This window comes from Camponotus vicinus, unplaced genomic scaffold (genome assembly GCF_025532165.1).
Source record: "Camponotus vicinus isolate PSW18456_S1 unplaced genomic scaffold, iyCamVici1.0 SCAF_14, whole genome shotgun sequence".
NCBI classification, from domain to species: Eukaryota; Metazoa; Arthropoda; class Insecta; order Hymenoptera; family Formicidae; genus Camponotus; species Camponotus vicinus.
Window position 1 is genome coordinate 9926978 of NW_028141950.1, and position 72089 is coordinate 9999066.

General features: G+C 30.0%; 7 protein-coding genes and 2 pseudogenes across 15 annotated transcripts; 6 read left to right on the forward strand and 3 right to left on the reverse strand.

The window, feature by feature from the left end:
* The first annotated feature begins 5908 nt into the window (after positions 1-5908).
* LOC145965456 (uncharacterized) lies at positions 5909-10157 on the forward strand. 2 transcript variants are annotated; one of them, XM_083089017.1, is made up of 5 exons: positions 5909-6430; positions 8323-8466; positions 8524-8660; positions 8752-8908; positions 9988-10157. In XM_083089017.1, exons 1-5 carry the CDS (start codon positions 6055-6057, stop codon positions 10110-10112), a joined length of 939 nt encoding a protein of 312 aa, XP_082945143.1. In that variant the 5' UTR covers positions 5909-6054; the 3' UTR covers positions 10113-10157. The 2 variants fall into 2 exon arrangements, with proteins under 2 accessions (XP_082945143.1, XP_082945141.1); XM_083089015.1 differs by having other exon boundaries at positions 8323-8660.
* A 1656-nt stretch (positions 10158-11813) lies between these two features.
* Positions 11814-22308, reverse strand: LOC145964708 (uncharacterized). 7 transcript variants are annotated; one of them, XM_083087744.1, is made up of 12 exons: positions 22162-22308; positions 21749-22104; positions 18375-18558; positions 18133-18303; positions 17588-17683; positions 17097-17186; positions 15881-15955; positions 15200-15436; positions 14797-15017; positions 13473-13632; positions 12992-13104; positions 11814-12795 (listed from the first exon to the last, which is right to left on the reverse strand). In XM_083087744.1, the coding sequence occupies exons 3-12, from the start codon at positions 18556-18558 to the stop codon at positions 12781-12783; spliced, it is 1362 nt and encodes a 453-aa protein (XP_082943870.1). In that variant the 5' UTR covers positions 21749-22104; positions 22162-22308; the 3' UTR covers positions 11814-12780. The 7 variants fall into 7 exon arrangements, 6 of the variants coding, with proteins under 6 accessions (XP_082943870.1, XP_082943871.1, XP_082943869.1 ...); XM_083087745.1 differs by lacking the exon at positions 21749-22104 and having other exon boundaries at positions 22162-22306; XM_083087743.1 differs by lacking the exons at positions 21749-22104; positions 22162-22308 and adding an exon at positions 18998-19137.
* A 137-nt stretch (positions 22309-22445) lies between these two features.
* On the reverse strand, positions 22446-25970 carry LOC145964710 (protein transport protein Sec23B-like). The gene is made up of 6 exons (XM_083087748.1): positions 25702-25970; positions 24790-25042; positions 23795-24006; positions 23450-23699; positions 22712-23368; positions 22446-22615 (listed from the first exon to the last, which is right to left on the reverse strand). Exons 5-6 carry the CDS (start codon positions 22749-22751, stop codon positions 22476-22478), a joined length of 180 nt encoding a protein of 59 aa, XP_082943874.1. The 5' UTR covers positions 22752-23368; positions 23450-23699; positions 23795-24006; positions 24790-25042; positions 25702-25970; the 3' UTR covers positions 22446-22475.
* Positions 25971-31705: 5735 nt separating this feature from the next.
* LOC145965679 (proto-oncogene tyrosine-protein kinase ROS-like) lies at positions 31706-34366 on the forward strand. The gene is made up of 4 exons (XM_083089328.1): positions 31706-31794; positions 31960-32274; positions 32459-32764; positions 32986-34366. The coding sequence occupies exons 1-4, from the start codon at positions 31706-31708 to the stop codon at positions 34364-34366; spliced, it is 2091 nt and encodes a 696-aa protein (XP_082945454.1).
* On the forward strand, positions 34284-37769 carry LOC145965458 (insulin-like growth factor 1 receptor). Its single transcript, XM_083089019.1, has 5 exons — positions 34284-34416; positions 35401-35478; positions 35694-35905; positions 36170-36643; positions 37237-37769. Exons 2-5 carry the CDS (start codon positions 35424-35426, stop codon positions 37582-37584), a joined length of 1089 nt encoding a protein of 362 aa, XP_082945145.1. The 5' UTR covers positions 34284-34416; positions 35401-35423; the 3' UTR covers positions 37585-37769.
* Positions 37770-41564: 3795 nt separating this feature from the next.
* LOC145965680 (uncharacterized) lies at positions 41565-43128 on the forward strand. Its single transcript, XM_083089329.1, has 2 exons — positions 41565-42664; positions 43017-43128. The coding sequence occupies exons 1-2, from the start codon at positions 41565-41567 to the stop codon at positions 43126-43128; spliced, it is 1212 nt and encodes a 403-aa protein (XP_082945455.1).
* A 3743-nt stretch (positions 43129-46871) lies between these two features.
* LOC145965488 (uncharacterized) lies at positions 46872-47754 on the reverse strand. The gene has a single exon (XM_083089099.1). The coding sequence runs from the start codon at positions 47672-47674 to the stop codon at positions 46892-46894; it is 783 nt and encodes a 260-aa protein (XP_082945225.1). The 5' UTR covers positions 47675-47754; the 3' UTR covers positions 46872-46891.
* A 10011-nt stretch (positions 47755-57765) lies between these two features.
* On the forward strand, positions 57766-67640 carry LOC145965408 (proto-oncogene tyrosine-protein kinase ROS-like; annotated as a pseudogene). Its single transcript, XR_014436693.1, has 10 exons — positions 57766-58610; positions 60081-60222; positions 60801-60894; positions 61035-61361; positions 61512-61814; positions 62376-63823; positions 65560-65664; positions 65852-66069; positions 66336-66806; positions 67039-67640. The product of XR_014436693.1 is annotated as a proto-oncogene tyrosine-protein kinase ROS-like (transcript).
* Positions 67641-71472: 3832 nt separating this feature from the next.
* LOC145965052 (uncharacterized) overlaps positions 71473-72089 on the forward strand; it is a 1184-nt pseudogene continuing 567 nt past the window's right edge.

Consider the following 72089-nt stretch of genomic DNA (forward strand, 5'->3'; position numbering starts at 1 on the left):
ATCGCATTAATATACTTTACTCTTGTAGGCAAGCTAGCACAGCCACTCGTCCGAGTCGATTTTTCTAAGTCAAACATTGAGCAACAAATTCGATATTATATATTTTGAGAGAAATTAGGGAAACATTTTAAGATAGAAATAATAGTAGTAATTAATTGCATTAATATACTTTACTCTTGTAGGCAAGCTAGCATAGCCATTCGTCCAAGTCGATCTTTTTACATATTTTGAGAGCAACAAATTAGAGGAACATTTTAAAATAAAAACAATAACAGCAGTTAGTTGCATTAATATACTTTATTCTTGTAGGCAAGCTAGCACAGCCACTCATCCGAGTCGATTTTTCTAAGTCAAACGTTGAGCAACAAATTCGATATTGTATATTTAGAGAGCAACAAATTAGGGGAACATTTTAAGACCGAAATAATAGCAGTAATTAATTGCATTAATATACTTTACTCTTGTAGGCAAGTTAGCACAGCCACTTGTTCGGGTCGATTTTTTTAAGTCAAACATGGAGCAATAAAATCGGATTCATTAAAAATGACGAGCAACAAAATCATTGAAATGTTATCGATCGAGATATCTGATTAATTCTCAATTTCATAATACTTTTTTAATATGGGGTAACTTTAGGGGTGGTTTTCGGAGTTTAAAAGTGGTGCAAAAAATCGGGAATAGAGCATCTAATTAGCAACATATTAGAACTAAAGAAATATATTGGATTTTTTTGTTTAAAAAAATTTTTTTTGTGGCTGTGCTAACTTTAATCTATAGTTAGCACAGCCACTATTTTCTCCGAATCGGCTGGAGCAACAAAATCGGGAATAGAGCAACAAATTAGCAACAAAGGAGCACTAAATTTATATATAAGTTTTATTCGATTGTGCTAAAGTGGCTGTGCCAGCTTAATAGACGTCTGTAATTATAGAGATCATCCGTCGTCGACTAATCATCGACAGTAGCGAGGTGTGTGTGAAGTTAGCGTATCATTTTGTGGAAAATCATAAATAATTAAGAGTTCTGGCTTTATTTACAATAGTTCTAGATAGTTCTTGATAGTTTAAACAAATAGTTCTAGCCCAATAAACACATGATGGAATATTAAACATTTATTAAACGTAAAGTTAGTATAAATGTGGTATAAGTATATTAGATAAACGTTTTAATTTTTATGGTTTTTATGCAATCGTATAATATATGATAATGATATCCGTTTTTATTACATTTGCATAAAACAAAACGGATTTTATGCGTTGAAAAATATTATATAAGAATACGAAAATAAACGTTTAGTCGTAGAGTCTAGAATGTATCTGTGTCTATTTTATTTCTTAAAATCGTATATTTATGTAATCGAAGAAACGTTTATTGAAAACGTATATAATTTATGAGAAAAATCTCATTTATAAATGTTTACAAAATTCTATTCTATAAATGGTATAATCTAAGTCTTAAAAACGTTAATAAATTTTTGCACGAATAATATATACACATCTGATTTTACAACTAAAATATTATACGACTAATAAATATATTTTATTATTATATATATTTGACCATATTTTGAGTTAAATATATATAATAATAAAATGTTTATTAGTCGTATAATATTTTAGTTGTAAAATCAGGTGTGTATATATTATTCGTGCAACAATTTATTAACGTTTTATAGACTTAGATTATACCATTTATAGAATAGAATTTTGTAAACATTTATAAATGAGATTTTTCTCATAAATTATATACGTTTTCAATAAACGTTTCTTCGATTACATAAATATACGATTTTAAGAAATAAAGTAAACGCAGATACATTCTAGAAATTAAACGTTTCTTTTCGTATTCTTATATAATATTTTTCAACGCATAAAATCCGTTTTGTTTTATGCAAACGTAATAAAAACGGATATCATTATCGTATATTATACGATTGTATAAAAACCATAAAAATAATATATTTTCAACATTTATAATAATTACACGAACTTCCTTTTATAAACGTATCAAGATATATATATATATATATATATATATATATATATATATATGTATTGCATTATATATACAATAATTATCTCTATAATATACGTGCATGTTATATTGACATGCATATTTTGAATTTTGATTATAGTATTTAATAATTTTATGAATATCTTCCTTCCCCTGAAACTAATGTGACACATAATTTTATTGTTAGAATAATAATAGTAACGAAATAATAACGTCTTTATTTAACCGAGTTATTACAGTAAAATGATATACTCATAAGTATATCAGTACAAATTTTACTCATTGACTCACATGCTGGTGAATACATATTCTAATACATATAATGACTGTTTTACAGTTTGATAAGATATATTATTACATTAAAATATAAATATTTTGACGATTTATAAAATATATTGCATGGCTTACATGCAATTACAGCTTATTGGAATAATCATTGCATTTTAATGTGTGTAAGTGTATTCTGAAGTGTATATGTTTTATTTTCTGTGAAGAAAAATAAATTTATGGTTTAAGTGCATACACACACACATATATATATTCAACGGTAAGTATTATATATAAATTTTAATATTAAAATATATTAAAATATTAATTTATTACTATACATACTATATAATATAAATTGTAAAGACGTCATTAAGATGTCTTTTATAGTATTATAACAGGTCTTTATTAAGACGTCTTTAAAACGTCTTATGTCCCGTTTGTTTTGTTTGGAAGTATTGCCAGCATATGCAACAAAGAACATTAATATTCGTCTTTTGTTAAAACAAACGCTTTCTCGACTCCGCGGTGAGCTGCTGCCGCGCCGTTGCTACATCGCTTCACAGTGTCGACAGCTCCACACGGATCATAGCGTTCCTGCTTACCTATTCCGAAGCTAATACTCGCCTGGTCCGAAAGCTTAAAATTTTGTCGGATTTTAATATTTTACTTTAATTAATTATCGCGCAAATGTGTTTGTACGTTGATGATGTTGTTGATCATTTCTTTTATACGATTCTGTGTGGCTTACAAAAATTGAATTTCGACAACGTTTTCAAAGGTAAAAATTTTATTATATTTTTATATTTTGTTTCTCTTCTTTTTTTCTATTCTTTGTGTAATTGCAGTAAAAGTGTTTATACATTAGTATTTCATATTAACAATTATAATGGTTTTCATTGTATTACATAAGAGAGTTTTTATAATTAATTTTTTTTAATAATTTGAAGATTTATTAGTTAGAAAGACTAAAATGTTTATTATGCGCATGTGCATATTTGATTAAATTTTAAACATTAAAACACATTTACAAGTTCGAAAAAGATTAATGTAATAGTTTTTTTTCCTTTATCTTAAAATTATTGTGTTGCTTACAAATAATATGCAAATTGATTTTGTATTATTTACAGCTATATTATCTATAGTATTATATAGCTTTTCCTAAACAGTCTTGCTTATAATCGCGCTTTTATGGCCTCAATATATACAATTCTGTATTAATAATAGAGATTTTATATCTGCTCTTTTATTACATTTACTATTACATTTTGTTTTATTATAGGTATTTTAAAAATTGTTTAGAGACGTAAATGTTACATTAAAAAATATCAGATCTTTTATTTTCAATATTTTATAATTGTTATTCACCGTTACATAAATCATTAAAATTAAAATTAAAATTAAAAATGTGTGAGAATACGAAGCTTCTGAGCAATCGACAGTTGCGTCGAAAGATAAATAATGCAGTGCAAAACATATTATTGTCTTCGTGCACACAAACAAATAATTCTAATTTAACTTTTACAAATACACAAAATTTATGTTCACCTACATACTATACAATTGGGAATAATGAAAGTGTTGAAATCGCTGTAGATACAGTAAATGCTACTAATAAATCTCCTTCCACATCAATGCTCACAGAATTTAAATTTTAATAACATAGATGATGAATATACGTTATACATTGACGACAGTGACAGTTCTAGTGCTGAGAATAATGAAAATCATAATGATAACGGTCTCATAACACATACATTTGTAGTAAATCCAGTCAATTTTACAAATAATTTGCGTAGGCTAGCAATCAATAATAATTTAACACACGCAGCGTTAAATATGATTTTAGAATTAATTAATCCAGCCTATCCATTTTTACCACGTACTGCCAGAAACCTATTACGTACTCCTAGGAAATTGGAAACTATTTCTTTTGATAATGGCGAAATGTATTATTACGGTATTCAGAAATGTTTGACACGTAAATTACAGAATGGCGAATTGAGGGGCGAAATTTCAATAATTAATTTAATTATAAACATTGATGGTTGACCCATATTCAAGAGTAGTAGAACTAATTTGTGGCCAATTTTAGCTCGTAGCGATGATATCGTAGATTCATGTCCATTTATGATTGCATGTTTTTGTGGCGAAGGAAAGCCAATAAATCTTGAAAAATATCTAGAACTTTTCATTAAAGAAATAATTTCTTTACGAGAAAACGGGTTTCAATACAATGGGAAAATATTCTATGTTGAAATTGAGTGTTTTGCAGCTGATGCGCCCGCAAGAGCCATGCTAAAGATGATCAAAGGGCATACAAGTATGTACGGATGCGAAAGGTGTACTATTAAAAGAATAAAAAATCGAATTTTTTTTCGAACTAAAATAAGTAATTCAGTAATTTTGAGAACAAAACACGACTATAGGTGAAAAGACTAATAATGATCATGTGAAAGGAAAATCGCCATTACTTGCTTTAAATATAGATCTCGTAAAGCAATTTGTATTGGATCCTATGCATTTAATATATCTAGGTATTACGAAGCGTTTGCTTGTGAAGTATTGGGTAGAAGGAGGGCGTCACTGTAAACTTTCTCGACATAATCTTGCAGCAATTGATTATAATATACAAATAATACGTAAATTCGTCACGTCTGATTTTTGTCGAAAACCTCGAGTTTTAGTAGACTTAAAAAAGTTTAAAGCAACTGAGTTTCGATTCATTCTTTTATATAGCGGCGTAATAATTTTTTACAATATTCTTGACGACATAAAATATCGACACTTTTTACTATTTCACGTAGCAGTTACTATTTTATCTAGCGCACCTTTGATCAAGGCTTACATACATGTAGCTGAAGAAGCTATTAAAAAGTTTGTTCTCAAAGCTGCTGAAATATATGGTGAAGATTTCGTCGTGTATAATGTACATTCATTACTGCATCTTTGTGCAGACGTACAAACATACGGTCCATTAGAAAGATACAGTTGTTTTCCTTTCGAAAATTATCTTCAATCTCTAAAAAGACGAATTCGCTCTAAAAAATTATCTTTGCAACAAGTGTGCAATCGAATTGCAGAAGAAGAGAATATTGATGTTAAGATTAAATCTTCTGTGACTCCAAATTACCTTCTTAAGCAACTTTTTTTCCCTAATCCAAATATCATTAATCATTTCACATGTGGAAAATTAATTTACAAAAATATGAAAATATCAGTTAAACTTCCCGATAATACTGTAGCAGTAGGCAATCAAATATATGTTATCAGAGAAATTATTTTCATTGACAATAAATATAAATGTATAGGAACTACATTTAAATACGTCGATAATTTATATCGAAATCCGATACATTCATCTAAACTGGGAATTTATTATGTAAAAAGTATTAACATTAATACTTCTACTGCATTTTTTGTTGATGACATATCTTATAAATGCCTTCGATTACCTTTTAAAGAAGGTTTCGCGGTTTTTCCTATTATTCATCAAGTAGCGTAATAATTTGTTAAAACTGTTATTATTATATATTCGTAATAAATTAATATAAATACTATTTAGTTTAATATTATTTAGTTAATAACAGTTCAAAGTATCAAATAAAACAGTGTACAATTTTTGAATATGAGTTAAATACAGCTTTATGTTACAGTCTTTGGATATGTAAAAAAGCGGAAAATTTTCTCGAAAATCAATAAAATTCTATTTCAGTTATTGTGCGGAATCTACAATGAGGAATTATTTTTACATTAAAATCGCAGTTGATTAAAATGTATTTAAATAAAGAAAACCTTTTTTTAAGCCATTTATCGTATTTGTGTATAATCGAAAATTTGTTTAATGTGCTTTCTTATGAGCAGCAGGTATTGCCGAAAAAAGTAAAATATAATTATATAGGTTGTTACAAAAAATCTATAGGAATTATGCCTCTAAACAATAAAAAAACATATGCCCTTGTGGAGTTTTTAAATGGTAAAAAGAAAGAATGTGCCGTCGTCCCATTGATTTGGCTAATAGATGATCGAATGAAATGCTATTGGCCAAAGACTAGATCTCAAGAAGTTTTTGATTCACTGGTATTGGAAAATGAACCATATGACGCTACATGGATGAAATACAAAGTTGACCGAGTGTTAAAAGTCTCAGGTAAGAATTAGTGTAAAGGAGAAAAATATAGACTTAATCAATTTTTATTTTAATTTATATATTGGTATTTTATATTCATTTTTATATTTCCTTTTTTTAAATATAAATAACTGGAATATTTGTTTATGCTATTTTGCTTTTTTTATAAAATAAAGATTCTTCATTCCTTTTACAGTTTATTCTTTTACGTTTTAGCATTCAATATATTAGATACGTAAAATATTATTGTAAATTATATGTTGAGCATTTTTTCAATAAAGTTATAATTAAATATACATATATCTCACTTTTTAATGTAGTAATTTAACATATACTAATTGATGTATTTTCTTGTTCTAAATAATTCTAATTTGTTTAAGCTTTTATATAAGCATTAACAAAATAAAGCAGCAAAAAGAAAGTTTATCCTTTTTTCATTCTGCAATGCAATGTAAAATTAAATAATATTCAAAACTTTTATGATTTTATGACTTTTTAACTTTAACCAACACTTGTCTCTCGATAAACTGTTCATATAATACACAAATATTATATTTTTTATTATGAATATAAAAAATGATATTGAATCTCTCTTATTCTTATATTTCTACAGTATTTAATAAATAATAATTTAATTTTAGTATTTAAAAACTTATTTTTTTTATAAGAGATTTTATAATACAACCTTAATATAGTATTGAGTCTCATAAATTCATTCATTCTACACTAATGTTCTTACGTGCTTAAACCTACATATTTTTATAACGTTCACGTACGTTTCGGTCGTTAAATTTATTCTAAGGAAATTCCGTATGTAACCGTTCATATCTCCTTTTTCTATATGCATCTCTTTTATAATATGTGTATCTTACATCGATTCTTATATCGTTTTCATATTTTTTGTACTTTTTGTTTACCAGATGCTGAAGATGGTCCAAATTTAACGACCGAAACGTACGAAATAAACCTGCTTTAACTCACATATCTCAATTTATTGCGCTCTACTTACCGCGCTCGGCTCTTTATTTGCCTGTTCTTTATTATTTATAATTTGTCTATTAGAGCCTTTTTTCTTGCATCTTGATATATTAAAATGTTTAATTAAATATTATATTAATTAATTTTAAAAAAATGTATTAGCACATTTTATCTGCTAAATCTAAAATGTACAGCATTTATGCATTTTTAGAAAGAAACATTATTTTATGTACAGTTGGTTTTACGAATCTTGATTTATCAGTTTATCTTGTGAACTGTCGTATTACTTTGCAATAGAATTATATTTGATGATAACTTAATATGCAATTGTATTCAAAATATATGTGTGTAGGTAAATCTTAAATATGTAATAAAATTTTTTGTAGAAAACATCAGAATCTCATTATTTAAATAAATGTAAAAATTGATATTGTAAATATTAGGAATCATAATAATTAATTATAATAATTAATCCTATATCTTATTTTTTTATTTTTATGTAAAAAAAATAAAACTAGTAGTAAAGTATATTAGTTTTGATTTAACGTAGATTGAGTTAGATGTATATAGTTTATATATATATATATATATATATGTATATATATATATATATATATATGTGTGTGTGTGTGTGTGTGTGTGTGTGTGTGTATACATATATATTTAAGAGTTTATATATATATTATTTAAGAGATATATAAGTTTGTATAGTATTTTTATATAAGAGTTGTCTACGCACTTATACTTTGAATACAATTGCATATTAAGTCATTATTAAATATAATTCTATTATAAAGTAATACGACAGATATATCAAGATAAACTTATAAATCAAGATTCGTGAAACCAACTGTACATAAAATGTTTCTTTCTAAAAATTTCAGTAGAATATTTATTATAATCTATCCCTATTATAATCTGATATTGTTTTATAGGTTCGTTATCAAAAAATACGCAAAACGACGTTGAATTTAATGGACATACATCGTCAAGACTTGAAATAGGTGCAGGGACAACAATGTCACAACAACAATTTCAAAAATACGTAATAGAGCGAATGGAGAAGATAACAATTTTATGTGAGCAGAACAATACTTGTACAAATCGACTTTTACAAACTATGATGACATCCTTAGATCCTACATCAAAACCAGGTGGATTGCCTGAATTACCATTGAAAAACGATGATGATTTTAAAAAGTTAGAAGAACTGTTATCTATAAAAACAGTAGATGGAGACCGAGAAATACCCGGACCTGCTTATACCTATCTGGTTTGGTTTAAAATTCTACTAAAAATTACGTCTACTTTTGTAATTTTAAAACAATTAAACTTGATTAATGTGCAATTATAATTTTTCATAGAAAGGACGTCTTTCCACTATTGGAGGTGCTGATCAAAGAGCCAGCGTAATGAATATGTTGAAATTTGTAATCACAAACAAGTTAGCAATGACGTATAACTGGAAAGGACAAAAGAAAAGAAGTTTCAAAACCACAAAATTACGGAAAGTTATTACAGGTACATATAATGCAGTCTTTTCAATGGATTGAAATAAAGTTCATATTATAATACTATTTTCAAACTATTTATCTCTATTTATCTATTATAAATCAATTATTATATTCTTTATTTCTTTTATCACAATAACTCTTTAGAAAATTGTAATATAATATATATACATATGTGTGTATATATATGTATGTATATATGTATGTATACAGGGTATAACTGAAAAAAACATACATAGAGCACACTATCAAATTTTGTAGCTAATTGGGAAACAATTTTTTCTCAGCAAAAATGTCTAAGAAAAGGTCATTACTTTTTGCATGTTCCCAATTTTTGCCATCTTATATCTTTGTAACAAAGCTTTAAATTAAAATTCTATTAAAGTAAACTCTACCTGAAATTAACTGAAAAAAGAATGTTTTGTAAAAAAATTTCATCACCTTTAAATTTTTATAAACTCGACTTGTATTTTTTATGTAATAACGCAAATGAATAATATATGTAATAACTATAAAAAATGTAAATATTTTGTACAATATGAAGAAATAAATGTGATAATATAAAGCCCTTTTTATTGTTTATGTATGCAAAATTTAAAATAATATATTTTAAAATTATAAAATTTATTGGGGCAATTTAATGTCAAAAAAATAGTGTATATATATATATATATATATATATATAGTACACACACGCACACATTTTTTTGACATTAAATATTGCCCCAATAAATTGTACAAAATTAAAAATATATTATTTTAAATTTTATTTATAATATATTATTTTAAATTTTGTATACATAAACAATAAAAAGGGCTTTATATTATCACATTTATTTTTATATATTCTAAAAGAATATTTAAATTTTTTATAGTTATTACATATATTATGAATTTGCGTTATTACATAAAAAATTTAAATCGGAGTTTATAAAAATTGATGGAATTTTTTAAAAAGCATTCTTTTCTTTTATTCTTTCTTAGTGTGAAAAGTCCTACAAGAAATACATATTATTTAAGTGTAATCTTTATTAATTTCTTTTTAAAATACGTATATTTTTAATATATAAAAATTTTTATTTCTTGCAGATGCTGCTAAAATGCAATTTAAGGGAAATAATTCTTCCGATCAATGCATTAAAGATGCCATACAATCGTGGCTAAAGTTGGCCAAAAGTCGCCACGTGTATAATGCAAACGCAAAAAAAAATTAAAGAAGAAACTAATTTTTTCTTATTATATATTTTATATTATATATTTTTTCTTATTATAATTACTTATTATATTATAGTAAACAATAAAGTTTTGAAGTAAATTAGTCTATAATAATACTAATTTTTTTATTAATTAAATAACATATCTTCTAAAAAATAAAAGAAAATTACGATTGAAATTTGTTATTATTTTATTTTATATTTAGTGACATATATTCTTTGCACTAAATCTCATTACTTTTATTATTATTGTAGCTATACAAGGTGTCCCATTTTAACTTACACAGCACAATATTTCGGAAACTAAGATTTATCGACAAAAATGTTTCAAACAAAAGTTATAACGTTTTAAAATATCTTTTTGACTGATTTTATTACTTTGATCTTGGGTAGAGTTGTCAAAGTCAGGGCAAAATTATCTTAAATTTTTAAATAAAATCATATTTTTTAAATGTAAACTGATTACCTATTCAAAGTCAAAGTGATAAGGTCAATAAATAGATATTTTTAAATCCTACAACTTTTGTTCGAAACATTTTCTTCGATGAAGCTTAATCTTCGAGATACTTTGTTGTGTAAGTTAAAATAGGACAACCTGTATAATTGTATATAATACGTTTATTTAAAAACAAAAATCATTTAAAAATATAATAAAAATAACGTATTTTAAATAGTCATTGCAATACATATTTTAAATAGTAATTGCAATACGTATTTTAAATAGTCATTGCAATACATATTTTAAATAGTCATTGCAATACGTATTTTAAATAGTCATTACAATACGTATTTTAAATAGTCATTGTAATACGTTTACCCAGACAGCACAAAAAGGCCAAAAGATGTCTTAAAGACGTCTAGAGGACTTTAAGACGTCTTTAAGTCGTCTTTTAGATGTCTTTTGGACATGTGTGCTGTCTGGGTATATAGGTACTCGTAATTCGTAAAAATTATGTATTCATAAAACGTAGTTTATTAGTTTATCAAATACGATTTTAATTGGTTTGAGAATAGCATTAAAAAACGAATAAATATAGTTTATGACAACGTATATCAGTCGGACATCACAACTAAAATTATACGCAATTGATATACGTTAAATCTATCACATTTAGACCTCCCGTAAATACTTGATTTAAACGTATAATATACCATCATGTGTTTATTGGGTAGTGTATTTGCATTATTCACTTAAGTATTTCTTGTTTTAGTTTTTTTGTATCTATGCCTAATTAAAGTGTATATATTGACGTAATTATTTGCCGGTGTATTCTTCTAAAATGTATTCATAAGTTTTTATAGTTGATTTGGCTAAGTCTTGCATCATATTTAGGTTATAATGCTTTTATTCTAAAAAATGTGTTTGGGGACAGAAGTAATCCCACACAACATTATGTCGTCTTAAAGAAGTCTTAAAGACGTCATGAAATTTCTAAAGACGTCTTAAGAAGTTATCAGAATTACATCTTTATGACGTCTTTAAGACGTCTTATGTCCCGATTTAAGATATCTGTCGGGCATTGTTTTAAGACGTCTCACTCAAGACGTCCCAATCAAGACATAATTAAATGTCTCACTCAGGATGTTATAAAGACGTCTCAGACATTTCAATTAAGACGACTTTTAGACGTGCGTAATTCGGTCGGTAAAATAGCTGCATTGATTTATTGATTTATTCTATAATAAATAATAAAACTCATCTTAAGTTCATTTCTTTATTATATTTTGAATATTTATACATATTTTTATGAACACTATATGCTCCTAATAAATAATTTACGATTACTTTTTAAATTATATCTTATATGATATAGAGAGGAGAATATTACAAGAGAATTATGTATTAAATAAAATACGAATTTAAATGAAGTAATAAAGAATAGAATATGAATGTAAATATATCATAATAAAGAAATACATAAAAATATACTTTAATTTCTAATAGAAATAAACTACTTTAATATTTTTCAAAATGTTTGTGATAAATAAAAAATGATTTTTACTCTATTCATTTATGTGTATAGCATATATATGCTGTGTATATACATACATACTATAATACAAGATTGAAATCTTATGATCTGTACAATCTAAATCATATTATTTTAGTCATTTTTATCAAGGACCTATAGCTTACTATTCTGCTGAATTTACTTCCAAAATTGAATAATTGCTAGCTTAAATCTAATTAAGTTAAACTCTAGTCTAGCTAAAATGATTTAGCTTAAAAGAAAATGGATAGAATTTTTTCTTACAGGATTTCTCTGAGAGCAAAAATTGCAGATCCATAATTTTGCACGATAGTCTACTTGATATAATGGATTTAAAATAGCTCTGCATGTTAAGCCGACGGCACACGGTACGATTTTTCGTACTGGATTTGATAAGATTTAGTAAAATACTAAAAATGCACCAATCAGAATGCAGCATTTCTAATATTTTACTAAATCTTATCAAATCCAGTACGAAAAATTGTACCGTGTGCCGTAGGCTTAAATCTTGTACATAAAACTGGATCATATTGAATTGGCGGAAGATCTACTCGTTCCTTAATTGGTTGATACAAAGTTTTCAATGGTACAACTAGTCTAGTAGCATCAATACGCGATGATGACCAAGCATTCCATTGCGCACATCGTCACAATCTTCATTTTGTTGAATAAAATCTTCATATGTCATAGTGCTGTAAAAAAATATACAAAAGATAATTGAAATAGATAAGTGAAATATGATTTAAGATATACATTTACATATATTAAAAAACATATATTAATTTCAATGTTTTCTCATTTTCAACACTAAAAATGTTATGCAGCAACATTATACAGCCCTATTGTTTTTTAAATAATATCGTATGGAATTTTCAATAATTTACCAACCTTTTTCTCCTTGTTCCTTAAATAGTTGAGGCGATCTCCCGCATGTCGTAACCATTCTTGGATGGTCTTTTTAATATCGTGCATATTACTTTTTTCGTCGTCCGAAACGTATGCTGAAAAACGATTTGTTACATAATTATTAAAATATTTTGTGCTTTAATTCCAATAGTTAGAATAGGGTAGTCATGAAGTAAAGTATAGCTATAAACGTTTGCAACTTTTGGAAAGAATATAAAAATTTTGATCCGTAAAAAATTGGAAAGAGTATAAAGTGTAGAAGAATATTTGAACGAAATTTGAAGTAAGATCTTATTAATAATTCTGAAGAAAAATTTAAAGTTAAAAGTGCACGTTACATCTAAGCATATGTTAGATACTATCTCGAATACTGATGTTCGAATACATTAAAGGTGCAACTATTTTTAAACAATATTACATAAAAAGGAGAAATAAAAATATATCTTAAAGAAATAATAATTACCCATAATAACTGTGACAAAACTTGTGTCCTTAATTGCCGTTGATCCTTTTTGGCCTGTCCATGATAATTTGCGGCACAATTCATCCGATAATGTGTATTTTATAATATTCCTTGTCTTGTGAACGAAAGTGTTTCCTCCAATTTTTGCAATTTTCCTTTTCTATAACAGAATGTTACAAAAATGTTTAATAATATTTTCAATTTAAGCCGCTTGAAGAAAAAGGAAACATGAATTTAATATATTTTAAGAGCTTCTTTCAAAATTACTAAGCGACAAAAGGCAGCAAAAATTGTAATAAAATTTAAAAGAATGTTATATATTACGCTTTAAGTAAATTTAAGTAAATATTTTATACTATATATCTAAATTTGCGCACTAATAACCGCGTGTCTTTTGATTTTTATTTGCCTTTTTACCCCTTAGTAATTTATTATTATGTTGAGCCTATTATTGTCATTATTTTATTTTTCAAAATTGTTTTTATTATATGAATAAATAAATAAATAAATAAATAAATAAATAAATAAATAAATATATATATATATATATATATATATATATATATATATATATATATATATATATACGGGGTGTGTCAGACCACCCGTATCAGCCGAATATCTCGAAAACCGAGAACGGCAGACAAAAATGTTTCCTATAAAAGTTATAGGGTTTCAAATAATGCACAGTAATATTAGCACGACCTTGAATAGCGTTGTCAAAATCATGTGAAGGTCACCTTCAATTTCTTAAATGGAACCATTTATTTTTCATTGCGTTATTATTCTTGTAGCTTATCTCGAGAGCTTTCCAAAACACTATAATTAAGTTAGTTTTCATTAAGTACTTGCAGAGTTATGAGGCTTGAAATTGTTTCTTAATTTTATATAAACCGTAAAATATCTTATTTTGTACATAAAAGTATTAAGGTGAGGTAATTGTAAAATATTCATTTTTCGATTACTTCACCTTAATACTTTTATGTACAAAATAATGAGAGGAATCAATTGGTGTAAAGAAAACATAGTTATTTTTAAGAAAAAATTGTAATTGTTAATTGCAAATTACATTTTTTTTTTCGAAACAACTATGTGTTTTTTTTACACCAATTATCTTATCTTAATACTTTTATGTACAAAATAATGAGAGGAATTAATTAGTGTGACACCCAGTATATTCAATATCTAGATTTTGTCTTCTACTTTTATCTCTACAAAAGAATTTTTGTTGTTGATTGAATTATGGAAATATACATTTATTTCACATTTAAAAATGGAGAGAAGAAGAAAAAAGAAATGGACGCAAAAACAGAAAAGTACTCACTAATTGTTTCCGAATCTCTCTGTCCTTTTGGAGATCCGTGTCAAATTTGAAAAATTCGTCAACTGTTGATAGCGGAAATTCCGGCAATAATTGGACTTCGTCATTATTATATATTGTATTAGCTGGTCCTGCGTTATTTATTAAATTTATTATTATCTCCAACTGTCTCGTATTCTTTTGTATGAGATTTTTAATAATTTTTTGTTCGGTACGACACGCATCTGTATAAGATAAAAAAGAAAAATATTTATTTCTCTTTATAAGTATCATTAAAATTATCTGTTTAGTTATTTTACACAAGTACATACATACGAAATTAAGTACATATAACATATTGCTATTATAAGTACAATATAACGATATAATTAAGAAGGAAGAATAAAGAATAAAGTTTAATACATACCACAGCATTTTTCCAAATGATTGCCGTTGGCATTGAAAGTTGTCATGTCATCACCGTCAAGCACATTATCAGGGCTAATCATATTGTCACCAATATCATCATCATCATCATTATTATCATCAGGCACATTGTCATTATTAAGCCCATTACCATCATCACGCACATTAGCATTATCGCAAGACACGTAATCACCTACTAAACTTTCGTTCAACCATTCCTCATCAGTAATGTCAACATCTGTAAATATAAAGTCTGTGAGTTCATTTTGTTAGTTATACTGTTCATCACAGTGTTATTAAATTTCATTCATTGTAAACTATTTTATATAATTTTCATTTAACGCAATTTTTTATATTATTTTTTCTAGAATATATTTTACACAAAATTAAAATAATTTGAAAATTTTTTAAGTATATGTAACAGTTTTTGATGTGGACTTAGCACCCTTTTTTAAAAAGATAATTTTTTAATAAACATAATCTAATTTAAATATTGCTATAAGAGTTTGCTTATAAACAAGTGGCTATATACTTCATGAATAGTTTAATTAGATAAGAAATAAATAAATACAATTTATTAACAACAAATCATTAATTGAACTTCACAAAGTATTTAATCACTTCTTTATATAAGCTTCTTTTTTTCCTGAAAAGTAAAAAAACATACCATTATTTTGCTTACCTTTATTAAATTGGCTGCTATTTCTGGGTACTTGCACACAAGAAGTAAGACGCACACTTTTCTTCCTCATATATTCTGCAAAATATAAAATATAATTTATATAGGATTTCATTTTAGCTTTAAGTAATACTTCGCAGCAAGTGTCATCACATAAAGTTCATTGTTATCGTTGCAGTAAGTTTGGAAATGTGTGTGTGTGTGTGTGTGTGATATATATATATATATATATATATATATATATATATATACACACACATTTCCCAACTTATACACACACACACACACACACACACACATAGATAATCCATATACAGGGTGAGCCATTTTAATTAACGCACGCAATTATTTCGGAAACAAAGCATTTTAGAGAAAAATGTTTCAGACAAAAGTTGTTTGGTTTCGAGGGGGCCATAAGATGGTATCATCGGTTTGACCTTGAAGAGTTATTTGAAGGTCACATGAAGGTCACCTTCAATTTCTTAAATGGAACCTACTATTTGTCATTGCATATTCTCGTAGCTTATCTCGATAGCTTTCCAAAACACTATAATTAAGTACCTTTTCGTTAAGTACTTTTTGAGTTATGAGGCTTGAAATAATTTCTTAATTTTACATAAACCGTAAAATATCTTGTAAAATATTCATTTTTCGATTATCTTACCTTAATACTTTTACGTACAAAATAATGAGAGGAATCAACTGGTGTAAAAAAAGACACATAGTTGTTTTGAAGAAAAAATATGTAATTTGCAATTAACAATTCCATATTTTTTCTTAAAAACAACTATGTGTTTTCTTTACACCAATTGATTCCTCTCATTATTTTGTACATAAAAGTATTAAGGTAAGATAATCGAAAAATGAATATTTTACAAGATATTTTACGGTTTATGTAAAATTAAGAAATTATTTCAAGCCTCATAACTCAAAAAGTACTTAACAAAAAAGTACATAATTATAGTGTTTTGGAAAGCTCTCGAGATAAGCTACAAGAATATGCAATGACAAATAGTAGGTTCCATTTAAGAAATTGAAGGTGACCTTCATGTGACCTTCAAATAACTCTTCAGGGTCAAACCAATGATACCATCTTATGGCCCCCTCGAAACCATAAAACTTTTGTCTGAAACATTTTTCTCTAAAATGCTTTGTTTCCGAAATAATTGCGTGCGTTAATTAAAATGGCTCACCCTGTATATCCTATAATTATGCGTACCATTCAAGTTACTAAGACTGGTAACATTTCCGGATACTTGTGCGCCACTGCAAGAAGGCGTTTGCACGAGGTTCGTTTCTTCTGTAGATCCTACAAAATATTATTAATGTTATTAAACTTTGACTGCGGTCGGGGAAACGTTAGATATGCTTCGGAACATTATTCTATTTTTGTTCTACATTCCACGAAAATAAAGATATATGAATGATTTTTCGAAGCATTCATAACATCTTCCTGACCATAGCCATAGAATACAGTTAACTTAACTTTACTACTTTCGGGAAAAAAAAATTCGTCATATATGGATTTTGTCAATATCTGATCATGTCTTGCCAAATATAGTCGTATATATGATATATATTATCAAATACAGTCATATATGATAACCATATATCATATATGACTCTATTTGGCAAGACATGATCAGATATTGACAAAATCCATTTAGGACAAATTTTTTTCCCGTGAAGAAAAACTGAAACCATAAATACCATTAAATCCTTTGTTTCGAAGATTGCTGACATTATTAGATGGTACGTAATTACAAGGAGGCGTTAACGCATTCTTCTTTTTCTTGCTTAGATATTCTATCAAAGTTAAATACTATTACTTAATTTACTGTTCTTATTAACGATAAAATAATTACAATTAAATAAGTAGAATTATTATTAGAATTATTATCACTATCCAAGAAAAAAATGGGTATAATATAGTCAGATGTAAATATACATAATTATTAGATATGAAGATTTGATAACATATATAATTTTATATAATCATATCCGAAGAATGGCGTGACATGATCACATCTTTATATAATAATATTTGATCATCTATTTTCATATATAAATAGATCTAGTCGAATATGATAATAAAGATATGATCATATCACATCATTTTTCGAATATTATTATGTATGATTATATAAAATTATATATATGTCAAATCTTTTCATATCTAATTATGTATATTTACATCTGACCATATTATACGCATTTTTTTCTTGGGTAACGATTAAATGAATAGAATTAATTACCGGTTTTGCTGTAATTTTCAAGTTCATCATGAAACGGTGGTCTTTTAATTGTTCTTTTTTGTGGTTCCTGTATAATTGAATATCCTTGACTTAGTGCTTGCATTGGTCCTTCATCGGATGTGGATACAGTTTCTGCTCGTTTCTCGGCTTGTATGGCTGTTTCATAAGAATCTATGCAAAATAATTTTGATGTAATTACAAAATTCTTCCAAAATAAAATTACATAGTTTCAGTTTCATTACCATATGGCCCTACAATGCGTCTATACTGTTGAACATCCCAGTCGTCACAGGGAAAAATATTTTTCTGAACAGCTCTTCTGACGTTTATTTCTTTTGGTGGCCATTTGAAGGTTCTTGCCTTAACATTTACCCAAACGTCAGGTACTATGGAGCACCAATCGTCAAAAAATATTACATAATACATCTGAAATTGTTAAATTTTAGTACTGATTAAATGTTGAATATCATTTTCCTCAGTAATGCTAAAAAATATATTACACATATACAAATAAGAGCTCCTGCCCACAGAACGCGGAAGCGCTTGCCGCGCGGGAAAAAGTTACGCGGTAGCTAATAAACACTAGGACAACAATACGTTGATTGATTACTGCGTCACTTTTTGCCGCGTGGCAAGCGTTTCCGCGTCCTGTGGGCAGAAGCTCTAAGTGTATCAAAAAGTGATGGCAATAAAATTGGCGTTATTTTTGGCATATAAGAGAAAATATCCAAAAAAAATATTTTTCACGTTACAGTCGTTAGAAAAAGGAAGATTAAAATCGAAGATTTTTGATAACTTTTAACATTTATCTGCATAAAAATAAATGTAGTACTATATGCATATAAATAAAGGTAACACTACTCACTGTTTTTACAAATGTAAAAGAGGCATTATATAATACATGTGATTGAAAAATATTTTTACAGCTTTAGCATCAATTTGCGTTGCTGATACTACTTCCACACTTGTTTGCCGCGTTGCTGTATGAATATTCATGTCTTGGGAATTACAAGAATACATTGCAATGGACTGAAGATCACAAAATTTTTTTCCAACAACAATAGGTATGTTATCTTTGTAGCCGATATATTCGATGCAAAACACTGATCCATCCTTTAAATAACAGCAATTATCTGCAGAATTCGTCGTCAGCAAATATTTTGCAAATTTCATACTTTTGTGTGAATTTACACATCCTAAGGGCATATTTCTTCCATCTGGATGTAGAAGTAGCGGTATATTTATTACGTTGCTATTATTAAAATTACTTTCACATTTAGTTATTGCGCGTTCATTAATTCTGTTGTTCAATTGTGACAATGGTTTTTCTGATTTGCGTAACATTTTCTTGAGTTCTTTCATAAAATTCTCGAAAGGAAAAGCGCAGAATGTATTTAAAGATCCATATCTCTTTACATCTTCACACAAATGTATTAAATTATGTATATTATAAACAATAGTGTCTTTTCCGTATAATACTTTAAATGTTCTGACAAAATATTTCAACAAATCAGTAGCATATTCATTGTTACGTAAACAATCTTCAGGATGGCATAATATACGTATAGCAATATGTAGAGCACAGAAATGTTTGTAATAATCAGCGTCCAAATATTTCTGTAAAACAATAGGTCCCAAATAAAGAAGGAATAATCGAAATTCTGTTGCCTTCCACCTATCTAATTCGTTAAGTCCTCGTGGGCGATGAGCAAATTCAATTGGTATGAATTTACGCAAATTTAAAATGTCTTTGGATAATGCTTCTATCTGTGCCGCACGTAATCGCGATTTATGGGGCCCCTTCATCAATAGAAGCAGCATCTTCTTCATTACTCCTAAGCAAATTACATGCATATAATCCAAGGGGAAACTGTTAATTATGTCTATAGGCAAGTATTCGAATGGTGATACTGTAACGTGATGTTCTTCATTTTCTCTATTGCGGAAATTATTGTTTGTACGTAATTGTGCATTTTCTTGCAGAAAAACCATCTTATGGTTATAATATTCTCCTTCACAAAAACATTTAGTGCAACCAAAATAACCATTATGTCCTTTAACACCCGTTACAAAGGATTTGGCAGGAGCATCGCAAATAATAGCTCTGATTATTACTTGATACTTTTTTTCTTTGAATGAAAATCCTTCATTGTGCAGATGTAGATATTCTTCACAAAATTCTTCTAACAACTCGTGCGCATTCGTAGGCTTCTTATAACCGTGATATGCTCCAATTAAAAAGGGTTCTGTAGATTGATTGTTATTATATATTTGCCCAAGTATGGGCCATAATTGACTTGCTGAGTTTTTAGCAAGAGGTAAGCCATCAATGTTAACGTTAATTTTTATCAAATCATTGGTACTTTCATAATGTTCTAAGCGCTCCCGTAATGCTCTTTCCAGACCATAGTGGAAATAATGACCACTCGCGCATTCACGAATAATCGTTTCTGTGGGTGTGTGTAAAAAGGTTCTCGCATCGCTAGGCAAATTTTGGAGACCTTCTTCTCGAAGAATCCGCAATAAACTTGTTACAGATGTGTGTGGAACATTATATTCTATAGCCCAAGTACGTAAGCGTTGTTGTAAAGTGTTTTTTTCTTTGTCTGTTGCAATACATGTTGAAAAAAAATCATGCATATTTTCAATGTTCTCGGAATCATGTAATTGCTCGTGTACTACATCTACTGATTGCAAAGGAGATTTATTTGTATCAAAATTCTCATTTTCGAAGCATTCTATATGAACAGAATTGTGTTTAGCAATAACATTGTCTTGCCAATTTTTCGTTATCGAAATGGCAGTAACATTTCTCTTTCGTTCTTGTGATAACAATCGTCTGTTTTGTTGTCTTCGAGATAAATCTCTGAATTTCTTATACTTCGGCATTACCTTCAATTTAAATGGAACCAAAAAGGGGGTGCAATTTAAAAAAATTGAAGTGACCTTCACGTGACCTTCAAATGACTGTCCAAGGTCAAACCAATGGTAACATCTTATGGCCCCCTCGAAACTATATAACTTTTGTCTGAAACGAATTTTTGTCTGAAACGAATTTTTCTGTAAAACGTCCCACACAGCAAAATATATCATAGAGAGATCTAAGAGATATCTAAATATCAGAATATCTGATTTAAATAATGCTACTCAGATATGACTGGGATATCTATAAGATATCTTCCAGATTGCAAAAATGTATGATTTTTTCAACTGAGATATGATATCTGATCTTGCAACAAATCAGATAGAAAAGATTATATTTTCGTAAAAATATTATTAGAATATTTTGATAATTAAGATATCAGATATTCTGATATCTTAATTATCAAAATATTCTAATAGATATTTTGATAATTAAGATATCAGATATTCTGAAGATATTCAAGATATATCAGATATCAAGATATCTCAAATACAACAAAAATTTATTGACGAAATGATATCTGATTTACGTCTGAGATATAGATTGCTGTGTGGGGTATTATTTGAGAAATATTTGAGGTTATTTAAAATGGGACACCTTGTATATAGAACGACCACCATTTTCAATTTTCATACACCGATTGTTTCGAAACTTTATCAATACTAAAATCTATCTATTCGTAGTTTACGTTACCTTTATTTCTTCGAATCGAAAGATTTTCTTCAGCTTGCACAACCACAATCACAATCGCACTCGATGAAAGATGGGAACAAAGGAGCATCTCAGATAAAGTTTTCATTTATCTTATGATAGCAGTCATTTGTCATAAGTTGCTAGTGTATTCGCAATATATACTGTGTCCATTTTGTGTGCAACATTCAATTTAATTTCAAATAACTGCATTATTGCATATTTGCAATACATGCACTAGCAACTTATGACAAATGCTGCTATCATAAGATAAATGAAAACTTTATCTGAGATGCTCCTTTCTTCTTTCAGTTAAAAAGAATGTCAAAAAATATATATTGATATATGAAATATGAGACCTAAAAGAATCAATAAGTTTTAAATATATCATGTGTTTTATACAAATAACAACTTACCTATAAAAACTAGTTTTATTTGGGGAATTATTGAATACTTGAATACGTGATCTGCGTAAATGATACATAAATTGTGGATACAAGGAAAAATTTTCTGCCAATCTAAAGCTAGTTGGATCATCTTTTGCATATTCTCCGAATTTTTGATACTGCAATAATAAGATTTTACACCTCAAAATAGATACAATATATATTTATGTGTAAATCTATATGTATAAATATATAAAGTTTAAGCTTTATATTAAGTGTAATTGGGCACAATTTTAATGATAGAAACTACTAACAAGTCTAATCAGAATATGATCAACCCATCTTCAAACATTTGGACCATCATCACTTTCTGCTCGAAATACAGTTAAACGTGATATAAAAACAGCTGTTGCTTCCTCAAATTCTATGCTTACATGATGCAAAGATGATGATTCATCTGCCCAACTGATAATTAAAGATATTCCTATAACATCATAAATATTTATGATATTATATTATTATTTATGATATTATAAATATTTATGATATACATATAATGTATAATAAAAAATATATTTACTTTCTTGCAATAGTAGTAACTCTAATTCGCCTTTGTCCATTACTATGTTAATATTGGATAATGAATTGAATACAGCCTCTTCCACTTTGCGGAATTGGGGCTGTATGTTAATTTGCAACTTCAAAGAATAATGCTGTTGTTGTAGATGGTGTCAATGAACAAAATTTCCACTGACAAGTAAGCCTACTTCTTGTAGTACTCCAACACTTGATCCTTTCTCCCACTGACATACAAAAGATCCAATTGCTCCAGGAACTTTAATTTTCTGAGATGTTTTTACTTCTAAGATTGCATTGAATGCTATTTTCAAATCACCCTTGGCATCTGTAGCAAATATTCGTTGAAAAGTTTGTTTGAATAATGAAGAATTAAATGAATCCCCCATCATCATATGACCACCAGTAGAGTTGCAATATTGTCGCCTTTCTAATAAACCAGTTTGGTGTCAAGAGCACAAAAATAAATATCTATTATAAATATCTATTATGGCCATTAGTTGCAGCACGTGATGCAAGTGTATCATAATGCTTAATTGCCTTTTTATGCTTAGCATTATCTTTTTGAATATCATGATGTGATCTGATTGGTTGTCATAAATCATCAGTTACAACTTGGCCAGGTCCTTGAGAACATGGTCCGCCAACAAATAGCATAATCCTTAAATACATTGATAGCATTATATGTAGGATTACAATGAAAAACATAACATATATACATCATATTACAACATATAAATACCTAGCATCAGTATTTGCATAACTAGCTTCTAAGAGACCCGTGGCGACTGCTAATGCCACACTTGTAGATCGCAATGAACGTTTCTCTGGCCCAACAGACCATGGATCACGTTACAGTTCTCCTAAAAGATCTGTCGAACTGTCTCATATCACACTTATGTACTGGTTACAAAAAGCGATTAGCAGCTGGCAATAGATACGCACCAGGTCCTCTTGATTTGGATTTTGTCCAGGAATTAGTCTACCTATACCTATCAAAATGTAATGTGAATAAAATGCAATAAAGTAATCATGAAGAACAATGACTAATATAGTAAATATAACTTGGGACTTATTCTATTCGTACCTAACATATCTTGAACTTTTGGTTGAAGATCCTTTGTGCTTCTAATTCATGAACTTGAATCATTTTGCCAAATGTGATAAGACCAATAAGAGCATTGAGTGAAAGCAGAGACAATGACATTTGTAATGAATCTTTAAGTGCCTCTAATTCTTCATCATCCAGACATATGTATCCGCAAAAAGTAAAAATATTAATGGCAAACATTGGGCACGCTAAATAATACATATAAATACATACAATTGGACTGAGATAGAATAATATTTAAAGTAATATATAAGTAACATATATATATATATATATATATATATATATATATATATATATATATATCATAAATTTATATATAATAAAAACTATAATAAATTATGTAATGTCAATAAATGATAATAAAAAAAATGTTCGAAAAGAATCAAATCTTAAAAAAAGTAAAATCAAAAATATTTGTTTCATAATATAACTATTCAACATATATAACACATATATAACACTATTATTCAAATAAATGCATACATTTTGATCATTTAAATATATTTCCCTTTTGTTTCTTATTTCGAAGAATTTCCTCATAAATTCTTTTTGCAAAGTTTTTTTCTCATAATTATTAATATAACTCACAATATGTGTATTATAATGTAACTTAAAAAAAATAATATATAATGATAACACAAATTTAGAATTTATTGAAATATAAAAATACCTTTACAATATTTTTATGAATACTATATGCTCCTAATAAATAATTTGATTTTTTAAATTATCTTATATGATATAGACAGAAAATTACAAGAGAATTATGCATTAAATAAAATACGAATTTAAATGAAGTATAAAGAATAATAAAGAATATGAATGTAAATACATCGTAATAAAGAAACACATTAAAATATACTTTAATTTCTAATAGAAATAAACTACTTTAATATTTTTCAAAATGTTTCTTGTGATAAATAAAAAATGATTTTTGTTCTATTCATTTATAATATCTTATTACTTACCACGATAGTCTACTTGATATAATGGATTTAAAATAGCTCTGCATGTAGATCTTGTACATAAAACTGGATCATATTGAATTGGCGGAAGATCTACTTGTTCCTTAATTGGTTGAGACAAAGTTTTCAATAGTACAACTAGTCTAGTAGTATCAATACGCGATGATGGCCAAGCATTCCATTTATGGAACGCACACCGTCACAATCTTGTTGAATAAAATTTTGTTGAATAAAATCTTCATATGTTGTCATAATGCTGCAAAAAAAATATACAAAAGATAATTAATATATTTTTTTACAATATAGAGTTTAATTTTTTTACACATACATACATATACATATATATATATATATAACGTAGCATAAAGTTGTAAGCGAAATGAACCAAATCCATTTCCTACTATGGCCATGTTCCAAAATTCACTGCCAGCGATGAAAATATATAATATACGTAACGTGAACTAAAGATTTTCAGCGCTGATAGTGAATTTTGGAACACGCCCTAAGCCCATTCTACAATGGCAATAACAAGGCTGTAGGAGTAAAGAATAAACTGTTTCTAATGAAGTAAAGACAAGAAGTAACGAAATAGAAATTCTCATTAGTACTCTAAGGTAATAGTAGTACAAAATGAGAATTGTCTATTTCATTACTTCTTCTTCTTTACTTCACTAAAAACGATTTAATCTCTACTCCTACAGTCTTGTTACTGCCATTGTAGAATGGGCTCTATGTATGTTCTACGGCGGACGCGCAATAAGAATTAAGAACGCAGAATTCTTCCGTGACTGCGTATGCGAGACCACCGTAGAACGCACGAAATCCATAGGAAATGGATTTGGTTATTTCGCTTACATCTTACAACCTTATGCTATGGCCATTGCAGACCCGGCTTTAAATATCATTAATTCTTACCTGTGCAAAGCACTGCTCAACTTTGGTAAATGGAATAATTTATTTTCCAACTCGATCCCGTCTAATGCCTGGCTGGCCTGGCACCGCGGCCATCTTAAAAATGGCGTCTTAAAGTAAATGTTCTTAAAAACATCAGAAAGACGTCTATTGGTCAGGTCTTAAAGACGTCATAAGAAAGGCATGTTTAAGACGTTTAAAAAAATACGTCTTAAATTGAATGTCTTACAGACGTTAGAAAGACGTCTATTGGTCAGGTCTTAAAGGCGTCATAAGAAAGGCATGTTTAAGACGTTTAAAAAAATACGTCTTAAATTGAATGTCTTAAAAACATCAGAAAGACGTCAATTGGTCAAGTCTTAAAGGCGTCATAAGAAAGGCATCTTTAAGACGTTTAAAAAAATACGTCTTAAATTGAATGTCTTAAAAACATCAGAAAGACGTCAATTGGACAAGTCTTAAAGGCGTCATAAGAAAGACATGTTTAAGACGTCTTCAAGACATGCATGTTGTGTGGGATACGACACTCTGTGGACGAAAGTAACACGTTTCAATGCTTAAAATATAAGGGCTGATCCCATAATAACTGTACCAAAGGCGATTCTTATTACGTATGCCATAATTTTGATTCGGAATAGATATCAATCTCTTTTGTATAAGTAGTTATCATACAATTTTTATATTATTATTTAGAATTAAACTATTATTTAGACTTAAAAAAGTACAAGACTGTTGTGATATTAAGTATAATTATTTTATGATATTACTTATAATTATTTTGCTTAACGAAGATTATTTCTTTTAAGTTTTTCAAAGATAATAAAAATAAATATTTATTTTATTTTTTATTTTAATATAATATAATACAAATTTATAAAAAATTATCTTGCTTAATAAAAGATTATAATAAAAGTTGCCTTAAATTGAAAAAAGTCATATTTATTTTATTTTCCTGAAAATAAGAACTGGTACTTTTATCCCCAGACTACTTTCGTTCCAGGCCCCCAGGATAAAAGTAACAATCAACGTACTTGCGAAAAGCTATAGTAGCTCTTTAAATATCTATCATTTGAGATTGAAACATAGGTATAATAATAGAGCAATAAATGGAGTTTTTCAACATATAACCTTTTTTTTATATCTCTAACGATAATTAATTAGTGACCTATAATACAAAAAATGTTACTTTTGTCCCCAGTCTTCCCTATATATTTATATATATGTATGTATATATGTATATATAATTTGATTAATAAAAATTAGTTTTTATTTTGTCTATATTAGAAACGTGCAAAATATGTTTCCTTAACTATGGTTTTAAAAACGTTTTTATAGAAACGTTTCTTATTAATGATTTACGATTAAAAAATATTGGATACGTGTAAGAAACGTATATAAAACGAATATGTGCTACCTCGGGCATCATAGCATATCTTAAGTTATTTATTGACGACAGCCATGTGTCATAAAACGTTGTGTTACGTCATCTATTGACAATTGATAATTAAAGGTTAACTGTCCATTTGATATCAATGCTGTCTTGTTGTAATGCAGCGGAATTTAAATCAAACTTCAAATTTTGTCTCGAAAATATTATAGTTCTAAGAAATGACGTAGAAAAGATGATATATTGAATCCAATAAATATTATTGTTATATGTATTATCTAACTGATATAAATAACTTATTGTTAGTTTTAATGAAGAAAAAATTATAGATGGATATGCATGTACTAATAATTGAATGTTCGTTTTCTTACGATACTTATTAGATATTCAACATGTGTATTTTTGTATTTTATATATTATATAAGATCTGCACACTTTTTAATGTAATATTAACTATTTTGTAAATTCATAAATGTTAACACACAATTGTAATTTTCTTTTTAAGCTTTTTTTATATTATGTTTTGGAGCTTTCTCCTATTTCAAACTATACATATAAATCTTTGTACATACATATATCATTGCTGTGGAGGGAATAAATTTTTATAAATTTATAAAATATTTGAAAATACGTCTATTATTATGCATGAATTTAAAAAGAGACCATTATATAAATACTTGTTTAATTATTCTTAGTTATTCTTAACACACAGAATTATTCTTAATTATTCTAAGCAGAATGTTTCTTTAATAATGTAAAAATATTTTTGAAAATAAAAATATCATCGTTGTATATCATTTAATATATGAATGGACTGAATAAGTCACAAAAGGAGACTGGAGCATTACAAAATTATTTTCAATTATATTTCACGTAATTAAAGTGTTTATCACTCTTTTGGAAAAAGTAATTGATTTATAGAGGGAGAAAGAGAGAATTTGATTGGATGCACTAATGCACACTGGTGCATATAAAAATTGTCGTATATAAAATTACAATAGTATAATTAAAATAATAAAGTAATTAATATTATAAGTTTTTTATTTTATATAATATTATATATTATATTAAGTATATTATGTTAAGTTAATATTAAGTAAAGTTATATTATATACGCTATTATATTATAAGGTTATTCGATGCAAATAACGATAATAATAACTCGTACAATTATTTTATTTATTTTAGTTATTTATGTGCTATTGGAAATTTGTATTTATTTATACTAGAACTACTAGATTTATACTAAAAGCGCTACGTATTGATTCAAACTGCATTATATGAATGTCACAGAAAACGTATAAATCACTTTTTTAAATCCATTATTACTTTTCTTATAATCAGAATATCTTCTTTTATAATAAACGTGCCTCTTATGTCAAAGAGAAGATACTCAGAAATAAATTAATATAAAAAGTTTAATAAAATTCATTAAACAAATATATATACATATAATTATTTTAATTTATACATAGAACTATTTTTGTTTTATACATATATAACTTTCTTGTCAAACAGTTTTTAAAGATTTTAATTCTTTTTGAAATAACGCGAGTATCTCCGTGGAGAAAAATAAATTACAAACGGAATGCAGCTAATAAGACGTCATGGCAACATATGATCAGATTGATCATTCGAAGTCAGTTAGTATTGTGATCGCTAGCCAAACACACTACCGCGTTACTTATCGTTTGATTCAAACTGCATCATATGAATATCACAAAAAATTGTGTACAAATAGTGGATTTTTAAAAGCATACGTAGTAACACAAACGTACGAACGAATTGTCATAATTACATATTTAATAAAACCAAAGATGTAATAAATATTTAAGTGAATTCGATTACACGCTGCGTGTGCTTGAATATGGCTAAAAATGTTACAAGATCTATAATTCTATAACTTCTTTGATAGTTTGTAATTTGATTGTGGTTATCTTTTATCAACGTTTTTCTACTATAATATTAATGAAAAAGGAAAGCTGATAATAATTATATTCCTCTGTTCGCTATACAATCAAATGATCATTTTGTATCATTTTGCATTGTCATTTGTTCTCCTAAAAAAAATAGAAATTATTTATTTACTAAGAATTCCCTAATTTAATCTTAAGGTATATATTGTGATCGCGACCATAAAGAGTAATCTAAAAGCATAATATTAGAAGATAATAACTTGCGATTTTTTAAAACTGAGTTTTAAGGAATTTATCGAAAATATATGTATATATATGAATTAATATCAATTCGATTAACACATCAGAATTAGTAGAGTGAGAAAAAGCTAATTGAGGATTCAACGGAATCCGATTGAGTGCAAACGTTTACGAAAAATGCAAATTATGTTTGGAACAATTTTATGTGTTTTATTGAACGGTTTAGTACTGACACACACAAAGGCAACTATCACTTTTATATCGAAGGATTATACCCCTTCAAACAGCCTCCACGAAGAAAGTGTTTCCATGTGGTCGGATTTAAATTTCAAGCAGGTAAGAGATATTTTTCGCTTGATTAAGTAACAATTGAATGTTATTGCAGTAGTGTAACTAAAAATGAATGATAATAAATTATATATTCTACCTATAATAAGATAAGATAAAACAAAACAATTCAATATGAAAGAAAAAAGTATGTATGATGTTGTAAAAAAAAGATGGATAAAGTTTCGAAATTTTGTTTACAAAGAAAAAATGGATGTTATATAGTATATTAAATTTAATTAAAACGGTATTTTAAAATTTGACTGTATTATTTTATCTCTCTCTCTCTCTCTCTCTCTCTCTCTCTTTCTATATATATATATATATATATATATATATATATATATATATATATAATTACTATTTCTAAAAATAACAATTTTTAAAATTAATAAAGTTTTCTACTATCTGCTACATTAACATATACATACGATGGCACTTCAACAGATTTTCATGTTATTCTTTTTCAATTTTTGAAATTTCTTTATTTTCCTAGATATATATAATAATATTTATTGATATGTAGTAAGTTGTATACTAATGTAGATTTTATTTTATGAAATTAATTTAGAAATTTAGCATCATTTTTTTGTGTTAAGGATAATTATATAACGGAACAGAGCTACTAAATATCGAGATAGAAAAATTGTCTAATAAAGAAACCATTCATCAAACATTCTTCAAGTTGTATCTATTAACGCTAATATTTCGATCGACAATATATTCAATAACAATCACTAGAATTTATATTAATTTTCATTGTACATATATCCATTTATGTGTACAATTATATCCACATATTTTTATGGAAGCATTATCAGTTTATACTATCGGTTTATACTATCATTTCCAGGATTTGATTGTGTTAAAAATATATCGACATTTGAGAAAGAACTTGACAAGGTAATAAATAAAAGAATTTAAATAATTTTCTATGACTAATAAAGAAACAATATTTTTAACCTTTTTATTCTTGAAGTACAAACGTTATTAAAACTTTAGTAATATCGGCAAATTTTTGAAAAGAAATTTGAGTTACGGTAAAATTGAGAAGAGTTAACTAACCTATCACGAGAAAGAATCAAATCGTTAAACAAAATTGTTTTAATAATTGCAAAGAGCTACACTTTCGCTTGTACTACTTGCTAAAAGCTGTTATGAATCCTCATTGACTCTCGTTAACCTATTGATTGATTTTATTTTTGACATGAGTTATGTTTGATATACAAGATGTCTTAAAAAAAATAAATAAAAAATAGATTTTACGATATGAATAAAACTACATCACGTTCAATTTATATTATTTAGGAATAGTATATATCAAACCGGTATTATTAAGCAAACAAAAAACGAATGGCAATTTTTTGTTTAATTTTATAATTTATATAATTTATCATTAAAAGCACCAGAAACAACCGCTTCAACGATATTCACTTAATTCTTTTCGTATGTTACACTTTATGAAGGATATTTCAATGTCCGAGAAAAGTGATCATCATATACTAAATTTCAAATCTGACCGGAGTCATTCTGATAGTACTGTGAGAAATGAGCGAGAAGTCGATGAAGTTACACTTGGAAATATTTCTATCATGCCAGAATCTATCGGTAAGTTGCAAAAAAATGCATAAAACATTAATAACAAAGTCTATGACGAAAAATTGTAAATATAATTTAAATTCAAAAGAGAGTGGAAATCAAATCTAAAAATATCTTCCAGTAGTGAAAATATAAATTCTAATTCCGTCCAAAAAGAAATGGAAAAGCATAATATAAACATAACATTGTACATAAAAATTGTCATAATTTAAGGTAAAGTCAATTTTATTAATTTGCTACTCTCTGTTTTAAAGCAGTAGCAAATATTATACTTCTGATTTCTTAAGCTATAGAAATTTTTCAAAAAGTACTTGTCATTTTATTAAAACTTATTTATTCGTTTTTGCCATGAATTAACGATTACATTTCTAAATCTTAAATGAAATTCTTATATTATTTTTTTAAAGGTCAAAACTGTGCTAATTTCCATATTTTGTAGTTTACATTTATTTTTTTCTCTTTTCTTTATTTTCACATTAAATTGTTCTTTCTGATTTATTGAGATAATCCACTTAATCTTATATATAATTATGTTAATATGTACGATCTTGAAATCTCTAGAAAGCAGTTTGAGCATTCAATATCTCTCAGAGCATTTGTACAATTCGACAGTCAATTTACAGAAAAGTAAACGACATTTTTGTGACATTGAGGTAAGGAATCTAAATTCTCAGTTTGTATTCTTTCATTTTTCTCTCTTTTTCTTAAATTCAACGACATAAATATATCAAAATGTTAATTCTGTTATAATTTTGTCAAATATAAAATGGCTAAAATTTTATTTTTTTACAGATGGAACCAACCTGAATTTACCGATGAAATAATAGGATACCAAGTGCAGTGTTTCTTCGAGGACTTTAAAGAAACCTGCGACGATGAAAATATCACAGCTACAAAATTGGAGCACACGGTGCACAATCTAACATCTAACACGACATATTATTTTCGAGTACGTGCGCATACTAAAATTGTTGCTAGTCCTTACACGGATTTAATCAATGTGTCGACTACACATGAAAATCCAATACCTAAATTATTAGTCACAACGATAGAAGGTATCGGCATATTGGACGTGGATTTAAACATTATTAATTTCGTAACGTCAGAGTACGTATACTGATAAAAAAATAGTTATAATTATCATAAATTATTTTTAGCACTAACTATAAAATTAAAGATATTATTATTATGCACAAGTTTATTATTATCAATATTATAGTAGTAATAACTATAAAATTAGAAATCTCAACTATAAATTTTTTACTATACAATTATAGTTCGTTTTTTTCAGATTTTTAAGAAATGCCGCTTATTCGATACAAGAACATAGAATTTATTTGAATACCGGAAATGTCCTGAAAACGTTGAAGATTAATGAAAATAAAACCACAATAATAGCTAGCTTTAATTATGATCTACTTGATATCTGCATTGACTGGGTAGCAAGAAATCTATATATAACCTATCAAGACTTAGACGACTACTTTTATATTGTAAAGTTTGACTTAACAATGTGGGAAAATGGCATAATTAAATTTGATGAGATTGTCAAATCAAAAAATATTTTTTTCAATTTAAATGTATCACCGTCTATGAGGTACGTTTACTACCGTTCAGCTGAAAAAATAATTTTCCATTAAAGATTTATGCATATTTGTAATTTTTCTATAATTTTACGTGATTTTATAATTAAGATCATAAGTAAAAAAAATAATAAGTTCTTATATAATTATAAGAATTTCGAAATTTACTACATACAAGTTTCTGTTTTTGTAAAATAATGTTTTATAATAAGTAAAATAATTATATATTTTTTAGAATTTTATATTCCCTATTATACGATTCGATGAATGGTAAATATTATATGAGGCAATATCATCTCGATAGAAAAGATGACCGAATGCTTCAGATAAATTCATTCTCTTGTCTATCTTATTATAAGAATTTGTTTAATGATATAAAAATTGATGACATGAATAATGAGGAGCCGTTAATTTACTGGTTAACTGATGATGAAATAATTGTGACAGACATTAACATTTCTACGTGCAATATGATTTTACACAAGAAAAACATAAGTGATAACATCTACTTCCAATCAATGACGATTGACAAAACAAACATTTACGTTTTAGCAGGAGAACGTTCGTTTCAATATATTCTCTACGTTTTGAAAAAGAAATATGCAAATCTCCAGAGCGCAAATGCAGCCGAATATGTTAAAAAGACAATAATAAAAACAGATAAGATAAAATCATTTTCTAGAATTTATGCTTTTGAGAAATCTTTACAACCATATCCTCCAATGAGATGTCTGACACCTCACGAAAAAGTTTACAATTTTGAGAATGTGAATGCAACGGCAAACAGCATCATTGTAAATCTTCCGGAGCCGGTTGTAAAGAGTGGATGCAAAAAATATAATTTACCAACTACTGTATATACTATCTCTGTAAGCCATTGTTTAGACAACAACCTCAACAAGTCTGAGAAATTCAATGTGCAGACGTGCGAGCGATATTATGTGATTCAGAACTTAACACCATTTACAGAGTACAAGTTGAAGTTTACTTTAAGCAATTTTTACTTTGATCAATTATCAATAAATCCAATCGATTCTAATGTGATATCAATAAAAACTAATTCGGGCAAGCTTAATGCACCAGAAAACATAAGTTTTCTAGCTTTGACGCCTACTATAGCAATAGTTCATTGGATGACACCCAAGAAATTGAACTGCGCGGCCGTGACCTACGAAGTGCATTCAGTTACATTAGTGAACGGCACGCAACAAAAGAGCAAACAATTTATGTATAATGTGCCGAAACGTATGGCAGACGGCAGATTTTTCACAAAGATTAACTTGTCGCTACCAGTACAAAATTACTTGATATACGTGCGTGTGTATCCAATTAATTTCAGCGATTTGTACAACGAGAGTTTAAACAAGATCGCTCACATATACTCAGAACCAAACAATATTACTTTGAGCGGGGTTAACATAAATAGCATGGACATTTCATGGATCTCCAACATTAATCTGACGATCTTTCGTACATTAGAGTACAAAAATATTGCAGCAGAAAAGTGGCTAACAATGGATTATATTAAAATGAATTATAACAAAGAAATAATATATCACATCGGACATTTAAATTCGGGAACTTTATACAAGTTTCGCTTGATATCCCGAATATGATGAAAATTTTACATGGCCGGCTGATGAAAGATTTATTTTTTCAACACTTGGTAAGCAAACGAAGATACCCATACAGTACAATAAGATTGCATGGATATATTGCAGAAGTAGTATATTGCAGTAATTTCATTGAAACATTGCTATATTGCAAATCGATTGTGAAACTCTGCTGAGTTATTGTTATAAGATTGTGATGAAGTTAAGATGTCCGCTTTTTGCAAAGAAATATTGTAGCAATATTACAGTGTAATATATTGGAAAGTATGCAATCTTATTGCAACCATTTAATAATATTACGTATAAAATATTTTTGTTTTCGATGGATGAATATCTTGGAAACATTTAATTAAATTAAAATTTTGATATAAATAGAAGTATCCAATGTCTAAGATAATCATATCTAAGATAATATATTGCAAAATTATATTTAAACATAATCATATAACATAAAATGTTATATTTTTATACAAAATTACTTTAAACTCTTATTTACGAATCACTTTTTATTTTAAATGTTCTACTTACTCTTATAATGGGTAATACTTTATACACACACATATATATATATATATATATATATATATATATATATATATATATATTAGTATAGAATTAATTATGCATTACTAATTATATTTTTATTTAAAAATTTAAAAAATCCGTTATAATTATATTTATTTACATGTGAAAAATACATAAAAATGCATAGAAAAATATAATGATAGATATAGTAGTATCTATTCTTAATATAATAAAATATATTATCTTTGAAGATTAATATCGTATTCGTACATGAAGTGAAAATATATTTGTAATATTGCGACATTGTTGCAAAGTAGTTGTAACATTCTGTGCTGCATAGATATTATGTGTTAATTTTTTTAGATATGAATAGGCTTAAAATTTAAAAAAATTAAATTTTGTATTAAAGTTATAATAAATAAAAATAAATTTTTAAACACACACACACGAAGATATTAAAATTATATTTTTGCGTAATATAGGTGTTATTTAGAATATTCCTGAAATTACAGATATAAAATATTATCTACCATTGATGTTAAGTTTTATCGTTATAGTTACTATAATCTGCGTCTGCTACTTTTATTATTGTAAGTATTTGATTTAGGTATCGACTTGAATTGTAGATTATACATATATATCTGATATAATATCTAGAGATTTACTGAAAATAGTAATTTACTTATATAAAACTAAACGAATAAATTTACTAAAAACAATAGATTTTATAATATTATTACATATTATTACATATTATTACATATATTACATATTATTACATAATTAACTCGAAATTTTATAACAGTGCATCGCAGAGGTAATAATGAACAACTTTTGTCTTCAACAATGACCGATGTAGAATTGGCGATTCTACATGAAGTATCTTACCGAAACATACAATTCAATAGGATTTACAATCCTATGTTACATTGTAATCCGGATGAATGTGCGATAACTATAATCGCACGTAAACAAATTACATTTACAAAACGTCTTGGTAGCGGCGCATTCGGAATGGTAAAAATTAATTTTTTCAAGCAATGTTTCAAATTTATTTCTGGATCAACAAAACAGATATGTATTTTCTAAAGATATAAATTACATAAGTTTTTATAATAGATTATAAGTAATATAAAATTTAGATGAGACAACAAACATGCACCTTATTATACATTTTTGTTGAATTATTTAAAATATAAAGTAAAATATAATATTACTTGATATTAAACTACACATTTTCTAATGAAGTACGCACATAAATTTGTGTGAAATATTTCGCAGGTGTATCAAGGAAAGGTGAAGAACTTAGAAAGACCGGGCACAGAGATATCCGTTGCAATAAAAACGCTTCGGAAAGATGCTTCTTCCCATGAGAAAAAGAATTTGTTAAAGGAAGCCAAGCTTATGAATCATATTCGACACAAACATATATTAAGATTGTTGGCCGTTTGTTTAGATGGGGATTCTCCTTTACTAGTGTTGGAATTGATGGAAACAGGTGATCTGTTAAAATATTTGAGAGATTGTCGAAATTTGCAAGCGTCAGATTCGTCTGCTTTGCGTTTGCAGGATTTGCTCGCCATGTGCGAAGATGTTGCGCGAGGTTGTTGCTACTTGGAAGAGTTGCGTTTCGTACATAGAGATATAGCGTGTCGCAATTGTTTAGTATCTTCGAGAAATCGCGAGAATCGTGTCATCAAAATTGGAGATTTTGAACTATCTAGAGATATCTACAAAAATGATTATTATCGCGTGGTAAATACAATTATGAAAAATATTTAATGACTAGAAAATGAATTCTTTCGAAAATACTTTCCAGTTTTTTATCATAATAGTATCGTGCATTGTTTCTTTAAGTAATATATTAGGTGTATAACTAAGTTCCCGCCGTCTTTTTACTTGAAAAATACATTTATTTTAATAAGAAAATGAACTAATATATTAATAAAAATATAATCCTTTGTTTTCTATGACTTTTCCCATCTATTTTGCAAAAGTTGGATTCCGCGACGATAGAACGACTTGTTTTTTTTAAGCAATCCATTCATCGTTTGATGATGCATTTTTGAACTTCTTCGTAATTAGAGAAATGTGTATCGGCGAGCACGTATTGCATTGATAGAAATCTTTGCGCACTCAATTTTATTGACAAATGACTAACTTCACTACATTTGCAGCTGGAGCCATTTAATTATGAGCGGCGGGAACTTAGTTATACACCTAATAGAATATAAATAGTTTTTATTTATATATAGCAAGAGATAAATGAATGTTTTTTATTTTGCACATATTCTAAAAATGAACAACTTGAATCAGAAAATTAAATTTTTATTTAAATCATGTTTTAGGAAGGAAAAAATTTGCTTCCTATTCGCTGGATGGCACCCGAATCTTTGATGATTGGAATATTTACTTCTCAAAGCGATGTTTGGTCATTTGGGGTGTTAATGTGGGAAATTACATCGTTGGGTGAGCAACCTTATATTGCCAAGACTGATGAAAGAGTGATAACTTATGTACTTGCTGGAGGCAGGTTGCCGAAGACTCTTAATTGTCCGTCACCATTGTACCAGTTGATGCTACGTTGCTGGAGTGCAGCGGATGCTAGACCAAATTTCAAATTTTTTCTGAAAAATATTATAGCATTAAGAGAGAACATAGAAGATGCCTTACTGAGTCCTGTCGATACTATTTAGCCGATATAATTAAATTAATATTTATCTTATTTTCCTAACGATTCAATAAATCTTAATGTACAAAAAATATTTCTAGAATATTTCTAAATTGATTCTGTTATTTTCAGGTTTAATCTTAATATTAGATTTATCAATGAAGATAAAAGAAATTTTTTAATCTTACCTTCCATAAAATTTTGATTATTAAAAAATATCACATCCGTTTTCATAATTGTAAACAATGTAATATAATGATATATCTAATTTGTATTTTTGAGTAATCGAAGCGAAATCTAATAATTGCGATTATATATATATGTATAAACAATATCTTTTTCAACATGGAAATATAATTAATTTTCGATATTTTATATAACCGTTAATTACAAACTGATTGTAAAATTTATGAGTGAAAGAGGAAACGCGAATAATATCCTAATTAGTTGTGAATATATAAATATAATAATATAATTATTTTCGAATTTATAACAGTTATCATGTATGAATTTCGACATCATTCGGGATAAGTATATACATATATTTTATCTTTATATTTAATGACTTACTTTATATTTAAATTATATTGATGATTACAAAAGTATGCAGTTGTAAAAATGAACTATACTTATTGCTCTATCTCCACTAGCTATATTTAATAAAGCTAATAATGTATAATATTTACACACAATTACGGTCTATCATTTCGAAAGATCACCAAATACTGACAACGTTTTATAGATATGTATAATATTTTGCATTATAAAAAATATTAAATATGAGATTATATATACATATACATATACATATAGATGTACATGTACATATATATTATAGTATATTATATACAATGATGATATATTATATGTATACACTACCTTTATTGAATTTGTAATATTTCGATATTCATAATTGATATCTATATCTTCAATATCACTTCTTAAACATCGTGATAAGAAACTCATCAAGTTATTGACTTTCCAATTGTGAAGTATATTACAATGATTATTTATCAATTCACAGAAACGCGGAAGTTTGAATATCATCTTTTGTATTTGTTGAAAAATGATAAGTAGGTGATTCTATGCCGGTTCTAACGCAGGTCCTCTCAGGGGGAGTGAGGCGCGAGGGGGTTCTCCTTGGCGAGGGGGTATGACGTCACGCGGGACGGAGGGGATTTCAGAGACAACGCGTGCGAGAGAGAGGGAATGATAGCGCGAGGAGAACGCGTGCGAGAGAGAGGGAACGATAGCGCGAGAGAGATAGCGCAAGGGATGGGAGCGCAAGGAGAGGCGTGTAAATAAATACATTTTTTTTTTCAATACTAAATATATAAAATTTATTATAGTGTGTAATACAATTGTGTGTGTGTGTGTGTGTGTGTCTGTGCGTGTGTCTGTGTGTCTAATAAAATAATATTTAATAATAATAATATAATAATAATATAATAAAAATATAAGAAAAAGTATATAATAAAAAATAAAAATATATATGGGGAGGGGGATGCGTCGGGCTGAGGGGGGCCGCTCCTGGAACAGAAAAAAGATGCTACGTTAATAGAAATATATTACGATAAGATTTATGAAAAGAAAAAAAAACACTTACATCTGTCAATCCATTCCTCATCCTCTTTTCTTTTTTCCTTCTGCCCCTCCTCTTCTATAACCCAATCTTCTGAGATCCACTCTTCCTCTTCTTCTACAATGTCGTAGGGCTCTTCCCCGAAAAGCCGCCGCAGGTCGAAAATATCATCAACCTGGCGATGGCAACTCTCCGGGGTGTCGCCCCACATATACGAGAAGTCCTCCCTCTCGGCCCGGCGCACCGCCCGCACCCACTGACGGTGCTCAATATTGATAAATCCAGGTGTCCGGATTTCATCCTGGAACTATAAAACGATCTATTTAAAAATACACACAAATTTTTTCACAATTTTTCACAAAATATTCACAAAAACGATACTTACATTCCACATAAAAGTCATGTTTAGTACCACGATACATAATATATCTAACAATTTTGTCTTCCAGTCCTTGTATACATTATGTACGCAATCCATTTTTTTTTTAATTCAACACTTCTTCTCGACTCGCAGACGGTTCAGAACTCTATGACTAGGCAACGAGGTCTCGGCACGAGATCGTATAGTAGAGATGTGGCATTATCACCATATCAAAATCGCGTCGTAAAAAGTATGTGTGGTCCCATGCATTTATCGCAAGTATAAGCAATATTATATGCCCGGTTGATAAACAATATAAACAAATAGACCACTCGAGTGTTTATGAGATCCTCCGGTACTTGACAATATAAACACTTCAGAATCATCTTCCACATTTTTTCTAGGAAGAATTGCAACGTATCAGCGCCGATGTTCGGCTGCTTTGCGCTCTCGCAGTACACCCTCTCACCCCCAATATAAGTAATTCTAGATTTTTTTTTCGTTCGTCGTATTCTTATCTCTCTCTCATTGAATTACTCGTCGCGCGAATTTATAAACAATATAAACAAATGGCGCCCCCCAGAATCATCTTCAATGATTTTTTCTCGGAAGGAATGCAATGCATCAACGTCGATGTTCGGCTGCTTTGCGCTCTCGCGGTACACCCTCTCACCCCCAATATAAGACAATATAAACACTTCAGAATCATCTTCCACATTTTTTCTAGGAAGAATTGCAACGTATCAGCGCCGATGTTCGGCTGCTTTGCGCTCTCGCAGTACACCCTCTCACCCCCAATATAAGTAATTCTAGATTTTTTTTCCGTTCGACGTATTCTTATCTCTCTCTCATTGAATTACTCGTCGCGCGAATTTACAAACAATATAAACAAATGGCGCCCCCCAGAATCATCTTCAATGATTTTTTCTCGGAAGGAATGCAACGCATCAGCGCCGATATTCAGCTGCTTTGCGCCCTTGCTTCCTCCGTTCACAAAGATAAGAAAGGGTGAAATATATATATAAGGAGGATTGAAGCGCATCAAATCATAGTACATGATTTGAACGCCCATCGACACGTCGGTTGTATAGCGGTGTTCTGTTAGAAAGATTTTGCGCGATTAATGTATAAAAATGGAAGTAGACGAAGAAGATCACGCGTTGTCGGCTGACAGTGATTGCATAAAAATGAGACACTTGATGCGATGGATGGCCGATTCTGTTCAAGTTGTAGCGAGCCGTTGTATATAAGATTTCCGTGCAATATGTGCCCAATTTGCACGCTGTGAAAAAACATTGAATAACTGTGTAAAGTGTGCGCGAGATGGAAAATTAATTTTAATATGGATAATTTTAATTATAATGAGGTCGATGATGATTATTTTGAAGATGAATATTTTGATTATTGTAAAGATGATATCATCGATATTCTGGAGGGTAAAAAAAAATTTTTGTATAACGAACTTGATGTGCAACGAATATCACCGGTGCATTTTCTACGCGATCGCGAACTCGGTTTACGCGTATCACTAACTAGTAACCACGTTGTCGGACAAAGGGTCTGTATCCAACGTGAACCTGCTTATCACTGGTCTTACTCCTTCCGAGAAAAAATATACAGACGAATGTTTGACGAGTGCAAGAAAGAAGAAGAATTTAGCTATGGAAATAACTATTACTGCTATACGACGAGCATTCTACGGAAGATTTTGTGTCTCGGCAAAGCTCTGTGCATTAGTATTTGTATGGATATTGGAAAGCGCGTAGAATTGGTGATAATGAACAATTTGCGTCCTTCGCAGTATAGGCGTTGGAAATATCCTAGATATGAAATAATGTTACGAAAAAATTGTGACAATGCCAATGATGATGATATGAAAGTTTTGCATTGTGTTCATGGAGATGTCTTAAACCTATGCTTTCAACGTTATAAACGTATGAATATGCTCTCTATCGTTCAAGATAGCGAACGGTTGCTTATCGTGTGCAAAAGTCACGTGCAAGTGCTCCGTAGAAAACTGTGACGTAGTGTTTTAAAAGTGTGAAAAAAAAAGACATGAAAAATGGAAAACATCGAGCAGATTGAACGCAACCTGGTGGAGCAGTCCCGCCAAATTGCCACCTTGGGCGAGTATTTTGCATGGCTGCAGCGTTGCGAGGAATTTATCGAACAGCTCGAAGAACGCAGCCGTGTCAAGCGTCCGCGACTCTCGATCGGAAGTAGACAGTCTCTGGTGGCTAAAATCGCGCGACTCGAAGGTGCAAAGACTCAATTGCAGAGACGGTTTATACCCAGCGGTGGTGATTACAGCGGCGACAATAACGCGGAAAGACTCGTTTGGCGAGAGATCGATACCGCGTTCGATAGCCGTATTCTGACCGGTTCTGTGATTAACGCAAACTATATCGAACCTCGTCAATTTCTCGAGGATGCCAAAGACATCGTGCTCGAGCAAGTGCAAGACGTTATAAAAACACACAACAGTGTAAAAGTGAACACTATATTCAACGGTGAATTTGTGTCGGGTGATAAACGCGCGAATAAAAGTATTAATACGAGAAAAGGTGAACTCTTTCGCACGTCCGATTTACACGAGTGGTACGAGCGTCGCGTTATCGAGCCCACCCTAGCATCGTTGGAAGAATTTCAGGAACGCGACAGTGGCTGGGCATTGTCGCCAATACAGAATTTGACTGTTAATGTAAATAAATATAATGCTATGCGCGCGGGATGTTATATTAAATTGCCGCGAGAAATTATGACAAAGAAAGCGGTTGTTAACGTGCAATCCAGAGACAATGCGTGTTTCGCGTGGGCAGTGGTGGCCGCTCTATATCCTGCCGAAAATCATACGGAACGGGAATCTTCATATCCCCATTATACGATGGTGTTAAATGTACAAAATATTGAGTTTCCGATGACGTTGAACCAACTAAAAAAGTTTGAACATATAAACAATATCTCCATCAACGTGTACAGCATCGAGAAAGAGAACTGCATCGTCCCGATACATCTTTCGGAACACAAGAAAGACAAACATGTGAACTTGCTGTACGTGCAAGACGGTAACAGCGTCGGACATTTCGCATGGATCAAAAATTTATCGCGACTTGTCAGTTCACAGTTGAGTAAAAAGGATCACAAGAAATATATCTGCGATCGGTATGTAAATATATTTAATATAAAATAATTTATGTAAAATAAAAAATCTTATGATAAAAATTTTTTACAGATGCTTGCACTATTTCGGATCGGAGGACAAGTTGCAGACACATACGGTAGACTGCGGAAAAATAAACGACTGCGCTATCCGATTGCCGAGCGATAAGGACAAGTGGCTCGAGTTCAACAACTACACGAGGAAAGAGCGGCTTCCATTTGTGATCTATGCCGATTTGGAATGTGCATTGACAAAGACTGACGAAGAAAAAAATTATCAGCATCATAAGGTATTTAGTACAGCTTATTATATACACTGTGTAAGCGTAAGAGAGGCATAGGTCGATATCAAAAGGATCGATATGGCAGGGATCCTTAGATTCGGCGAAAAGAGGCCGAATTTCGGCGAAAGTGGGAATTTAATTCGCAGAAGAGAGGATAAGGGCGCCGTTATCGGGAATGACTAGCAGAAATTTCGGATATGAGGGTGATGGAAAGAAGAGAGTGATGAGAGAGCGGAGTTGAGTTCGAGCAACGAAAGTAAGAAGTCGTGTGTAAATTTAGGAAGAGCAAAGAGCAGTTGAATTTCAAATAAATATATTCTTATATACGATTAATTATTTTTTTTTCTTTTTTTATTTTATTTCACCTAGCTTACAACTGTTCGTTCGACGACTCGTTATCCGCGTACCATTCTCGCCGCAGTATTGATTGTATCGCGTGGTTCGCCGAAGAACTTAAAAATTTAGCGTTACGTGTAAAGACTATTTTAATGACTACAAATGTCTTCATGGTAAATTTAACATCGGACGAGTGGGAAAAATTTCACAGCGCAACGCATTGTCATATATGCGAAAAACCGTTTACGCAAGAAGACGATACACGCGTACGCGATCATTGTCATTTGACCGGGCGATATAGGGGTCCCGCGCACTCAAATTGCAATCTAAATTACAAAGAATCATTATATATTCCGATAGTCTTTCACAATTTATCCGGTTACGACGCGCATTTCATTATCGAGGATATAGCCACAGCGTTCGAAGGGGAAATCGAATTACTTCCGATAACCAAGGAAAAATATATATCGTTTACAAAAACTGTTAAAGTTGCACAAGACAATTGGAAAAATTATATAAAATTAAGTTTTATCGATTCGTACAAATTTCTTACGGCAAGTCTCGACAAATTGGCATCTTATCTAGACAAAGACAAACTCAAAATTTTAAAATCGGAATTTCAAAATTTATCTGCAGAAAATTTCAGTTTATTAACACGGAAAGGCGTCTTTCCGTACGAATACGTCGACTCTGTAGATAGGTTGCAAGATACGTGTTTACCACCGCGCGAATCGTTTTACAGTTCTTTGACTGGTGAAACTATATCCGAGAGCGATTACGCGCACGCCGAGAACATCTGGACGCGATTCTCCATTCGAACGCTAGGCGAGTATAGCGATTTGTACCTGAAAATCGACGTCTTGTTATTAGCCGATATTTTTGAAAACTTTCGCGATAGTTGCATCAAAAGTTACGGACTCGACCTCGCGTATTATTATACTCTTCCCGGATACACGTGGGATGCCATGTTAAAGCATACAAAGATTACGTTCGAATTGCTTACCGACATCGACATGGTCATGTTTATCGAACGCGGTATACGCGGTGGTCTGAGTCAGTGTTCCAACAGATACGCGCGCGCTAATAACAAGTACATGCAACAATCGTACGATCCATCGAAACCATCGTCGTACTTGATGTATTTCGATGTAAATAATTTGTACGGATGGGCAATGTGTCAACCGTTGCCCTATGCCGATTTTCGATGGGTCGACGACGTGTCGAATTTTGACGTAGCATCGATCGCGTTAGATTCGCCTACGGGTTATATCCTCGAAGTCGATCTCGAGTACCCGTAACATCTTCACGATACGCACATTGACCTACCGTTTTGCCCGACACGCGACAAGCCGTCCGGCAAGCGGCAAGACAAACTCCTCGCAACGCTATACGATAAGAAGCGTTACGTGATACACTACCGTAACCTACAGCAATGTACGCGACACGACCTTCGCGTTACAAAAATACATCGCGTATTACAATTTACACAATCTCCGTGGCTTCGCAGTTATATCGAATTAAATACACAGTTTAGAACACTCGCGAAAAATGATTTTGAAAAAAATTTATATAAACTGATGAATAACGCGGTATTTGGCAAGACGATGGAAAATGTGCGTAATCGTGTCGACGTAAAATTATTAACAAAGTGGGACGGACGATACGGCGCAGAAGCAATGATAGCGAAACCAAATTTCCATAGTCGAAGTATTTTTTCGGAGAATCTGGTTGCCATAGAATTACGCAAACTTGAAGTAAAATTTTATAAACCAATTTATGTCGGCATGTGCATACTAGACATTTCTAAAACGTGCTTGTACGAATTTCACCACGAGTACATGTTTCCTCTGTATCGCGACAAATGCCGGGTAATGTACACTGACACAGATAGTCTAATATGTCACATCGAATGCGTCGATGTGTATGAAAACATGAAGCGCGATATCAACCGATTTGATACGAGCGATTATCCAATTGATAACGCGTACGGTATATCGCTCGTGAATAAAAAAGTACCGGGTTTAATGAAGGATGAAAATAATGGCGCGATAATGACCGAATTCGTCGGGCTTAGAGCAAAGATGTACGCGGTGAGAGTGGACGGGAAAAAGGATACGAAGAAGGTTAAAGGTGTCAAGAGTAACGTTGTCGCGAGAACGATAACGTTTGACGATTACACGCGGTGTCTGAATGACGAAATAGAAATGACACGACAGCAATCTTGCATAAGATCGAAATTGCACAAAGTGTATACCGTCCGCGAGATGAAAATTGCTCTGAGTCCGTACGATGACAAGCGGTATATCGTACCTGATTCGACTGACACGTTACCATGGGGACATTATAGGATACCTTTGTAAATAAATGTATATTTTGTTTATTATTAATTGTATATATTTTGTACATAACCATGTATATATTTTTGTATTTTTATATTTCATATAGTTTTATGTATATTATTTTAATAAATGTTTATAATACATTATTTTTATGTATCCAAGAGTTGTGTGATTTATCCAATCCCAACCATTTTACGTATACGTCATCACCCTCTTCCCGCAAAATTTTTTCCACGAGATATACGTCGGGATTAGCGACGCGTTGTAACTCATATTCGTAGAATCCTCCAGCGACGGGATTTCCACGCGAATCTTTAAGTATGAATGTCGCGGGATTATTCGATTCCGACTGTCGAACGGTTATCGAACGGAAATGAACGACCGTTGAACGGCTATCGAACGGAAATAAACGATCGTTGAATGGCTATCGAACGGAACGAACGAAAATGAACGACCGTTGAACGGTTATCGAACGGAAATAAACGATCGTTGAACGGCTGTCGAACGGAAATGAACGACTGTCGAACGGTTATCGAACGGAAATGAACAACCGTTGAACGGCTATCGAACGGAAATAAACGATCATTGAACGGCTATCAAGCGACTATCAACGCAAATCTATATTCAATTATCTATTAAATATTTAAAATGTTTTATCATGTACCGCAATGTAGTAGTATTGAAATGTAATATCAGGCGTTTACGTAAAATGTTTAGGAATGGATAAATCGCTCTAGTCTTGGATATATAAAAATTATGTATTGTATACGAAAACATCATACTATCGGTATGAGACTTGTCGATGTCACTCCCGCATCGTAGATAAACTTTTAAATATGCTTTACGAACCAAATCATACGATAAAAAAATATGATTCAAAGTAGATGATTCGGTACGCGTAAGTAAATACAAGATCATCTTTGAAAAAGGTTTTATGCCAAATTGGACGATCGAATAATCCCGCGACATTCATACTCAAAGATTCGCGTGGAAATCCCGTCGCTGGAGGATTCTACGAATATGAGTTACAACGCGTCGCTAATCCCGACGTATATCTCGTGGAAAAAATTTTGCGGGAAGAGGGTGATGACGTATACGTAAAATGGTTGGGATTGGATAAATCACACAACTCTTGGATACATAAAAATAATGTATTATAAACATTTATTAAAATAATATACATAAAACTATATGAAATATAAAATACAAAAATATATACATGGTTATGTACAAAATATATACAATTAATAATAAACAAAATATACATTTATTTACAAAGGTATCCTATAATGTCCCCATGGTAACGTGTCAGTCGAATCAGGTACGATATACCGCTTGTCATCGTACGGACTCAGAGCAATTTTCATCTCGCGGACGGTATACACTTTGTGCAATTTCGATCTTATGCAAGATTGCTGTCGTGTCATTTCTATTTCGTCATTCAGACACCGCGTGTAATCGTCAAACGTTATCGTTCTCGCGACAACGTTACTCTTGACACCTTTAACCTTCTTCGTATCCTTTTTCCCGTCCACTCTCACCGCGTACATCTTTGCTCTAAGCCCGACGAATTCGGTCATTATCGCGCCATTATTTTCATCCTTCATTAAACCCGGTACTTTTTTATTCACGAGCGATATACCGTACGCGTTATCAATTGGATAATCGCTCGTATCAAATCGGTTGATATCGCGCTTCATGTTTTCATACACATCGACGCATTCGATGTGATATATTAGACTATCTGTGTCAGTGTACATTACCCGGCATTTGTCGCGATACAGAGGAAACATGTACTCGTGGTGAAATTCGTACAAGCACGTTTTAGAAATGTCTAGTATGCACATGCCGACATAAATTGGTTTATAAAATTTTACTTCAAGTTTGCGTAATTCTATGGCAACCAGATTCTCCGAAAAAATACTTCGACTATGGAAATTTGGTTTCGCTATCATTGCTTCTGCGCCGTATCGTCCGTCCCACTTTGTTAATAATTTTACGTCGACACGATTACGCACATTTTCCATCGTCTTGCCAAATACCGCGTTATTCATCAGTTTATATAAATTTTTTTCAAAATCATTTTTCGCGAGTGTTCTAAACTGTGTATTTAATTCGATATAACTGCGAAGCCACGGAGATTGTGTAAATTGTAATACGCGATGTATTTTTGTAACGCGAAGGTCGTGTCGCGTACATTGCTGTAGGTTACGGTAGTGTATCACGTAACGCTTCTTATCGTATAGCGTTGCGAGGAGTTTGTCTTGCCGCTTGCCGGACGGCTTGTCGCGTGTCGGGCAAAACGGTAGGTCAATGTGCGTATCGTGAAGATGTTACGGGTACTCGAGATCGACTTCGAGGATATAACCCGTAGGCGAATCTAACGCGATCGATGCTACGTCAAAATTCGACACGTCGTCGACCCATCGAAAATCGGCATAGGACAACGGTTGACACATTGCCCATCCGTACAAATTATTTACATCGAAATACATCAAGTACGACGATGGTTTCGATGGATCGTACGATTGTTGCATGTACTTGTTATTAGCGCGCGCGTATCTGTTGGAACACTGACTCAGACCACCGCGTATACCGCGTTCGATAAACATGACCATGTCGATGTCGGTAAGCAATTCGAACGTAATCTTTGTATGCTTTAACATGGCATCCCACGTGTATCTGGGAAGAGTATAATAATACGCGGGGTCGAGTCCGTAACTTTTGATGCAACTATCGCGAAAGTTTTCAAAAATATCGGCTAATAACAAGACGTCGATTTTCAGGTACAAATCGCTATACTCGCCTAGCGTTCGAATGGAGAATCGCGTCCAGATGTTCTCGGCGTGCGCGTAATCGCTCTCGGATATAGTTTCACCAGTCAAAGAACTGTAAAACGATTCGCGCGGTGGTAAACACGTATCTTGCAACCTATCTACAGAGTCGACGTATTCGTACGGAAAGACGCCTTTCCGTGTTAATAAACTGAAATTTTCTGCAGATAAATTTTGAAATTCCGATTTTAAAATTTTGAGTTTGTCTTTGTCTAGATAAGATGCCAATTTGTCGAGACTTGCCGTAAGAAATTTGTACGAATCGATAAAACTTAATTTTATATAATTTTTCCAATTGTCTTGTGCAACTTTAACAGTTTTTGTAAACGATATATATTTTTCCTTGGTTATCGGAAGTAATTCGATTTCCCCTTCGAACGCTGTGGCTATATTCTCGATAATGAAATGCGCGTCGTAACCGGATAAATTGTGAAAGACTATCGGAATATATAATGATTCTTTGTAATTTAGATTGCAATTTGAGTGCGCGGGACCCCTATATCGCCCGGTCAAATGACAATGATCGCGTACGCGTGTATCGTCTTCTTGCGTAAACGGTTTTTCGCATATATGACAATGCGTTGCACTGTGAAATTTTTCCCACTCGTCCGATGTTAAATTTACCATGAAGACATTTGTAGTCATTAAAATAGTCTTTACACGTAACGCTAAATTTTTAAGTTCTTCGGCGAACCACGCGATACAATCAATACTGCGGCGAGAATGGTACGCGGATAACGAGTCGTCGAACGAACAATGCATATAATACGCTATACTAAACACCTTATGATGCTGATAATTTTTTTCTTCGTCAGTCTTTGTCAACGCACATTCCAAATCGGCATAGATCACAAATGGAAGCCGCTCTTTCCTCGTGTAGTTGTTGAACTCGAGCCACTTGTCCTTATCGCTCGGCAATCGAATAGCGCAGTCGTTTATTTTTCCGCAGTCTACCGTATGTGACTGCAACTTGTCCTCCGATCCGAAATAGTGCAAGCATCTGTAAAAGAATATTTAAATTAAAGATTTATGCAATGCATTATATTTTATAATTACATAAATTATTCAAATTATACATACCGATCACAGATATATCTTTGACCGTTGTGTTTGCTCAGTTGCGAGCTCACGAGCCGGGATAAGTTCTTGATCCATGCGAAATGTCCGACGCTGTTACCGTCTTCCACATACAACAGGTTGACGTGTTTATGCTCCGAAAGACGTATCGGGACAATGCTGTTTTCTTTCTCGACGCTGTACACGTTGATGGAGATATTGTTTATATGTTCAAACTTTTTTAGTTGGTTCAACGTCATCGGAAACTCAATATTTTGTACATTTAACACCGTCGTATAGTGAGGATATGAAGATTCCCGATTCGTGTCTCTTTCAGCGGGGTATAGAGCGGCCACCATTGCCCACGCGAAACACGCATTGTCTCTGGATTGTACATTAATTACAGCTCTCTTCATCATAATTTCTCGCGGCAATTTAATATAACATCCCGCGCGCATAGGATTATACTTATTTATATTTACAGTTAAATTCTGTATTCGCGACAATGCCCAGCCACTATCGCGTTCCTGAAATTCTTCTAGCAATGCTAGGGTGGGCTCGATAACGCTGCGCTCATACCACTTGTGTAAATCGGATGTGCGAAAGAGTTCATAGTTTCTCGTATTGATACTTTTATTCGCACGCTTATCACCCGACACAAATTCACCGTTGAATATAGTGTTCAATTTTACACTGTTGTATCTTCTTATAACGTCTTGCACTTGCTCGAGCACGATGTCTTTGGCGTCCTCGAGAAATTGACGAGGTTCGATATGGTTTGCGTTAATCACAGCACCGGTTAATCACAGAACGGTTATCGAACGCGGTATCAATCTCGCGCCACACAAGTTCATTTTGATGCGCGCTACATCCGGCACCCGCGTTATTGTCGCCACTGTAATTACCACCACTGGGCATAAACTGTCTCTGCAATCGAATCTTTGCACCTTCGAGTCGCGCGATTCGAGCAATCAGCGATTGTCGATTCCCGATCGATAATCGCGGTCGTTTGATCCGACTTTGCTCTTCCAGCGACTCAATGTACTCGTTGCATCGTTGTAGCCATGCAAAATATTCGCCCAAGGTGGCAATTTGGCGGGACCGCTCCACCAGGTCGCGTTCAATCTGCTCGACGTTTTCCATTTCTTCACAGAGTGCAAATTGGGCACATATTGCACGGAAATCTTATATACAACGGCTCGCTACAACTTGAACAGAAGATCAGCCATCCATCGCATCAAGTGTCTCAATTTTATGCTTTCGAACAGCATACATCATTTGGCTATCCACGCCTTGCAATGCAATCATACACGAAGGACATACAGCTAAAGCACCACCCGTGGAATAATAAAAGTATATGATACAAAATTTTGTACTACGTGCGTTTAAAGCATTAATTTCCGCAACAGACACTATTTTCTCTCTGAATTCCGTGGAGTTCTCACTGCAGTCACTAATGCAATCACTGTCAGATGACAACGCGTGATCTTCGTCTTCCATTTTTATATTATCACACAACACTGACAGAACACTACTTTCTGACAGAACACTACACTTTTTGACTACACTTTTGCTATACCGACGTGTCGATGCGCTTTCAAATCACGTACTATGATCTGATGCGCTTCGATCCTTCTTATATTCAATCAACAAACTTTCAGAGATTGTTGGAGGCACAAAAAAAAAAATTTTTTTGTAACTGAACCTAGGGTTGAAAATGTGTTGTTATCTCGCTATGATTCACAGATTGCTCGAAAACGTCGGACCCCGAAATATCTCAAAAATGTGTTGTTATCTCGCTATGATTCACAGATTGCTCGAAAACGTCGGACCCCGAAATATCTCAAAAATGTGTTGTTATCTACGTATTTCCATCCGCCCAATCCTTCAAAGAATACTTCTATTTATATTGTGTATGTTAAAAAAATATAATGAAGAGGACTCTGCTGCACTAGAGTATCATTTCTTTCGTTGCTCTTCTGTGTTTCGGTGGTCTGCTGCACTAGAGTATCATTTCTTTCGTTGCTCTTCTGTGTTTCGGTAGTCTTGTGCAATGACTGAAGAAAACGTAATTATCATCGACGATGATACGGTGGCTGAAGAAAACGTAATTATCATCGACGACGATACGGATGATGATTACGATTATTGGATGGATCCAGTTGTGGCGGAGAGGATGGAGATAGAGAGAGAGGAGAGAAAGAGGAGAGAGATGGAAGATGATGGATCTGATATAGAACCCTTGGCGAAGGACAGTGATTATGATAGTGATAATAGTGTCGATATTCTTGATGAACGGTTACAAAAGAAACAGCGAGATTTAAGCATATCTGAAATAATGACACACAACCAAGCAACAAAGATATGTTGCATTTCCTATTATTACATGGAAAATGGATCAAAATTTTGTACCGAATGCTTTCTAGAAGTACCGGATCAGTATGAAGAAACTAGTGCTGTTCGAGAACATAGAACCATAGCTTATGTTCATTTGGAAAATATGTCATGCAAAGGGTGCAGAAGATCTTTGAATCAAATATTGGCCTGCAACATGTGCCCTATTTGCACAAATTAAAATAGATGATGGATAACATTGTAAGTATCTTAATTTATTATATATCAAAAGTATTTTAAAATAAATTATTAAAATAATTTAAACTAATGAAATGCGTATGTTTTCTTTTGTTTTCAGAAACGGCTTCCCCAACATAGCCCGACGGTCTATTTTATATATTATTATTTTTTATATTGTATACTTTTTATTAAACACACACATTTAAATAAATTATATATATTTTTTTAATTGTAACAAAATCATGACGTAATTTCTTCGCACGCATTTCCATCCACCCAATCCTTCAAAGAATACTTCTATTTATATTGTTTGTTAACTGGTAATATTGTATAATATCTCAAAAATGTGTTGTTATCTCGCTATGATTCACAGATTGCTCGAAAACGTCGGACCCCGAAATATCTCAAAATATAAGTTTATGACTAATATTGTATACTTGCGATAATACAGAGAGAAAGAGAGATAAAAGGGATAAAGAGATAGATAGAGGGATAGAGGGATAGAGAGGGAGAGAGAGAGAGGGATAGAAATATAAAGGGATAAAGAGAGAGAGCGAGAGAGAGGGAGGAATAGAGGGAGACCCAAAATCTTCTTCATAGGAATACCGCCATTTTTGTTTATACGTGCGTCCCCCGCCCCGCAGCCCCCGCGCCATCGAAATTCCCTCCGTCCCGCGTGACGTCATCCCCCCTCCATCCTGCGTGACGTCATTCCCCCGCGCCGCTGAGATCCCCTCGCCCCTCACCCCCCTGAGATCCCTGCGTTAGAACTCTCCTAGTGCTAACTACTCTCGAAGGAGTGTCGATCATTTCTCTCTCCCGGAAGTTATTTAGCGCTCTCTCTCTAGCCAACAAAGAATCCTGCCCCTCTGCCCTATACTGAGCTCGGGGTTACCGAAATCCCTTTCGTTACCGTAACGATATCGTGGCGCGGGAGACCGCGCTTGGCGCCCAATACCGCTCTTCTTCTCGGGGAGCTGTGAGATACCGTACGCTACCGTATTTTGAGATACCGTTTTTTTCTGTAAACCAGCTATTTTCTCTACCGACTAAAATTGCACGCCGCCTCCTCCGGATCGGCGTTCCAGAGGCGGACAAAGGCGTTGCAAGATATAATAACGCTAATGATATTTCTGTTTATTTAATAATAAATAAAGTTTCCTGTCAAAATTAATTATCCTTTTTAATTTTACTTTATTTATTTTCTGATCCCGTTGAATTTCGACAATATTCAATTATAATTATGTTTCTTTCCAGGTGTCCTTTATTCCAATGTGCAGGAGGAAAGCAAATCGGTTGGAAAGAATTGGATCTCAGCAAGCCTTACCCAGTGCTGCGCAGGTCCGATTTGTGCGGAGTAAAACTCCTAATGGAACTCCTATATATAATATAATACATAAGAGTTTTTTTTATATCAAATATTTACGCAAAATAAAAATATCGTTTTCGTCTGAACCTAAAAAGATCGCCTTTTTCCTTGCTTGCCTGTTATTTATCGAAACTGAAGAAATATCGCGATGACTCGCACAATAACGCTAAAATCGAATTTATCTATTTGCATCCTGGCGCCTCTCGTCGCTTATACTATTTTTAGTTCGCGTCATCATCGCATTTCAGTTGACGATTCTTTGCGATTCTTTCCTTCGCGCGACGATGAGTAACACAAAAGGACCTTTCTCTCTTTATTTAATCGTAAATTCGGCAAATATAAATAAAAAACATTAGCTTTAATGCAAACAAACCATTGTCCGAATTCTCGTTTGCTCGTGAAATTTCGCGAAATTAATGAGAAGCTACAGTTTTTCAAAAATAAAATAAAAAATGTTTTAAAAAATAAATTAAAATTCTAAAAATCTCGGATAAAAGAGATATTAATATTTATTTGTATAGATAAATTCTCGTCTTTTTAATTCAAATCAATTGAAGAGTACATCGACTTTTACGTTATTTACATTTCCTCTACTTGCCTTCCATTCTCTCGAAGTTGACAGATAACAGTCGAGGAATAGAAATTTCACAGACCGTGTTTTGCGAAAATGCTTACGTTACATTTATTATATAATACATATATTTATCTCGCGGGACTGATTGTACTTTTCCTCTGGCAATTGTAATTTTCCTTGAAATCCTCGATAAATGGAACAAAGTAAAACAGTAGCACGATGACCATTGTAGTTCGCTAAATTTAAAATTAATTTGTACATATGACGTGTTTAGAAAATAATAGTCCATGTGAGAGGGAAAACCAATCGGATTTCCCTATATCAATGCAGAAAAATTCTAAGTTATGTAATCGTAATCGGATCGTTCGATGATTTGTCCGACGTAAATCTATTTTTGTATAATTTGTCAAGTTCTAATTAGAAGAATGTATCGGATGATCTTTTTTTTCTTTCGAGAAATTCTAGCAAATTGATCGCGTGAATCAAAGAAAAGATACGGTGAGGGCAAACGTAGAGAAATTTCTTTCCGATTCTACCCACATCTTCATTCATCCAATTTAATCCAGATTATCCGTTTTCGGAGATCCTAATTTTTCCCTAGCTACTTCGATTTTTTCTCTATCGCATATTAATATGCAAATATCTTTAATGAAACGCACGCCATTTCTAATGATTTTATTACACAAATACAAAGAACAAAAGTTCATAAAAAAAAATTTCTTCTTTCTTTTCTCTTTAATGAAATTTTCTATGGATAAATTTCTATCTTTTTATTTTTTTAGTAGTACCTCTTTTTTAATTTGGAATATAACTTTCTCAATAGGAGAGACCGGGGACAAAAGTAAGAACGTCATGAAAGTAACAAGCCTCGTAATAAACTACACAATACCTGTATGTTGAATAATTTGTACTATATAGCCCCGATTCTCTTCCTTTTCAGCTAATTGTTGTAGAACGATCGCGCCAGTTGCCCGTACAGGAGTGAAATTAGTGTATTTGCATTATTCACCTAAGTATTTCTTGTTTTAGTTTTTTTGTATCTATGCCTAATTTAAGTGTATATATTGACGTAATTATTTGCTGGTATATTCTTCTAAAATGTATTCATAAGTTTTTATAGTTGATTTGGCTAAGTCTTGCATCATATTTAGGTTATAATGCTTTTATTCTAAAAGATGTGTTTGGGGACGAAAGTAACACGACACTCTGTGGACGAAAGTAACATGTTTCAATGCTTAAAGTATAAGGGCTGGTCCCATAATAACTGTACCAAAGGCGATTCTTATTAGGTATGCCATAATTGTGATTCGGAATAGATATCAATCTCTTTTGTATAAGTAGTTATCATGCAATTTTTAGACTATTATTTAAGAATTAAAATATTATTTAGACTTAAAAAGGTACTGGTGTGATATTGAGTATAATTATTTTATGATATTACTTATAATTATTTTGCTTAACGAAGATTATTTCTTTTAAGTTTTTCAAAGATGATAAAAATAAATATTTATTTTTTTTTATTTTAATATAACATAATACAAAAAAAATTTATAATAAAAGTTATCTTGTTTAATAAAAGATTATAATAAAAGTTGCCTTAAATTGAAAAAAGTCATATTTATTTTATTTTCCCGAAAATAAGAACTGGTATTTTTATCCCCAAACTTTACTTTCGTCCCAGGCCCCTAGGATAAAAGTAACAATCAACGTACTTGCGAAAAGCTATAGTAGCTCTTTAAATATCTATCATTTGAGATTGAAACATAGGTATAATAATAGAGCAATAAATGAAGTTTTTTTAACATATAATCTTCTTTTTTATATCTCTAACGATAATTAATTAGTGACCTATAATACAAAAAATGTTACTTTTGTCGCCGGTCTCGCCTATATATTTATATGTATGTATGTATATGTATATGTACGTATATATGTATATATAATTTGAAATTAATAAAAATTAGTTTTTATTTTGTTTATATTAGAAACGTGAAAAATATGTTTCCTTAACTATGGTTTTAAAAACGTTTTATAGAAACGTTTCTAATTAATGTTTTACGATTAAAAAATATTGGATGCGTTTAAGAAACGTATATAAAACGAATGTGTGCTACCTCGGGCATCATAGCATATCTTAAAGTTATTTATTGACGACAGTCATGTGTCATAAAACGTTTCGTCATCTATTGACAATTGATAATTAAAGGTTAACTGTCCACTTGATATTAATACTGTCTTGTTGCAATGCAGCGGAAATTAAATCAAACTTCAAATTTTGTCTCGAAAGTATTATAGTTCTAAGAAGTGACGTAGAAGAGATGATATATTGAATCCAATAAATATTATTGTTATATGTATTATCTAACTGATATAAATAACTTATTGTTAGTTAATGAAGAAAAAAATTGTAGATGGATATGCTTGTATTAATACTTGAATGTTTGTTTTCTTACATTACTTATTAGATATTCAACATGTGTACTTTTGTATTTTATATATTATATAAGATCTGCACTATGTAATGTAATGTTAACTATTTTGTAAATTCATAAATATTAACGCACAATTGTAATTTTCTTTTCAAGCTTTTTTTATATTATGTTTTGGAGCTTTTTCCTATTTCAAACTGTACATATAAATATTTGTACATACATATATCATAGCTGTGGAGGGAATATATTTTTTTAAATTTATACAATATTTGAAAATACGTCTATTATTATGCATGAATTTAAAAAAAAGACAATTATATAAATATTTGTTTAATTATTCTTAGTTATTCTTAACACACAGAATTATTCTTAATTATTCTTAGCAGAATATTTCTTTAATAATATAAAAATATTTTTAAAAATAAAAATGTATATCATTTAATATATGAATGGACTGAATAAGTCACAAAAGGAGACTGGAGCATTACAAAATTATTTTCAACTATATTTCACGTAATTAAAGTGTTTATCACATTTTTGGAAAAAATAGTTGGTTTATAACGGGAGAAAGAAAGAATTTGATTGGATGCACTAATGCACACTGGCGCATATAAAAATTGTCGTATATAAAATTACAATAATATAATTAAAATAATAAAGTAATTAATATTATAAGTTTTTTATATTATATTATATTATATATTATATTACGTATATTATGTTAAGTTAATATTAAGTAAAGTTATATTATATATACGTTATTGTATTATAAGGTTATTCGATGCAAATAACGATAATAATAACTCGTACAATTATTTTATTTATTTTAATTATTTATGTGCTATTGGAAATTTGTATTTATTTATTTATACTAGAACTACTAGATTTATACTAAAAATGCTACGTATTGATTCAAACTGCATTATACGAATGTCACAGAAAACGTATAAATCATTTTTTAAAGTCATTATTACTTTTCTTATAATCAGAATATCTTTTTATATAGTAAACGTGCCTCTTATGACAAAGAGAAGATACTCAAAAATAAATTAATATGAAAAGTTTAATAAAATTTATTAAACAATTATGTATACATATAATTATTTTTATTTATACATAGATCTATTTTTGTTTTATACATATATAACTTATTTGTCAAACAATTTTTAAAGATTTTAATTCTTTTTAAAATAACGCGAGTATCTCCGCGGAGAAAAATAAATTACAACGGAATGCTGCTAATAAAACGTTATGGCAACACATGATCAGATTGATCATTCGAAGTCAGTTACTATTGTGACCGCTAGCCAAAACGCACTACCGCGTTACTTATCGTTTGATTCAAACTGCATCATATGAATATCACAAAAAATTGTGTACAATTAGTGGATTTTGAAAAGCATACGTAGTAACACAATTGTATATAGTAACACAATCGTACGAACGAATTGTCATAATTACATATTTAATAAAACCAAAGATATAATAAATGTTTAAGTGAATTCGATTACACGCTGCGTGTGCTTGAATATGGCTGAAAATGTTACAAGATCTATAATTCTATAACTTCTTTGGTCGTATGTAATTTGATTGTGATTATCCTTTTATCGACGTTTCTCTACTATAATATTAATGAAAAAGGAAAGCCGATAATAATTATATTTCTGTGTTCGCTATACAATCAAATGATCATTTTGTATCATTTTGCATTGTCATTTGTTCTCCTAAAAAAAAAAAAATAGAAATTATTTACTTACTAAGAATTCTCTAATTTAATCTTAAAATATATACTGATCGTGACCATAAAGAGAAATCTAAAAACATAATATTAAAAGATAATAACTTGCGATTCGTTAAAACTGAGTTTTAAGGAATTTTTCAAAAATATATGTATATATATGAATTAATATCAATTCGAATAACACATCAGAATTAGTAGAGTGAAAAAAACAACTAATTGAGGATTCAACGGAAACCGATTGAGTGCAAACATTTTTACGAAAAATGCAAATTATGTTTGGAACAGTTTTATGTGTTTTATTGAAAAGTTTGGTATTGACAAAGGCAACTATCACGCCGAAGGATTATATCACTTCAAACATCCTCCAGGAAGAAAGTGTTTCCATGTGTCCGAAGTTAAATTTCACGCAGGTAAGAGATATTTTACGCTTGATTAAGAAACAGTTGAATGTTATTCCAGTTAGTAGTGTAACTAAAAATGAATGATAATAAATTATATATTCTACTTATAATAAGATAAGATAAAATAAAAAAATTCAATATGAAAGAAAAAAGTATGTACAATGTTGTAAAAAAAAATGGATAAAATTTCGAAATTTTGTTTACAAATGGATGTTAGATAGTATATTAAGTTTAATTAAATATTAAATTATTTTAAAATTTGACTGTATTATTTTGTCTCTCTCACTCTCTCTCTCTCTCTCTCTCTCTCTCTCTCTCTCTCTCTCTCTCTTTCTTTCTCTCCCTCTCTTTCTCCATATTTATATATATATATAATTATTTCTATAAATAACTTTTAAAATTAATGAAGTTTTCTGTCTATTATCTGCTACATTATTATATACATACGATGGCACTTCAACAGATTTTTATGTTATTTTTCTTCAATTTTTGAAATTTCTTTATTTTCCTAGATATATATAATATTTATTGATATATAGAAGGCTTTATACTAACGTAGATTTTATTTTATGAAATTAATTTAGAAAGTTAGCATCATTTCTTTGTGTTAAGGATAATTATATAACTGAACAGAGCTATTAAATATCGAGATAGAAAATCTGTCTAATAAAAAGGTCATTCACCAAACATTCTTCAAATTGTATCTATTAACGCTAATATTTCGATCGACAATATATTCAATAACTATCGTTAGAATTTATATTAATTTTCATTCTACATATATCCATTTACATACAATTATATGCACATATTTTTATCGAGGCATTATCAGTTTATACTATCGGTTTATACTATCATTTCCAGGATTTGTTTGTGTTAAAAATATAACGACATTCGAGAAAAAACTTGACAAGATAATAAATAAAAGAATTTACATAATTCTATGAGTAATATTTAATAACTGTAAAGAAATAATATTTTTAACCTTTTTATTCTTGAAGTACAAATATTAATAACACTTTAGTAATACCGGCAAATTTTTGAAAACAAATTTGAGTTACGGTAAAATTTAGAAGAGTTAATTAACCTATCGTGAGAAAGAATCAAATCGTTAGACAAAATTGTTTTAATAATTGCAAAGAGCTACACTTTTACTCGTACAACTTGATAAAAGCTGTTATGAATCCTCATTGACTCTCGTTAACCTATTGATTGATTTTATTTTTGACATGAGTTATGCTTTATATGCAAGATGTCTTAAGAAAAATAAATAAAAAATATATTTTACGATATGAATAAAACTACATCACACTCAATTTATATCATTTAGGAATGGTATATATCAAACCGGTATTATTAAGCAAACAAAAAACGAATGGCAATTTTTCGTTTAATTTTATAATTTATCATTAAAAGCACCAGAAACAATCGCTTCAACGATACTCACTTAATTCTTTTCGTATGTTATACTTTATGAAGGATGTTTCAATGTCCGAGAAAAGTGATCATCATATACTAAATTTCAAATCTGACCGGAGTCATTCTGATAGTACTGCGAGAAATGAGCGAGAAGTCGATGAAGTTTCACTTGCAAATATTTCTATCATTCCAGAATCTATCGGTAAGTTGCAAAAAAATGCATAAAACATTAATAACAAAATCTATGACGAAAAAGTGTAAATATAATTTAAATTCAAGAGAGAGTGTAAATCAAATCTAAAAATATCTTCCAGTAGTGAGAAGAATATAAATTCTAATTCCGTCCAAAAAAGAAATAGAAAAGCATAATATAAACATAACATTGTAATATAAACATAACATTGTACATAAAAATAGTCATAATTTAAGGTAAAGTCAATTTTATTAATTTGCTACTCTGTTTTAAAGCAGTCGCAAATATTATACTTCTGATTTCTTAGACTATAGGAATTTTTCGAAAAGTACTTGTCACTTTATTAAAAGTTATTTATTCGTTTTTGCCATGAATTAACGATTACTTTTCTAAATCTTAAATGACGCAAAAAATTCTTATATTACTTTTTTAAAGGTCAATACTGTACTAATTTCCATATTTTGTAGTTTACATTTATTTTTTCTCTTTCTTTATTTTCACATTAAATTGTTCTTTCTGATTTACTGAGATAATCAACTTAATCTTATATATAATTATGATAACATGTACGTTCTTAAAATCTCTAGAAAGCAATTTGAGCAAACCAACATCTCTCAGAGCATTTGTACAATTCGACAGTCAATTCGTAGAAAAAGTAAACGATATTTTTGTGACATTGAGGTAAGGAATCTAAATTCTCAGTTTGTATTCTTTTATTTTTCTCTCTTTTTCTTAAATTCAACGACATAAGTATATCAAAAATGTTAATTCTGTTATAATTTTGTTAAATATAAAATGGCTGAAATTTTATTTTTTTACAGATGGAACCAACCTGAATTTACCGATGAAATAATACAAGGGTACACAGTGCAATGTTCTTTCATCGATGACTTAAAAGAGATTCAAACCTGCGACGATAAAAATGTCACAACTACAAAATTGGAGCACACGGTGCACAATCTAACATCTAACACAAGATATTATTTTCGAGTAAGTGCGCATACTAAAATTGTTGCTGATCCTTACACGTATTTAAACAATGTGTCGACTACACATGAAAATCCAATACCTAAATTATTAGTCATAACGAATCTAGGTATGGAAATATTGGACGTGGATTTTTAAACATTACTAATTTCTCTTATTTCGTAATGTCAGAGTACGAATACTGATAAAAAAAATAGTTATTATTATTATGCACAAGTTTATTATTATCAACATTATAATAGTAATAACTATAAAATTAGAAATCTCAACTATAATTTTTTTACTATACAATTATAGCTCCTTTCTTTCAGAATAATAATAGATGCCGCGTATTCGATACAAGACAATAGAATTTATTGGACCTTCTATGAAAATCTAATGACATTTGTGATTGATGAAAATAATATCACAAAGATAGCTAGCTTTGATCATCATCTACATAATATTTGTATTGACTGGGTAGCAAGGAATCTATATATGACCTATCAAGACTTAGACGACTACTCTTATATTGTAAAGTTCGACTTAACAATGTGGGAAAATGGCATAATTAAATTTGATGAGATTTTGAAAGAAACTGTTATTCACTATTTCAATGTATCACCGTCTATGGGGTACGTTTACTACCGTTTACTACCGTTCACCTGAAAAAATAATTTTCCATTAAAGATTTATGCAAATTTGTAATTTTTCTATAATTTTACGTTTTATAATTAATATCATAAGTAAAAAAAATAATAAGTTATTATACAGGGTGAGTCAAAAGTATGTTTTAAAAATTTGTGAGCGTGTTTCCTGGATAAAAAGGAAGAACAAATGTTCATATGAACATATGGTCGCAAATGCTTTGTTGTCGAGATAATGGACATAAATCAGCAGTATCAAATAATACTTTATTTGAACGTTTACAATTTTGTTATTGTAAAAAACAAAATAAAGCATTACTTGATACTGCTGATCTATGTCCATTATCTCGACAACAAAGCATTTGCGACCATATGTTCATATGAACATTTGTTCTTTCTTTTTATCCAGGAACACGCTCACAAATTTTTAAAACATACTTTTGACTCACCCTGTATAATTGTAAGAATTTAGAATTTTTACTACATACAAGTTTCTGTTTTTGTTAAAATAATGCTTTATAATGAGTAAAATAATTATATATTTTTTAGAATTTTATATTTTCTATCATACAATTCGATGAATGATGCAGAATATATGATGCAATATGATCTCGATGGAAAAAACGAGCAAATTGTTCAGATAAATGCATCCTTTTGCCTATTTCATTATAAAAATTCTTTTCGTGATATGATAATTGATGACATGAATAAAGAGAAGCCGTTAATTTACTGGCTAAGTGAGAGTTACATAATTGTAACAGACATTAACATTTCTATGCGCAATACGATTTTACACAAGAAAGACATAAGTGATAACATCCAATTCAATTCTATGACGATTGACAAAACAAACATTTACATTTTAGCAAGACATTCGTTTCAATTTACTCTCTACGTTTTGAAAAAGAAATATGCAAGTCTCAAGAGCGCAAATGCAGCCGAATATGTTGAAAAGTTAAAAAAAAGCTCAGATTTATATGAATATATGATTTATGAAATTTACGCTTTTGATAAACATTTACAACCATATCCTCCAATGAGATGCCTGACACCTGTCGAAAAAGTTTACAATTTTGAGAATATGAATGCAACGGCAAACAGCATCGTTGTAAATCTTCCGGAGCCGGTTGTAAAGAGTGGATGCAAGAAATATAATTTACCAACTACTATATATATTATCTCTGTAAGCCATTGTTTAGACAACAATCTCAACAAGTCTGAAAAATTCAATGTGCTGGAATATGTGACGGGCGAGCGATATTACGAGATTCAAAACTTAACACCATTTACAGAGTACAAGTTGAAGTTTACTTTAAGCAATTTTTACTTTGATCAATTATCGATAAATCCATTCGATTCGAATGTGATATCGATAAAAACTAATTCGGGCAAGCTTAATGCACCAGAAAACATAAGTGTTCTAGCTTTGACGCCTACTATAGCAGTAGTTCATTGGATGCCACCCAAGGAATTGAACTGCATGATCGTGACCTACGAAGTGCATTGGTCAGTTACATTAGTGAACGGCACGCAACAAAAGAGTAAACAATTTATCAATGTGCCGAAACGTATGGCAGACGGCAGATTTTTCACAAAGATTAACTTTTCGCTACCAGTACAAGATTACTTGATATACGTGCGTGTGTACCCAATTAATTTCAGCGATTTCTACAACGAGAGTTTAAGCAAGATCGTTCATATATACTCAGAACCAAACAATATTACATTGAGCGAGGTCAACATAAATAGCATAAACATTTCATGGATCTCAAACATTAATCTGACGATCTTTTTTACACTAGAGTACAAAGATATTGCAGCAGAAAAGTGGCAAACAATGAATTATATTAAAATGAATTATAACAATGAAGTAATATACCGTGTCGAAAATTTACAATCGGGAACTTTATACAAGTTTCGCTTGATATTGAGATACGTCGAATATGAGGAAAATTTTATATGGCCGGCTGATGAAGGATTTATTTTTTCAACACGTGGTAAGCAAATGAAAATACCCATACAGCACAATAACGTTGCAGATATATTGAAGAATAATTTCATTGAAACATTGCAATATTGCAAATCGATTGTGAAACTCTGCTGAATTATTGTTATAAGATTGTGATGAAGTTAAGATGTCCGCTTTTTGCAATGAAATATTGTAGCAATATTACAGTGTAATATATTGGAAAGAATGCAATGTTATTGCAACCATTTAATAATATTACGTATAAAATATTTTTGTTTTTGATGGATAAATATCTTGGAAACATTTAATTAAATTAAAAAGCTCGACATAAATAGAAGTTTGCAATATCTAAGATAATCATGTCTAAGATAATATATTGCAAAATTGTATTTAAACATAATCATATAACATAAAATATCATATTTTTATACAAAATTACTTTAAACTTTTACTTACAAATCACTTTTTTTATTTTAAATGTTTTTTATACTCTTATAATGGGGTATATATATATATATATATATATATATATATATATATATATATATATATGTGTGTATATATATATATATATATATATATATATATATATATATATATACAGGGTGTCCCGAAATTACCGCTTGATATTTTAAAGGCAGATTCTCTGGCCAATTTAAAAACGATTATTCCTCAGCGAAAATGTCGAAGGAGATCATTATTTTTTGCATATTCCCAATTTTTATCATCATGTATCTTTCTCACTAAGCCTTAATTTAAAATTCTATTAAAGTAAACTCTATCTAAAATTAACTAAAGAATGTGACTTTATTAATATTTTATTCCCATAAGGTTTAGTTTGCGAAAAACCCTTTATTTTCAATCGTTTATAACTCGAAAACTATTAGTGCCTCGACATTTTCGCTGAGGAAAAATCGGTTTTAAATTGGCCAGAGAATCTGCCTTTAAAATATCAAGCGGTAGTTTCGGGGCACCCTGTACACATATATATATATATATATATATATATATATATATATAAACATTATAGTTATAGAATTAATTAAACATTACTAATTATATTTTTATTTAAAAATTTTAAAGATCCGTTATAATTACATATATTTGCATGTGAAAAATACATAAAAATGCATAGAAAAATATAATGATAGATATAATAGTAGCTATATACTTAATATAATAAAAAGATATATTATCTTTGAAGATTAATATCGTATTCGTACATGAAGTGAAAATATATCATAAAATATATTGTAACATTGATATAAAATGTTATCTATATTTTAGTAAAAAATAGCAATGCTTATCTTTAGCTTAGAATTATATTTACTCGACTGATATTATTTCTGTGTTATTATTTCATTTGACTTTTGCAAAAAAGTGAAATTCATCGCATATATATAAATATAAAAAAATATATTATTACATTATTTTTATAGATAAATTAAAGAGTGTCACAGTTTTAAAATGTTTCTAAAATATAAATATCATATTGCTAATGTCTATTTCATACTTTATTAATTTATATTTCTACAATGTTTCCGTAATGTTGCATTGCAATTCGTAATATTGCAATATTGTTGCAAAGTAGTTGTAACATTCTGTGCTGCATAGATATTATAATATTATGTGCTAATTTTTTTAGATATGAATAGGCCTAAAATTAAAAAAAATTAAATTTTTGTAATAAGGTTATAAGTAAAAATAAATTTGTAAAAACATACACACACGAAGATATTAAAATTATATTTTTGCTTAATATAGATATTCCGAGCACTCCTGGAATAATAGCGAAAAAATATTACTTATTATTCATGTTAAGTTTTATCGTTATAGTTACTATAATCTGCGTCTGCTACTTTTATCGTTGTAAGTATATTTGATGTAGGTATCGACTTGAATTGTAGATTATACATATGTATATATCTGATATAATATCTAAACATTTACTGAAAATAGTAATTTAATTATATAAAACTAAACGAATAAACTTACTAAAAAGCAATAGATTTTATAATACATATTATTACATAATTAACTCGAAATTTTATAACAGTGTATCGTCAATGCAGAGGTAATAACGAACAACTTTTATCTTCAACAATGACCGATGTAGAACTGGCGATTCTACATGAAGTACCTTACCGAAACGCTCAATTCAATAGGATTTACAATCCTATGTTACATTGTAATCCGGATGAATGTGCGATAACTAAAATCGCACGTAAACAAATTACATTAACAAAACTTCTTGGTAGCGGCGCATTCGGAATGGTAAAAATTAATTTTTTCAAGCAATGTTTCAAATTAATTTCTGGATCAACAAAACAAATATGTATTTTCTAATAAAGATATCAATTACATAAATTTTTATAATAGATTATAAGTAATATAAAATTTAGATGAGACAACAAACGTGTACTTTATTATACATTTTTCGTTGAATTATTTAATATAAAGTAAAGTATAATATTACTTTACATTAAACTATACATTTTCTAATGAAGTACGCATGTAAATTTGTGTGAAATATTTCGCAGGTGTTTCAAGGAAATGTGAAGAACTTAGAAAGATCGGGCACAGAGATATCCGTTGCAATAAAAATGCTTCGAAAAGATGCTTCTTCCAATGAGAAAAAGAAATTTTTAAAGGAAGCCGAGCTTATGAATCATTTTCGACACAAACATATATTAAGATTGTTGACTGTTTGTTTAGATGGGGATTCCCCATTATTAGTGTTGGAATTGATAGAAACTGGTGATCTGTTAAAATATTTGAGAGATTGTCGAAATTTGCAAGCGTCAGATTCGTCTGCTCTGCGTTTGCAGGATTTGCTCGCCATGTGCGAAGATGTTGCGCGAGGTTGTTGCTACTTGGAAGAGTTGCGTTTCGTACATAGAGATCTAACGTGTCGCAATTGTTTAGTATCTTCGAGAAATCGCGAGAATCGTGTCATCAAAATTGGAGATTTCGGACTGGCTAGAGATATATACAAGGATGATTATTATCGCGTGATAAATATAATTATTAAAAAAGTTAATGATTAAAAAATGAATTCTTTTGAAAATTCTTTCCATTTTTTTATCATAATATTATCGTGCATTGTTTCTTTAAGTAATATAGAATATAAATAGTTTTATTTATATAAAGCAAGAGATAAATGAACGTTTTTGATTTTGCACACATTCTAAAAATGAACAACTTGAATCAGAAAATTAAATTTTTGTTTAAATCATGTTTTAGAAAGGAGAAGGTTTGTTTCCTATTCGCTGGATGGCACCCGAATCTTTGATGATTGGAATATTTACTTCTCAAAGCGATGTTTGGTCATTTGGGGCATTAATGTGGGAAATTACATCGTTGGGTGAGCAACCTTATATTGCCAAGACTGATGAACAAGTGATAAATTATGTACGTGCTGAAGGCAGGTTGCCGATGACTCTTAACTGTCCGTCAACGTTGTACCAGTTGATGCTGCGTTGCTGGAGTACAGCGGATGCCAGACCTTTTAAACTTTGTCTGAAAAATATTATAGCATTAAGAAAGAACATGGAAGATGCTTTACTGAGTCCAGTCGATACTATTTAGCCGAAATAATTAAATTAATGTTTATCTTATTTTCCAAACGATTTAATAAATGTTAATGTAGAAAAAATATTTTTAGAATATTTCTAAATTAATTCTGTTATTTGCAGGTTTAATCTTAATATTAGATCTTAATATTTATCAATGAAGATAAAAGAAATTTTGTAATCTTACCTTCCATAAAATTTTGATTATTAAAAAATATCACATCCGTTTTCATAATTGTAAACAATGTAATATAATGATATATTTAATTTGTATTTTTGACTAATCGAAGCGAAATCTAATAATTGTGATTATATATATATGTATAAACAATATTATTTTTCAACATGGAAATATAATTAATTTTCGACATTATATATAACCGATAATTACAAACTGCTTGTAAAATTTATGAGTGAAAGAGGAAACGCGAATAATATCCTCTATAATTAGTTATGATTATATAAATATAATTATATAATTATTTTTGAATTTATAACAGTTATCATGTATGAATTTTTACATCATTCGGGATAAGTATATACATATATTTTATCTTTTTATTTAATGACTTACTATATATTCAAATTATTTTGATGATTACAAAAGTGCAGTTGTAAAAATCAACTATACTGATTGCTCTATCTCCACTAACTATATTTAATAAAGCTAATAATGTGTAATATTTACACACAATTACGGTCTATCATGTCGAAAGATCACCAAATACTGACAACGTTTTATAGATATGTATGATATTATGCATTATAAAAAAATATTAAATAACATATGAGATTATATAAACCATTTCATAATCGATGCACAGATACAACGATGCAGTAGTCTGGCGAGTATATTTTCCCGAATAATTCTAATCTTTATACTATAGTATACTAATAATCATAAATCCACAAGTTATAAATTTTAAGTAAAAATAAAGATGGATAGAATTATTGCGCGGAAATCACATATATTTAATATTTTAAATAATACTATATATTAAATGAAATAGCCCTAACAACACACCATGTCCAAAACACGTCCATAGAATATCTAGAGGACAGCCAATGGATATTTTATGTCCTCTGGATGTCCTCTCGATGACCTCTGGACATTTTTTGGACATGTGTGTTGTTAAGGAGGAGTATCGCTATCCAGATTCCGCACTTTATTGGCTGTTATTTGTCAATTTCTAATTATCTTTAATTATAGAATTGTGTAACACATTGCACATGACGAGCGCTAAATCATCGAATCGAAATTGGAAATCGCTGTTGTGAAATTCAAGTTAGTTTATCAATAAAAAGGTATGACTAGTTAAGATTAAGCTGCATTCACAATAATTTATTGGCACATATATAAAAAAAGAATTCTACATATATTCTTCTATTCTATTCTAATATATTTCATTTTTTCATAATACAATATTAACATTGCACTTTTAATCTTATAATATCTACAATATCTGCAATATCACAATATCCTCATAGAAAAAAGTTAAAAAATTATTTATGTACGATTTTAAAATACGTATATTATAAATCCTAAATTTTATTGTACACACTACCGATCAGAAAGTATTTCGTGCATAATAGCGATATCAGTTAGATAATTTTTTGACAAGTTTTCAGTTGGTACGTAACGAGTGCCTTCGAAATGAGAAAAGTATCGTCCTATCTCTACGTTATTTATCTATTTTGGTGGACAACTTGATACAGTATCTAAAATAAGAAAAATATATTTTATATATTTATGCGCATGCATAAAGAGATGAAAAATGATATAAAATATATATATAATTTATATGATTTATAAGAGAGAATGCTACTAATATCTTATACATACCTTGTGGTGCATAACATACTATATTATTTTCCGCAAGAATTATATAGTGCGGTTGATAGATAAATCTGGAATTGCCTGATTTGTAAGTATAACATTTGCAGAAGCACATGTGCCGAGTTTCACAGCATGCTGAGATGTGGAGCTACAGATTTTAATTTTTTTTGTACGAACGCAGCTTTACATTTGAAATTCCACCCAATTATCACACCAGTATAAGGATTACATTTCTCTGTCGAAGGCAAATATGGTTTCGGTGAATGCGTTACGATCATACCAATAGTATGTTTAATTTTTTTCTTTATTTTCGATTTACTCCTCCCGATGTTAAGTCTATCCTGTATATAACAGATATCATAATAATGAAATTTAAATAATACTTCTTGTCAAGTGTTTTTAAAATTAATTATTGTAATGTGACTTGAATTATATAAATAGTTACTATCACTATATATTGATATCATCATACATACATACATACATATATATATATATATATCATGATACATACATACATACATATATATATATATATATATATATATATATATATATATATGTATGTATGTTTATACACAGGAAAGAAGGACCTTTTTGTTTTGAAAATATATTTAGTTTTAACATGGAAATCTTGAAATGAGATTATATTGCATTAATTAAAGAAAAATGTAATTGTTTGAATAATAATTACTTACTTGAATGAAGCCATTTTATATAGTTCAATCAAGAAAAATATATTGTTACGATTTAAGATTCAATTTTCTTGAATGGGAAAGAAACAATGTTAGATAGAAAATAACATTTTTAAATCAAAGATTATAATTTTCTTAAAGTAGAATTAAATAATTATGTATTCTTGAGGTGACAATTGCAATATTAAAATAAGACTATAATATTGTTGAAATATAAAATTATTAAAATCTTCTAAGAAAATATTATAAATTGTTGCGTATATACAAAACAATGAACGCGTTAGTTTAAGTACCTATATAAATTTTGATTTGACAAAATTTTATTTTTTTTCTGTGTAGACTAGGGGGACTGTCTAGACTAAGAGGAGATCGATATACTAAAATTTATATTACTAATTATATAATATATGTATTTTTTCCTCGCGGGATTTATTGTATTTTTCTCTGGCAACTGTAATTTTCCTTAAATAAATTCTCGTGAAATGAAATAAAGTAAAACAGTAGCACGATGACCATTGTAATTCCATAAATTTAAAATTAACTTGTACATATCACGTGTTTAGAAAATAATAGTTCATGTGAGAGGGAAAACCAATCGGATTTCGCTACGTAAATCAACGCAGAAAAACTCGGAGTTATGTAATCGTAATCGGATTCGACCGACGTAAATCTATTTTAGAAATTGACGGACCAGTAAATTAGGACGAATCTTCTTTTTGAACAAATGTTACGATGATGACACATTCAGCGTATTTTATACATGACGTGTTTATGCAAATGTCGCGCAAGAAATACTCGATGTCGATAAGAGACAATTTTTTGTATATCAACTATTTTTAATAGCGGATGTCGAGAAATTTCGCGGGACGAAGAGATCTCTGAAACTTGGAAAGTCTATATAGTCTGGTAATTTATATTATAATCCATAGCTATGTGTGTTTTGCTTAAGAATATTATGCTGGATACACACGTTGTAAATAGTAGATAAAGAGTCTGCATATAATGAGTAGTTCTATGGGGGATAATTTAATTCTATATTTTAAAGCAAAGTTTTCTGCGGATCCTCGTGTATTTTTAATCTTTTGTATATATGTATACTTCTATTTGTTTCTATATGTTTAACTTTCGTTTCTAGTTCGACGAAATTAAGGAGACGGAAATATATTTATGTGAATATTATTAGCTTATCAATCTTAACAGATTTTTGAAAATCGTCTCATAAATATGGATAATACAGCTGTTTGTCGATTAGACATAATTTCCATATGTATTCTTGATCCAGACCTTGCAATGTTGGCGATTGTTTTTTTTCTATAGAAATAAGATACAATATATATATGAATATCTTATATCTTATTTCTACAATAAAAAGTACATGAGCTAGCACAGCGAGGTTTGAGTCAAGAATACATTTTGCATATATTATTGACCCAAACCTTGCAATGCTGGCGATTGTTTTTTTTATGTTGAAATAAGATAACAATATATATATTGCATCTTATTTCTACGGTACTAGAGGAGAGGAACGATACATAAGAGCTGAAGAGGTAATTTACAATTTGTCTGATTGTCGCCTTCGCTTCCTGATATTTTTCTAAGCAAGAGAAAAGACGATGAAGCTCCACTTCGTGATCTTGTTGCTGATAGGCGTGTTCGTTCACGCTATACTAGGTAAGTTTGCGATAACTTGGTGATTAGAAAGATATATTGAAAAAGAGATGCAAATCCGGATGCCGCGAAATTAGAAATATATCGTATTATACGTGATGGAGCTGCTTAAGATTTCGCGAACGATTTAGAGAAGCGAGATTCTGTCCTTTAAATAAATATTCCGAAAACGAATATTATAGGGGTAATGATGTTTACAGCGTATGAGTGATTGGTGCGAATGATGATACGATTTTATTTACTCTAGGATCTTATTTACATAGGTGACTGTCCGTTTGGGAACGAGACTCTAAGTGTGGGCGAACACATTCGTCAATGCTCAACGGTCACTTGTCGTAATGATACTGTAATAATAATGGTTCCGTGAGTCCAAGTTTTATTTCTCAAATTATTTCTTCTTCTAATATCTTCTCGTTACACCTGTAGAGATATGAGATACTTTGTAATATCCTGAAAGAAAAAAATCGCGCAGCTTTTAATTGATGCTTTCGATCGTTTAATTATCTATTCAAGCAAGCCGAT

Coding starts and splice junctions, on each gene's coding strand:
- LOC145965458 (XM_083089019.1), top strand. CDS start 35,424: ATGTTAAGTTTTATCGTTATAGTTACTATAATCTGCGTCTGCTACTTT. Junction 35,479..35,693: donor CGTCTGCTACTTTTATTATT/GTAAGTATTTGA, acceptor ATTTTATAACAG/TGCATCGCAGAGGTAATAAT. Junction 36,644..37,236: donor AAAATGATTATTATCGCGTG/GTAAATACAATT, acceptor ATCATGTTTTAG/GAAGGAAAAAATTTGCTTCC.
- LOC145964710 (XM_083087748.1), bottom strand. CDS start 22,751: ATGGACAAAGGCGAATTAGAGTTACTACTATTGCAAGAAA. Junction 22,616..22,711: donor GTTACTACTATTGCAAGAAA/GTAAATATATTT, acceptor ATGATGTTATAG/GAATATCTTTAATTATCAGT.
- LOC145965680 (XM_083089329.1), top strand. CDS start 41,565: ATGGAAAACATCGAGCAGATTGAACGCAACCTGGTGGAGCAGTCCCGC. Junction 42,665..43,016: donor AAGAAATATATCTGCGATCG/GTATGTAAATAT, acceptor CGATATCAAAAG/GATCGATATGGCAGGGATCC.
- LOC145964708 (XM_083087741.1), bottom strand. CDS start 21,021: ATGCCGAAGTATAAGAAATTCAGAGATTTATCTCGAAGACAACAAAAC.
- LOC145965679 (XM_083089328.1), top strand. CDS start 31,706: ATGTACGATCTTGAAATCTCTAGAAAGCAGTTTGAGCATTCAATATCT. Junction 31,795..31,959: donor GACAGTCAATTTACAGAAAA/GTAAACGACATT, acceptor ATTTTTTTACAG/ATGGAACCAACCTGAATTTA. Junction 32,765..32,985: donor AATGTATCACCGTCTATGAG/GTACGTTTACTA, acceptor TATATTTTTTAG/AATTTTATATTCCCTATTAT.
- LOC145965456 (XM_083089015.1), top strand. CDS start 6,055: ATGTATTTAAATAAAGAAAACCTTTTTTTAAGCCATTTATCGTATTTG. Junction 8,661..8,751: donor GACCTGCTTATACCTATCTG/GTTTGGTTTAAA, acceptor AATTTTTCATAG/AAAGGACGTCTTTCCACTAT. Junction 8,909..9,987: donor ATTACGGAAAGTTATTACAG/GTACATATAATG, acceptor TATTTCTTGCAG/ATGCTGCTAAAATGCAATTT.
- LOC145965488 (XM_083089099.1), bottom strand. CDS start 47,674: ATGAATAACGCGGTATTTGGCAAGACGATGGAAAATGTGCGTAATCGT.